Here is a 66,880-nt window from a genome sequence, read left to right as displayed (position 1 = left end):
ATTTTTCAATTAAATTCATAATTTTAATTCTAAACTTGTTAATATTTATTAAATAATATAAATTGCTACTTGATTGTTCTAATTTCTTTGTATTTTCTTGTTAAATATATTTGAAACATCAAATATATATGAATATACCTTTATTAATATCAATATATTATTAGATATGATATATATAATATTTTAATTTTTAAATAATTTTTATTTATGACGTCATCCGGTTCGACCCCTATCGACCCCCGGTCGAACCCATTGACCCCTGACCTTGGCCGAGTCGCTATCCGGTCCGGTTCTGAAAACATAGACACAAACTAGCCGAACATGCTAAGCGGTATGGAATGGATACAGGATTTGGGTCCTCATAAGTTCCAATTCCAACCAGTTGTGTGAATCGAACAATATCAGGTATAAATTCATACAATTTTGATATAATCAGGAATGCTTCACAACTTTAATTGTATAAGTTACAAACTCAATTTTTACACTAAAGTTATACTAATTTATACGAGATATTATAAGAATTATACAATCGGGTTGACTTGGACATATTCTATTGAACAGTAAAGGTACAACCATGCACTTCAAAACTAACATACTAACAAACATGTTCTTGAGCATGGTAACACGTTAAAATCTTGCATAGATTCTCTATTACAAGTGTAGCAATGCTGTCCACTGCTTCATGGAATGATGACATTTTCTTGCATTCATTGACTTTAAATAAAAAAAAAAAGTCATACTTCAGTAACGTTAATGATTTGACTAGTGAGTGCTCGTTAAGATAAATTTTAGATATTAATTTTTTTAAAATTATAATTAATTATAAAAAATGTCTAAATACAAAAAGTAAATTAGCTCAATTGTCTTGGTCTTGACTCTCAAACTCGTTAATTTTTGAAGTCAGTACTGGGAATATGCAAATTCGAAAAAAAAAACTGATTTACCAATTGAATTCAAATTGAATTCGAAATTTTTGAAATCGGTAAAGCGGAAGTTTTCCGTTTTTGAAATATACGAATTTGGTTCGAATTCGGGAATGTATTTTTTCAAAATAGAATTTTTGATTTCGAATTCACAATTCGAAATAAAAAATCGAATACCTAATTCGATTTCAAATTCGTATGTTATATATATATATTATATGTAATATAAAATTTATAATATATAATAATACATCTAACTAATAATTATATTATATAACAATACAATAATAAGTCTTATTAAGTTAGCTGTACACTATGTTATAAATTTAAACATATATTATACAAAAGTTAGCATTTAGTTTAGCAAAACTTATATATAATTATAATATAAAAATTAGAATTCGATGAAATCGATTACTATCGAATTCTGAATTGACGAATTCGAATTCAAAATTTGTGAAATCGAATTTGAAATCAGCCGAATTTTCTAATGTCCAAAATTCCAAAAATTTTGAATTCAAAATTCTAAATTGCCGAATTCGATTTCGATGTACACCCCTAGTCAGTACACACATAATAATGTGTTGTTTGGCTCAAGAAACACTCAAAAGATGGTGATAAGGCTAAATAAAACGTACACGTATACTTTTCAACTTGTGAGGCTCAGAATTCTGTGGATAAATCAGAAATAGCACAGCCTTCATGCCTATCATGATCGTTTCTTGGGGGCCTAGAAGACAACCAGACAATATTGATTGAAACAAAAGCGGAAGGACATGACACAATCACCGGTCTGTGGTAGACCACCTCATTTATCCAATGTTTTGAAACTCGAACCGTTAATTGAACCGGTAAGGTGAGAGGATCGAGGTTCAACCGGTCGAACCGATTCAATCCTGATTCAATGATTTATATATATATAAATATATATATGTATTACACACATACATGTGCACAGAATAAGAAATCTCATAGACTAATTCAAGACATCACTTGCTAAAAAGTTAAATATTTCAAACCACTTGACTTTCATAGATTAATTTTTTAAATTGTAAAATCAAGCAAATAATTCATCTCAGTTATACCTATCAAAAAAATAATTTTTTTTTAGCAAAACAGAAAGAATTTCATTAATGATTTGCAATGTAGCACATACACGAGGAAATCCTCAAACTACATCAGCAAAATAACGCTAAGCATCGCAAACCAACAAAATTGCTTAAAATCTAAGCCCCACTCTACAAGTAGAATCCAATTTTCATGAGTTCTAGGAATTTTTCCCCAACTGAAAACACCGCATTTCCTCAAATCCAGCGTACTAAGTCTTTGTTACATACCAAACACAATACAAAAACATGTCTAGGAATGTGATTTTCATACCATACTAAACTACTTCAATGTACAGCGGTACCTTGGGCCGGAATGTTTTCATAGCATCCTTTACGGTAAACATCCCTGAAGAATTTTCAAGCCACGCAATTTGATCATCATGCTCTGGAATAGGCACAAAAATTGCAAGTGTAGCCTGTTGCAATATTTTGGAAAATCCACTAAATAGTGTCCCTAAAATCGTTTGTCGGCCTAGTATAAAGATTATGTTCTTGAGTATTCCTAATGGATAAGAGCAGCCAAAATAAATTATATATTTTAGTGCAAAGTACTTCAAGAATTTTCCAGTACATAATCAACAAAAGTGAAGTACATATACAATACTAAAAATAGGAATTGAATCCTGAGTTTTGTGACATAATAGTTGATCAAGTAAATTAGCTTTCTGCACTGGTTTTCTCTCATGGCATTCAAATTCTTACCCACAAAAGAAAAAGAAAAAAAAACTGAAATAGACAAATTGCTCTTCAAAGAAAAATCGAACAATAAAAATAAAACTACCAAAAATTGCAGACCTCAAGAATCATACAATCTGTCAAACGCCAAGTAATAAACAAATAAATGAAAAAAAAATGAAACTAACCTAGACGATGTCTTGAGAGTTAAGATTTGTGAGATTAATCCAATCTTTTGCAAGAAAAAATAGAGAATTGAAGTTGAGAAACCCCATATTTAAGAAGCCCGATACCATTGAGAATTTGGATTCTTAATTTGAAACAAGAAGAAAGAGAACTGGAGAAGAGATTAAGAATGAGAGAGAGTGTGCGGCAGCCGTCATTAGAAATTAGGGTTAGAAAGAAAAGTTGGGAAGATACGTTTTCACCTTTCAAGACTTTTAAATTTGATTTAAAAAATTAGGAAAAAATAAAAAACCGTGGTTCAATGGGTCAATCCGGGTTGAACGGTGCTAACGGTTTTTACGGTTTTGACCGGTTCTTATAACAAGTCAACTTTAGTAGTGAACCGGATCGGAGACATGACCGGTTCACGGTCTGGCCGGTCGAACCGTCCGGTCCGGTCCGGTTTTCAAAACATGCATTTATCTTGCATATCCACTTGAGAATAGACTTGGTGTTAAAATTGCCACTACTTAAATTAAAGGTCAAAATACACTTTACCCCATGTGGTATAACTATTTTTCACATAATTCCCTATAGTTTTAAAACTTATATAATCCACTCATAATTTGAATTAAAATATCAAAATAACGAAAATGATCATTCGTAACGAATTCTATAAAAATGTCAAAATTACCCTTGTTTTAAAAGTAAAATTATTGAAGTAATCAAAATATATAAACATAATATGCATGATAAATGTATGATTTTATATTTTACCATATAACTCTCTTATGATTTAGTACTTTACCATATAATCCTTTTATGGTTTTCAAAATATATACATAACCCCCCTGTGGTTAATAAATAATTTTCAACTTTACATAGGGGTATTTTTGACATTTTAGTTGATTCCGTTATGGAATGCAAATTCTGTTATTTTGACACTTTAATCCAAACCATGAAGTGGTTGTCTATAGTTTTTGAAATCATAGGGGGTTATGTAAAAAAATATTAAATCATAGGGGGTAAAATGTAATTTTCCCTAAATTAAAATTAAACTAAAATAAAATAAAAACCATCCATTATACATAAAATCCAGGGAATTAAAAATAAACATAATTCTGAAAATTTTCGAATAGGGCAACTTTTTGAAGAGATTTGAAGACAACGTATATGATGATCATACCCTGTCAACTGAAACGATGCCAATAGAGACAAAATATGTAACGAATTTAATACATTAGTCACGAAATTATTGATTGTTTACAAATATGTAAACTCTGTGTTTTGATATTTGAAATTTTAATATTGTGCAATACAAAAAGTGGTTATGTTTGCTTTGATAAAAGACAAATGCAAAAAAATGGTAATCAGATTGCTATTTCAGAAATAGATTCCTACCAAATTTACTTAAACCAAATTGATAACCTTACTCACAGTTGAAAAAAAAAAACGAATATCACCATATACTAACATTGAATGATTGTCTACTTGCCAACAATAATATAAAGAAGGGAAAAAAATAAAGAAGGAAAAAAAAAACATCACCATATGCTAGCATTGAATACATTGCCTACAGGTCAACAATAATATACCAAAAAAAAAAAAACTTTTTTTTGACAGATTGTCTATAAGTCAACAGTTTCTATTGGATAAAAAATTGAATAGCATGATGAGTGGATCATTTCCTACAAGACTTTACTAGCTTAACAAGTTGCCAGTCTCATTCACCATAATAAAGCCTTAAAGTTGCTTAATACTAAGTCTGTCACCACTTTAAATAACAACAAAAAAAAAAGAAAGAAAAAGTCTGCCATCATCCTTTTTGTTTTATTATAATTTCTGCACCTATTCGGTTTAATTTCTTTGAAAAAAATCCAAATCTCCTCTGCTTTAGCAGCATGCATTAAGTTGGTTTCTTTTCTAAGATATTTTCCACGTGCAATGCATGTGCAATGTATGATTTATACTAGACCAAAGTGAAATTTCAATCCATGACAGGCCTAAAATTAAAAAAAAAACTACAAAAATATCTCATAGAGGAAATTTTAAATACCTGAAATATCTCATAAAATGAAACCATAATGAAAAAGTTAAAAAAAAAAAGATGAACACATGACATGGTCTTCCAGCCATGGTTGACAAGTGGAAATCATCCTCTTCATCGAGCGACATTAATGTGGTTTTCTTTGATGAGAAAATTGAAATCAGACTTCCCCACACAAAGAAATGATTGATATCAGAACTGACCAAAATGGTACTTTTTTTTTTTTTTTTTGATTAGTGAAAGGTCTTGAACTAAGGATCTCTTTCTGATCATCCTTTCTACCTTAGCATCCAATCCAAGCTACCCAACCCTTCCCCATTGCAAAATGGTACTCACAAACAGAAAATGTATCAATTTGGTCTCTAAACCCATTTGCAGCCAATTTTTGACAAACAAAAAATGCATGCACTATTCAAGTGTCCATATTTTCAAAAGAAATATGAAACCAAAATCAACATTTCTGACCCAAAAGGGAAAAAAAAGGTCACATGCCCAACGCATGACATTTTTGCCCATTAAAGCCATAATTTAGGCTTAAGAAATCAAAAGTCTAAAACTAGTCAAAATCTAGCTAACAATTGAACTTAGCAACATAATACTTTTGATTTCAATAGGATTTGTTTCTCCTTTTTTCTGCCTTTTCTTTTATTCAATAGTTTTATACAAATATTTTTTTAAAGAAAAAATCATGCTATTATCACGATTCATTAAATTTTTGGTTGGAGTTTTGGACCTGGAAAACAGTAATGTGGTTGGTGATTTTAGTGATTCAGTTCACAAATTGATACTTTTGTTTAAGTTTTGATTAGAAAATTGGCCCAAAATGTGTTTTTAGACCATAGTAGTATGTTTTATAGAAGTGAGGGACCATATTTGTACCATTTTAAATGTGATGAAGCAAAACAAGATTTTTCAAACATATGAAGGACTATTTTCATGATTTTCCCTTGTATTTTAACGGTGCACGTGTAGTGCACATGACTTGATCAATATAACTTTCTAGTTTATTAACGATATTTTGTCGAGATAAGGGATCAAGTTGGTTAATTGTGAATTTGTAAGAGATGAGGAACTATATTAATTGACGTACAGGACCAAATGGCAATTTTCCTAATCATTGAAACAGTTTTGGCCTTTCTTGCCTTTTCAACAAAGTAAATATTGATGGTCAGAAAAGATTTAGATTGAGCACAGAAATTTGAGTGTAATTAATCATCTATTGTTTTAGGGTCCTTGAGTTTTGTTAGGAGTTCAGCCAAAGGAAAAAAAAAACTGCAGTTAACAAATACATGTAAACATTTTTAAAATCCTCTTATTTCTACCAAAATAAAAAGAAGTTGGACTATGAAATTGTTATAGTTCGTTAGACCAAATGATAAAGATTGGCATCATAAAACAAAAACTCAGAAATATCTGTCAAATCAAAAAATTTAATTAACACCATGCGCGATAATGAGATTTTTTTTTTCTTAACACAAATAATGAGATATTAGAAAACCACTATATATTGGAAATATTTAGCAGACAATACTATGCAAGTATTCCAACGATTATAATTCGATCAAGAGCAATAAATTTGATAATGTAAATATCTCTTCAATGTTGTAAATTTTTCAAACAAATATTATAGAACTGACATTTTCTCTATGATACATAAGTGACATTGAGTATATGCTATAGAACAGACTATTTAGGTACATACTGCTAGTAAATGTTACAAAACTATCAGCCTTTGGGCTGGTAGCCACCACCAATGCATTAAGGTTTGGTGGGGTGGATAGCAAGACCTTGCCTCCCACCAATTTGCCACAATTAAATGTAGCCTTATTTAAAAAATCCAACACCCGTTTGGTTTGGTGGTTGTTTAGTCCCCTCCGGGTTACTCAGAACCTCTTCAGGTCCTCCCCTTTCCAATAATGTAGGAAGCTATTGTATTGATAAAAAAAAAAGGTAGTAAATGTTACATCATTCGTAACATCACATTTCTTTTCATAAAACAAATTGTAAACAAAGTAATTTTTCTGTTAGCCACATCATATGCCAATGAAAGTATTAGCACACCATCAAATAATTTTATTTTATCTCTAACTAACTATCAAATGATTTTCATGTGATAGTTTTAAATGAAAACTATCTAATAATTTTCATTCTCATTTCAGCATTAAAATACAAAAGAAGTTTGTTGTTTAAAGTTTCAAATCACCATGCCTTCTTTAGAAATCAACTAACCTTTTCATCAATTCTTGTATTCGTCAAAAGGTGTTTTTTTTTTAATAGCACAATAACCATTTAATAAGTCTCCCAATGAGACCTCAATATTGAGGAAAGTTTACTTCTTAAATCATTTGCTACTAAAATTTTATACTTCAAAAAGCATGTAAATGACCGCAAAATTCACCAATTGCACTTTAAAGTCTAAAAGGGTAATGAGAAAATTACGTAGTTATGAAAAAAAAATCACTTTTGAGCACTACATAATACGAATACATATACGTTGGTGAGAAGATATATAATTTATGAAATCAACCTGTCCCATGCCATTTTCAGTACCATTGAGTCATCAACAGCTATTTATTGCGTGTCTTTATTCAACCAAGAATTGAAAATCACCTGAAAATTCAGGAAATGTTGTCTAGGACCACAAAAGTTTCCCCATCAAAACCCACGTAAAGAATTCCAGAAAAGGTATGAGATCTAGCGGGGAACCATCTCTTTGATCAGTCCTAGATTGACTTGGTATATTATCTAAAATTGAGAATTGCAGCTTTGATCCCAAATATTTGGGACATGAGTGCTTTTAGTCTTTAAAACTTTTGGATGAACACAAATATACCCTCAAATATTTCACTTTCCATGCGCACTGGGTCCTAATGACTGGTTTTTACCAATCACTACTGATCACGTGCCAGAAATTACTCGTTAAAAGAATTTAAAAAAATTAATAAAATATTACAAGCCATAAACTGTAATAGAAGATGACTAATTAAACATATGTTGGTTACATGAGTAATTAATCTTTAATCTCAATTTTTTTGTCAAAAAAATTTTGTATTTCTTGGCTAAATGAGAATAATTAGTCACGTGATCATCATGCAAATAACTAGTCCTCTTTTACTAAAAATTATGACCACAATATTTTTTTCAAGTTTTTCAAAAAGGTTTTAAAAAATTAATTGTTGGTACATAATAGTATGTGACTGAATTCCAATAGCAATTGATAAAAATTAGCCAACAAGACTTTTTTTTTTAGTGTAAGTGGGAGACTTACATTTTTTTCTTCATATCAACCAACTCATCCCTCCTCACTCTGTCAGTCAATAGTACTAAATGTATTTAGAAATTGTAACATTTAGAGCTACATTTGCTTTCTTCCAAACTTTTACAACTAGAAGAAGTCACGTCCCAAATATTTGAGACCAAAACTACAATTCTCTCTTATCTAAAACTAGCAATCAAGAATAAATTCCACATCAACTTGCCACTTCTCAGTGAATACTTGCACTCGATAATAACAACCTAGAAATACAGTAAACTAGACTACATCCTTGTCTTGCAAAGCCTAAGTTTATTGGGAAAACAGGAATATTATGTTTCTTTCTATATATGCTGTATTTTTCAATCACAATTTCTGTTGTAAATTCACATCCGGAAAAACAAAAACCCATGTTGTGTGCATGCTGTAATATTTTGGTGCTAGTATGGTTCAAAAATTACCATGGGATACAGCCTCAAAAACTTTAAAAAAAATGTTGGACAATTGATCATCTAATGGATAATTTTAAGAGGGCGTAGTTGAGAATATTAGAAGGGAAAATTGTAGAACATGATTCTGACAAGAAGATCCTGAAAAACTTTTGTTTCTTAACATTCATGATGCATAAGTTCCTGATGTCAAACGTGATTTACAAGACTTAGACATCTAAGGTCTTAACTTTGCTAAGACGAGTGGGAAATATTACTTTCAAGAAAGAAACAAAGTGGAAAATACATTTCAAAGCAATACACATTCTTCTTGGCAAAAGAAGAAAACTTCTCTTAAACACTAATCTGAATATCTCACTGAATCAATTATTAACAAAAACGATTTCTAAACCAAAATGAAAATCGGGAGCACTCACTTGTGATAACATAATTAAGAGAGTGAATTATCGAAGCCATCTTAGACAAATTTATTTAAGAGCTGCTTTGGGTTGGTTAAGATTTAATTTTGTAGCAACTCAACCACAGACAAAACCAAGACAAACGTACAAGTTCGAACATTTGGCTGAAGTGGGTTGTGCATGTGTAACTAAAATTAGTGATGAAATAAGATGGGCAATCTGTCCCCAAAAAAAAATTAAAAAGAAATTAAGACGGACAAATGCTAAAAAAAAAAGTGTGCACCGTATTGTTTTCAGATTTTGACCATCTTATCATAACATATCAAGACATGATAATTGTTCTAAAAATAGATTGCCCAAACGTTTTAAACAAATAACTGAGCAAAACCCGGAAGACAAAATTGCCATAAAAGGGGTTGGATTGGATGTGATTATTCGTTGTGATATGCATATACTCATGAATCTAAGGAGAATTATTGATGTTCAACTGCTAACTACCAAAAAAAAAAATTGACAAGCATATTTGTAAACAAGAAAGTTGCTATTAAACATAGTTTGCACCCTGAAATTTTGCACTAACTGATAGGTTACATTTTGTTATTAATTTTATGATTGTTTTTCTCTTTTATTTTATCAAATATTGTGTTAATTGATAAATTCTACTTATTTTTAGTAATTAGCATTGGTCACAGGGATTTGGAGCAAAAAAGGAATTAAAGACATCATTTTCACTAGACTTTTACTTTGTTTGACGTAAGCACGTTAAAACTTAAACTTTGCACATCCCAAAACATGGGATTTGGCGCGTGATCTCTCGTTTTAAATTGAAGAATTGAAAGTCGGATACTGCACCGGATGGATAGCCCCCTACTTTTGTTGAAATGGTAGTCTAGACTATTTTGTAGGACTTTTTGAAAATGACATGTTGGCTTATTGGGATTTGAACTTTGGTTGGATAAGTAGTAGTAGTTTCAATAGAGATTGGAAACGAAGCAACAGTCACTCTTTTCTTGGTGAAAAGCCTATTGGTTTTTCTGGTAGGAAGAAAGGAGAACGACGTTTCCTTTGTTTTTCCTCTTGACTCTTCATCTAATAATTGAAGAATGGCCTTGGTGATCAATTCAACTATTTTGCGCGCGATTTCTTCAATAAAGATGAACTAAGCTTCTCATTCTAGTTAAGAAACAATAGAGGATTTGGTTCATCTAAAATTGTGAAATCGAATTGATTATATTTATTTCCATTATTTTACTGGTATTCGTATGTTCTCTAATTTAATTTCTTGTGGTTATTATTTTATTTGAATATCAAGGGCACTAGATATTTAATGCAATTTAATAACCTAAAATCAATTAGAATAATTAAATTCGTAATTATTTAATTACTTTAAATTGATGGTAATTGACATGATTGGGTTTGTGTTAGGGGACATATAGACTAATTTAAAATAACCCTTGTAGCGTGTTATTTTGTTAGAATAGGACTTCTCTAATTCTTAAGGCAATTAAGAAATTGAACTCTAACGTTAGGGAAGTGATTAATGGTCATATCTTAACCATCAATACAGTAAAAAGAAGTTGATTGTTATCGATTGTTTGGCAATTATAACTTATTTATCAGTTAATGAGTGAAATTATTATTGCATTAATGATAAATTGAGTGAATCATTTCCGAAGTTATTTCTTGGTCAGAGTCTATCCATTATTGTTCTAATTTTAATAACTCGTCATTTAATTTTTATTTATTTATTTTATTTGAGTTGTTTAATTGTTTCCATTTTCATAAAAATTCCCCATACTCTAAACTCTATAAGAAACGAATTTTTTTCAATCCCTATGGATTCGACCCTGCTCACGATTATATACAAAAATCTGTATTTTATTTGAGTAAGTATTTATTATTACACAGACTCGACCCCTGTCACTAACTCTCATTTTGTACCTGAAATTTAAATTTTGAACATTTCGCACAAAGAACTTTAATTTGTTCGACTTTTCATCCTAAACTTTTACTCACTTTTACATTGGTCTATGAGAAATGGAGTTAGCAAATCAAACGTGTCATCTCATTAGCTTTTGTGTGTAGTTTTTGTTCCAAAGTGAAATAATTTACGGTGCAAAAAGTTTCAAATAGATTTTCAAGATGTAAACTCTTCAATAATAAATGAAAGTTTGAATTCACCCTTCAACCATCCTTATTAGTCTTAATTACTTTGCTACTCAATATTCAATTTTATCAAGGAGCATATAATATTTCATGTTCTTCATTCACAGTGGCTGAGCCAAAACTCTAAAACAACATTTCTAATTTCTAATTCCGAATATATATTGAAAGGCATCTCATACGTCATCCTACTTAAGGGTGATAGTTATTTGTTTGAGTATGATGGATAACTTGATTTTGCATTCATACCAACCAAAACAAATTATATATACTTAAAAAATGGAAAGTCGGTAACTATTAAGAAATCCACTTGGGCATTTTGGCTGAGACAATACTTCGAGAAAAATTAGCAAATCCTAAAAGGTTTCAAACGTGTCTTGAACTTGTTAAGAAATTGGCTTAAATTCTTTTAGGTAGATTTCTTATCTTGTGTGGAAGTAACTAGTTTCCTAATTGGTTCTTGTTACTTGAAGTAGTAGCCAAGAAGTATTCTATTTAGTTTAGGAAATAGTATTGGTTTCCAATTGTTATTTGATTTTTTGGCAGTAATGTTCCCTATAAATAGATGAGTTGGCATACCACACAAGGGATACACAAGAGAGACACAAGGGCAAGATGTAGCCTTATACCTGGGGTGTGAGAGAGGGTTCTTGGGAGATGAGAGATGGTATACAAGGGTTGGGTTTGGGTTCAAGTTGTATTCTTGTATAGGGTTTTCCTCTCATAATAAAGAACGTGTTTCTCTCCGTGGATGTAGGCTCAATGGTGGAGTCGAACCACGTTAAATATTGTGTGTCATTTATCTTTCCTGCTTGTGGCTTGTTCCTCATTAAATTGTTGTGCACTTGATGTCTCAATAGTTGTTTGTTCCGCGCCTGGATCCTAACAGAACTTAATACATCAACAAAGAGCCCAACAACAATGTTTCGTTTGATCACTGAATTTGCTTATTCCTTGAACTAGATTATTCCCTTTCGTAATTAAATTCTCAGACTGATAATACTCCAATTAGCTAAAAAAACTATTTAAAATATCTAGCTTTCTTACCATTAGCTAGTAGAGTAATTGAACTATTTGTTGTTCTTCCTCATTCATTGATGTTTGTGTATAGTTTTGTTCCGTTTCATAATTTCAACTTGTCTTCTATTCTGTCAACCCCTTACGCTAAACTAATTGGACAACATTAAAACAAGAAACCAACAAATGATCAGATTTTTTACCATAAAATATCTGCTTATATATACCTTTTCTTTTCTTTTCTTTTTTTTGCCCTTTTTCATTTGTGCGTAGGCACAAGATAAGCATGAAAAAGAAATGCTCTTTAGTGGAAGGAGTGATACTAGACCACTTATCTTGTGCCGTTGGACAATAAAATAAAAAACCTTGCGTACAAATTATAAATACTTGATTTGATTTGATTTTGTAAATTTGAGTTGATTGTCTCAATTAGCAAGAGGTTCCTTGTATTACTTATTTTTCTTATTTTCATTTTGTATTTGAATTAATCTTTCCTGCACTGACTGTGTATACACCGTCAGCGTTAGATAAATGATAGATGTGCAAAATTTGAATTTGAAATTCAACTTTTACACATATGTTATTAATCCAACGGTAATAGTGTACACACTGTCAATGTATATAAGATTTATTCTTTGTATTTTACCCTATATATAGGCTCCTAATGTAGTACAATAAGCACACCTTGAATACATAGAAATCTGGTTTCCATTCTCCTCCTTCCACCGCATTTCCTAAAACAAAACATACAAACCAAGGGAGCAATTAAGCGAGCAAAACACAAGACAAGGCACTAGCTATGGGCAGTTTGGTGGGACATGTGATCCCTGGAATTGGCTTCTTTCTGATCGGGCTTTGGCATTTGGTTAACCATATGAGGCTTCACTTTCTCCATCCAATTTCCAACTTCAAAAATCAGGTACTTAGAACTTTTCTTCCTGATGGGAGGCTGCGTTGCCTATATATTTATGGAACTCTTCGTTGGTCCTGCCAGGCAGCAACCATTGGATCCTGATGGCACCATCCCATCGCACCATCTTCGTAACTTTGAGCACACAAACATAGCCTTCTCTCTCTTTATCTATGCACTTTTCTCCTTCATTCTTGACAAAATCCAGCCCCCAGCTCAATATGGCCTAACTCTAATGCTAGGAGCCATTGCTTTTGGCCAACAATTTCTCCTCTTCCATTTCCACTCTACTGATCACATGGGTCTGGAAGGCCAATACCACTGGTTTCACCAAATTGTCATACTTGTCTCATTTTTCACTATCCTTTTAGGCATAGGTTACCCAAAGAGTTTCTTGAATAACTTCGCAAGGTCTCTGAGCATCTTGTTTCAAGGAATTTGGATGATGGTCATGAGAATCATGCTTTACACACCAGAGTATATTCCCAAAGGCTGTTTCATAAACTCGGAAGGTGGACACAGTTTTGTCAGTTGCCAAGATGATGAAGCCCTTGAAAGGGCTAAATCATTAGTGAATATTCAGTTTAGCTGGAACTTAATTGGTGTTACAGTTTTTGGTGTGTGTCTTTATTTGGGATTATACAAAATGTTAGCTGGAAAAGTTGAGTATCAATCTTTAAAAACACTGGAGGATGAGACTCAGAAAAGGATCAAAGTCTCTTCTTTTAACGAGCCTACTGCAATGTTGGCTTAATGAACCACATCGTGTCAGACTTTGAAGGACCAAAAAGTGAATAAAGAACGAGAAAAGGTTCGTATTAGTGTGATATTGTCTGGTTTGCCTTGATGGCATTTAGTATGGGGTTCAATTGGTTGTACTGTTCAATGGAGAAAATAGAAAGTGATTTATAGGATAAAAATTATTCAGAAGTTTGTAATCCGAATATGGATTCTGTACTTTATGATCAATTTGTTCAATGCATGGTACCTCTTGATCTTTTGCTGCTAGGTTTATTGCTAACTCTAACTTTAAATCCTAAATGTTGCAAATGATTGTCCTATTTTTCTCATTGGTAGAGTGCATTACATCTCAGCTATGATCTTCCTTCATCCTTCCAGCATTGGCGTTCCTATTTCCGTTTATTTGATAAATCGTGCGAGAAATGACCTGTGATATTTGATGTGTAAAAGTTGTAAGTTGATATGCTTCTCAATCGTGGAGGAGTGTCCGGAGGTGCAATAACATTTTGAATTCAACAAGTTTCATTTAGTTTGAAAATTTTAACAAAGGATTTGAAATTCATCTAAATCGTTCTAGTTATTTGGATTACTTGATAGGCATTTAAATTTTTAATACACCAACTATTAAAATATATTTTAAATAATAGAACAATTTGTAAATTATAAATTCAAATATCTCCTAAATAATATAAACAACTAGAGGGATTTGAGAGGATTTTAAATCCGTAGTCAAATCTCTCAATCCAAACACATATGTGAAATTGGGGTTTAGCATTGGAATGGGGCTTGACTGTATGTGGACATTCTTTTTTTTTTTTTTTGATAGAAAAGATCATTTCATTTAAACAAATCTGCACTAATGACAAAAAATACATTAAACAAACATGACATCAATACATATAGATATGAAATTAATAGACATAATAGATCTAAATAAACAATAGAAATAAAGATAACATTAATGTTCTTATATATCTTCCATCCGGATGAATCACTCTAGCCCAATACATCAGTGCATGCCTGCTGACAATCAAATTTGATTAAAACTAGTTCAAGTCCAAAAAAAAATTTTGATCTGACAATAATTGAGAAATTGTAGATCTGAGAAACTAGATTCTAGATCTACAAAATCTTAAATTTCACAAAGATAAAACCTAAAAATCTCTCACAAGAAAATATGTAGAAGAGAATAAAACTCTCACTAGAACAATCTAAAAAAAAAAAAAGAAACTCTCACTAAAAGATCCTAGGAGAGAAGAATCTCTCATTAGGAAATCTTAGGAGAGAATTTATTTAAATAAGACAAATTAAAAAATATAAAAGTGTACTTCCTCTCAAGGGAAAAGACTAGATTTGATCTCTCTCCCATGGGAGAGATAAAGAAGATTTTGATTAGAAGTGTTATAGAGAGAAGGAAGAGAGACAAGTTTTAGACGCGTGCGTTACTAATGACATACACATTCTTGCTTAGTGACACGGAAGCGTACTAACAGAAGAGTTATACAAACGTCTTCCAAAAAAAAACACAATGATAATACACGATCAATTCTTAGTAGTAAGATTCAAACGAATCTTGAACACTTGAGTTAGCATATACAAGAAATGTTGAATAAATCAACTCAAAAGTATGTGGTGTGCTATTGTTTGGTTTGCCTTGATGGTTATTAAGTATGGGGCTTGTTCTTCTGTTTGTTGTAATGTACAAAGGAGAAAATAAAAGGTTGTTTGTCGGAGGAGTTTACTTTAATTTGTTATTGAAAGAACCTAACAAAACAAATTTGTAAATGTCTATTTATGTTCGGATCTGGATAACAATCTGCATTTCAAGATTGATTTATGTTTAATTGTTTAGAACCTCTGGATCTTTTAATGCAATTATCTTCTCAACGTTGTAATTATTCAAACAAATATTTTGGGAAGTCAATATAATAGGCATTTTTCCTATATTTATATAGGTGGATTCGAGTATCTATGAGTGATGATGCCACTATTTAAGTACGTAATAGTAATAAAATGTTACTTCACTTGCAACATCACATATCTTATTCATAATACAAATTGTAGTACAAAGTGATTTTTAGGTTAGCAGCATGATATTTTCATGAAAGTTCTAGCACACCATCATATAATTTTGTTCTTTTTTTTTTTGTAATCAACCACCAAATAATTTCATTTGATAGTTTAAAATGAAAACTATTTAGTAATTTTTCATTCTCATTTCAGCATTAAAATACACAAAGAGTTTGCTGTTTAAAGTTTCAAATCTCCATGCCTTATTTACGGAATCAAGTAACCTTTTCATCAACTCTTTTGTTCATCAAAAGTTTCTCTCTCTCTCTCTCTATTTTTTTTCGCAGCACAGTAACCATTTAACAATATCCCAATGAGACCTCAATATTGACGAAAGTTTACTTCTTTAAACATTTGCTATTAAAACTTTATACTTCAAAAAGCCTAAAAGGGTAATAACGTAGTAACCAGAAAAATCACTTTTGAGTACTATACAACACCAATATGTGTGTGTGTTGGTCGGAAGTTTTTGCCTACATTTATATAGTGAATATATTATGAACGAAATCAACCTGTCTCTAGCCATTTATAAGTATTGCATGTCGTTGTTCAACCAAGGATTAAAAATTCACCTGAAAATTCAGAAATTAATCCTCTCAAATTTCAAGTTTAGCCCTGGATTGTCTTGAGAAATGTTGTCTAGGACCACCGAAATTCCCCATCAAACCCCACACAAGGAGTTCCAGAAAAGGTGTGAGATCTAGAGGGAATCATCTCTTTGATCAGTCCTAGATTGACTTGGTACATTAGCTAAAACTAGCAATCATGAATAAATTCAACATGAACCTACCATTTCTCAGTTGAATTCTTACACTTGATTGATATCCAAGACAAAAGCATGGACATCAAGTTCCTGGGACTAAAAGACATCAGTAAGGGCAAAATATACTTCCCTTTGGTTTAGAACTTTTTCACATAACTCCCCTATATTTTTAAAAGCTATACATCCCCTCATAGTTTAGATTAAAGTATCAAAATGATAAAAGAGACAACTAAAATATCAAAAGTACCCCTATAAAAATTTGAAAATTATTTATTAACCATGGGGGGTTATATATATATCTATATTGAAAATCATAAGAGAGTTGTATGGTAAACCACTAAACCATAAGGGAGTTATATAGTAAAACATAAAACCATACGCGGTTAGAGTGTTATGCATATTATATTTATATATTTTGGTCATTTCAGCCATTTTAGTTTTTAAATAAAGGTAATTTTGACATTTTTCATGGATTCCGTTACAAATAATCATTTCCATCGCTTTGATACTTTAATCCAAATTATGAAGGGATTATATATGATTTTTGAAACTATAAGGGGTTATGTACAAAATCGTTCAACCACCGGGAGATAAAGTGTATTTTGCCCTATCAATAATGAAGCCTCTATTATTCTGAAGTAGGGGTGCAATTCAATCGAGCAGCTTGGCTTGAACTCGCAACTAGCTTAGTCAACTGCTTACTGGAGCTCAGTCAATGCTGAGTTCGAGTCGAGTTCGAGCTACTCGATTGAGGTTTCGAGTCAAGATCGAGTATGTATATCATATACTCGAGAGTTCATCAAGCTCTATTGAGCATTCGATGTAATATTTAATTAATACATTATAAATAATTAAATTAGCTTTTTAGGCTGATTATTTGCAATATTTACGACTCGAGGTTGATATCAAGAGCGGGTCGAATTCAAGCCTTTCCAGTATTACGTCAAACCGAGCTCAAACTTTGTTCAAACAACTCGCTTGAGTTCGAGTCTGAGTACTACTACTAGACATCGAGTTCGAGCTCTGAGTATGGTGATACTCGAGTTTGACTCGACTTGATATTACCCCTATTTTGAAGCTTAAGTGTGACAACAAATTCATTTTTTAGAACTTTGTTATCTACCTCAATTTCTCACCTTGCCATCCAAAACTTACCAAGAAGAGCCAGTATTAGAGGAGTTGGCTTCAGCAACCACCGTCTATGTCAGGTCGATCTTTTACTAATTTGTTCAACAGAAACCTCCTATATTAGAAGATTGATAGTAAGTAGAGTTGCAGACTATTGGACGATTGAGTGTATACCATTGAACTGATATCTAGTAGAATCAGGGATGAAGACCAACAGCCTGCATAACGGTGAAAGACTTCGTGCCTTTTTCAAAAATTTCATCCCTGATAGATCTAGAGAAAGAATGGTAATTGCTAGCATTCTCTCTCTTTTTAATTTTTTATTTTCATTCTTGTTGTATTTTATAGTTGGGGTGTGGACCGTGTGATATAGAAAACATTTTGATTGGTGTTTGGTAAAGATACATGTTTGATGAGTTCAGATGTGACTCATATTATAGATTCTTGATTATATAGTCTACCAGATCCTATGATCAACTTTTTCTTCTTAAGAATTTCATTGTGATCTGATCATCAAATGATTGAGTTTTACTTATATATCAATATCTTAAGAATTTCATTATGATCTGAAACTCCTGGATTTTAACCTTCCAAGTGCCAATAGGCCAAAGTAGACTGGAGATCTGACGAACTTGAGGCAGCTGAATGTTGTTTATATGAGGTGATAAGATGGCTTGCTGATACCTGAGACAAGAAGGTGGAGAAATTTTGGTATTCGCATGGGGGTTGTCTAGAGAAGGGATAGCTAAAAAAATCAAATGATTTGTAATGATGGCTGGTTGATAAGTTGAAGTGAGGCTGTTGTAGATTCTCTTGATGAAACACTAGTTGCAATTTGCAAATCGTCCGATCCATTGTTCATTTACTTATCAGTTTCCTTCTAAAGACTTCGATATTTTTACCATCTGATGATCTATTTGCTTGTTTCTACTTTGACAATTACAAGATCATCTTAAGCAGAAACTAGTAACAATCAATTCAATACTAATGATGCATGAGGGTTGTAGATATGCACTTTCTGAAGTAGATTCGTTTACATTCTTGCTATACATTGAGCTATTTTTTACTTGGCAGAAAATCCTATCAGCATTTACATCGTATATGAAATGAAAGCTATCTCCAAGTCCATACATAAGGGATTGATATGGAAATAAGTGGCCTGTTTAGGTGGGAAGAATTGAAGATGACTTCTTTTTCCTCAAAGGCTAGGCTGAATTTGGTAAGGACAATACTGTGGAACTTGGAGATTTTTTAGTTTTTCAATATGATGGCAATTGTGTTTATGATGTAATATTACTTGGCCACAATGCTTGTGAAAAGAAAGGAGTTGGAGCTTTTAAAGTAAAGGAAAAGGAGGAGGAAACTAAGGGGTTTGAAGAGGATGATGAGGTGAAAGAAGGATGGGACGAAGAAGGGAAATCTAATGAGTTTGGAAAAGAAGAAGAAGAGGAGGCAGAAGATGACACTAACAAGGTTGAAAAAAAAGAAGAAGAAGTAAAGGACGACGAGAAAGAAACTAATGAAGATAAAGAGGAAGAGAGCTACTCTGATGCAACTGAAATGGACGAGGATTCTGACTATAAGATGGAAAAGAAAGATGATAGCAGTTAGGAAGAAGAAGAAGAGGAATGAGATGTCTACAAAGGCTTGCAAACGATCAAAAGAGGTAAGCATGGTAAGTTTCTAAGGCTTTGATGTGCTCTAAGTTCATTAGCAACTATACATCAATTTCACAACCCAATCATTAATTAAGCCAGGAAACAAAGGAACAAACTACTCTATAATCCTTCGAGGTTGTGGAATTGATATTATTATTTAGTCTGAAGTTTCATTTATTTAATCTGTTTACCTACTTCACATTCACTTAACACTGATTTACTTAATCATACAAAAGCTAAAGCTGTTAAAGGTGAGAACTGTAAACTAAGAAGGAAGAGAAAATACTCTTTTCATTATTCTTTTAGACTACACAATGCATAAATATATACACAAGTGTAAGTTGATTTAGATCCTAAAATCATGCTAATCTAAATCAACTTATAATCTAATCAAATCTTCTAATATCTGATACTATAATCAAAATAAATCAAATCAAATCTTTTCTAATATCTACAATATCAAATCAAATCATATATGTATGATTTTTACAATATCAGATCACATATCTACAACATTCCCCTTCAAAATGAAGTATAGATGTTAACTATACCCATTTTAGCACAAATATAATCAATTCTCGAACCACTTAGAGATTTAGTAAAAATATCAGCTAACTACTCTCCAGTTCTCACATGATTGGTTGAGATCAGGTTTTGCTGAATTTTTTCACGAACAAAGTGGCAATCAATTTCGATATGCTTTGTTCTCTCATGAAAAATTGGATTTGATGCTATATGAAGGGCAGCGTGATTGTCACACCATAATTTCATTGAAAGTGAATTATTGATTTTCATCTCACACAATAATCGATGTATCCATATAAGTTCACAAGTGGACTATACCATAAACCGATATTCAAACTCTGCACTAGAGCAAGATATTACATTTTATTTCTTACTTTTCTATGATACCAAATTACCTCCAACGAAGACACAAAATTTAGTTGTAGATCTTCAATCAATTTTAGAACCTGCCCAATCTCCATCTGAGAAGCATTCAACATGAGATGGCCATGATTACCATATAGTATACCACGCCTTGGAACTCCTTTAGGGTAACACAAGATTTGCTCTAAAACTGCCCAATGAGTTGTTTTTGGTGAGGACATAAATTGATTCACAATACTAACTGGATATGCACTGTCCGGACAAGTCACAATAAGATAATTCAACTTCCCTACTAATCTGAAAATAACTCTCCATCATCTGCTGTAAGTTGTATGTTAGGGATTATTGGTGCACTACTTGACTTAACACCTAACTTTCTTGTTGCTTTCAAAAGATCAAGAACATACTTCCGTTGGCATGAGAAGATACTTTGTTTACATCTTGTAACTCAATGTTTAAAAAGTATTTCAATATACCCAAATCCTTTCTCTAGAAGTGCGATTGAAGAAAATTTTTAAGAATTGCAAAACTTGCAGTGTTACTACCAGTAATAACAATATCATTAACATAAATAACAAGTGGGATAAGACCAGTTTCAGATTGTTGATAAAAGACAGAATAATCAGAATTACACTTCTTCATGCAAACTCTTGAACCACCTTATTGAATCTCTCAAACCAAGCACGCGGACTCTGTTTTAAGCTATATAATGACTTTCGAAATCTACAAACCTTACCAAACTCCTCATGAGTAACAAACTCAGGTGGTTGATCCATATAAATCTCCTCTTGCAAATCTCCATGAAGGAATGCATCCTTAACATGTAACTAGTACAAAGACCAATCATTAGTAGCAACAAGGGAAATAAATAATCGAACAGATGTGAGTTTTGCTATAGGAGAAAATGTGTTTGAGTAATCTACTCCATATGTCTGAACATACCCTTTTGCAGCAAGACGAGTTTTGAGACGAGCAACAAAATCATCAGAATTGACTTTAATAGCAAACACCCATTTACAACCAATAGATTTCTTACCTGTTGATAGATGAACCAAGTCTCAGGTACCATTATTATCTAAAACCATCATTTCTTCCTCCATAGCAGCCCGCCAATCAGGATGTTCCAAAGTCTCAAATAGGTGTTAAGAAAGAGATATTGAATCTAAAAAAACAATAAAACAATGCAATGAGGGAGACAAATAGTCATATGAAACAAATGATGAAACTGGGTAAGTGCACTGTCTTTTATCTTTTTTAAACCAATAGACAAATCAAGACTGGAATGTGGAGACTGAGGAAACGGTGAATCAAGACTCGAATTTATAGACGGAGAAGACGGAGAAGATGGTGAAGGATGTGAGTCTATGTATTTAGAACGATGAGAATACACTTGAGCGATTGGTGGTCTTATAGGAATAGTTGTTGTAACAGTGTAGACTAGAATATCATCTTCCTCGCTCTTACTACCATAGAAATTAGACTAAAAAAAATGGATGTGTTTCAAAAAATGTAACATCAATAGAGACTAAATAACGATCAAAAATTGGAGAATAACATCTATACCCTTTTTGAAGACATGAATAACTCAAAAACAGACATTTGAGAGATTTGAAATCTAATTTAGACACTTGGGGACGAGTATCATAAACAAAATAAGTACAGCTAAATATACGTGGCTCAATGGGGAATAAAAATTGGGTTGAAAACAAAATTGAATAAGAAATCTCACCAGCAAGCACAGAAGGTGACATGCGATTAATTAAGAAACAGACTGTTGAAATAGCATCTACCCAAAATTGCTTAGGAACCTTCATATAAAATATTAGGGCTCTAACAATTTCTAATAAGTGCCTATTTTTCCTTCCAATAACACTATTTTGTGGTGGTGTGTCAGGACATAAAAAGTGGTGAAGGATTCCATTTTCTGACATATATGAATTAAAGGGTTTAGAAAAGTACTCTTTTGCATTATCACTTCTCAAAATGCAGACATGCATATTGAATTATGTTTTTATTTCAGTACAAAATGAACAAAAGATGCTAAATAAATCTGAACGACTTCTCATTAAATATAACCAAGTAACACGAGAGTAATCATTAACAAATGTGACAAAATATTTAAAATCAGACTTAGATACTATTGGACAAAAGCCCCATATATCAGAGTGCACTAATTCAAAAGGGGATACAACCCGTTTATTGACTCTAGGCAAGTAAGGCAAACGATGATGTTTGATAAATTGGCATGACTCACAATCTAAATGGGATAAATTCTAAAAATTTGGAAACAACTTTTTCAATATGGGTAAAAATGGATGACCCAAACGACAGTGAATTTCAAGAAAATTCAAGGTGGATGAACATGCAACAGGTTTCGGCACTTTCATTGAAGGGATTTTAAGTGTATATAGACCGCCAGACTCACGTTCTTTATCAATAATTTTTCCCGTCATAAGATACTGAAAAATATAATATTCAAAAAAGAATGAAACAAAACACTTGATTGCTTTTGTAATTTTACCGACTGAAAGTAGATTAAAAGAAAAATTAGATAAGCATAAGATTGAAGATAAGGGGATAGATGACATAGGGATTGCTACACAGAACCTATAACTGAAGCACATGATCCATCAGTCAAAGTAACATTCGGATGATTTTTGTTAGAATAAAAAGATGAGAAGATACCTTTATTACCGGTCATATGATCTATTGCACTGGAATCGATGACCCATTTGTTAGAAGATGACACAAGACATGTAGTAGATTTACCTGAGTGATCAATAGAAGGAAGGTCAATACTAGAAGATGGGTTATCAGATTTTTGTGAGATCTGAAACCTGATAAAGCGGGCAAACTCATTAGCAGAGATGAATATGGATTTGTCAAAAAGCACCTAATTGTTCTCCAGGGTTGCAAAATTTGCAAATGAGGGATGCTGTTGAGGTCTACCATGAAGGTCCCAACACGTACGTATGGTATGGCCGGTTTCTTAGAGTGATAACAGACTCGTTGATTTGAGTTGTATTGTCCATGACCAGCAGTCCCATTTTTACTACTGTTTCTACTATTATTTCCTCGACCAACTCTACTTCGACTCACAAGAGCACTAGTAATATTAGAAGTCGATAAAGATCCTTTGATTCTTAACACTCGTGTGAAAGTGTCATGGAGGAAAATAATCTCTGGGTTAGAGAAAATTTATATTCGAGCAGCAACAAACTCAATTGGTAATCTTGTAAGAAAACTCATTACAGCCATTTGTTTCCATTGAAACTGTTAAGTTTTTACATCAGTACTAAAAAGAAGGGGAGAATTCAATTCCTCATATACACGTTTAAAATCCATAAAATATTCTGTAAGGGATCTCTGCTAATTTTTCAGACGGTAAATTCCTTACAAACATCATATATATGATTTAAATTACTCTTATCAGAATACAAGAAAGCCAAATAATTTATAAGATCTTTAATAAACTCACAATAATTGATCAGACTGACTATCTCATTATCAATAGAGTTTCGGATCTGCAAAAATAGTTTTACATCTTCTTTTAACCAAATCTTCTTTTCTTCTCCATTAACAGATGGGTCATCAGTGAAATGATCATCTCTATCGATGTTGCGCAGATATATCCGGATAATTTACTCCAATCCAAAAAAAAATTTCCACTCAGCTTGTATTCAGTAACTTTTGATATTGTAGGAATAACATTAGAAATTAATGTTTTCATCTCTCTACCACTACCTATGATATCAGCCATTATAATTCACACAAGAAGGAACTAAAAGTGACTCAATAGGGTTACGTCAAAAGACAAACTGATAACAAAGCCTAAAGTTCTGATACCATGTAAACTAAGAAGGGAGAGAAAACACCCTTTTTCATTATTCTTTTAAACTATATAATGCACAAATATATACACAAGTGTAAGTTGATTTAGATCCTAAAATCACGCTAATCTAAATCAACCTATAATCTAATCAAATCTTCTAATATCTAATATTATAATCAAAGCAAATTAGATCTAATCTTTCCTAATATCTACAATATCAAATTAAATCATATATCTATGATTTCTACGATATCAGATCACATATCTACAACAAAAACCATAGCAGAAGATATACTGAGAAAGAAGAAGAGGAAGGGAAAGAAGTAGAAATAGAGGAAAAGGAGGAAGATAATGAGATTGAAACAAAGGAAGGAAAGAAAGAGAATCGAGCTAATGAGCTTCAAAAAGAAGAGAAAGGAGTGGTGGAGAGTTACACTGATGCAACTGAAATGGTCACGGATTTTGATTGCATAATGGAAGAGGAAGACAATAGTACTGAAAAAGAAGAAGAAAAAGAGGAAGGGGAAATAGCTAAAATAGACAAACCAGTTGACACTATAGCCTCAAAGCATTCCTGCAAAGACTTGAAAATGTTCAAAGGTGGCGATCATAGTAAGTTGCTAAGGTTTGATCTATCCTTGATCCTTCTATGATTATACAATAAGCACTAAATAACGTCAGTTTCACAACTCAATCAATTATTTAAACCAGGACTGTCATCAAGAGATTGCTTTAATTGTACAAGATTGTGAAATTTGCATTATTCTTAAGCATGATTTTTAATAGAATTAACCTATTTACTTCATCACATTTGCTGGACCTCTGATTTTAGTTAATCATGCAGAAGCTAAAGCTGCTAAAGGTAAACGTCGTACCACAAGGAATGTTGACCATTATGGCCGTGATCTTTTCAAGTCTAGACGCATTCCCCAGCCAAAAAATCCTTATTTTGTTATAAAATTAAAGGCAAAGAGAAAAGATGAACTGGTATGTTAGTATTCATCTATTCCCTTTAATATTTCACCTATTTCATTACAAACACATCACATGAATTCCTAGTATTGCTTATCGATTAGAACAAAATTTTGCTGATGATATTCAATGCAGTATGTTCCGATTGATGTTGTGAGAGATCACAATCTTACACTGCCACAAGAGATTATCCTTGTTGACCAACAAGGCCGAGAGCGGACTGCAACTCTTAATCATTGGAAGGATGGCAGACTTTAGTACTATGAAGGATGGGCAAGCCTCTGCAGGATCAACATTGTTGGATATGAAGACACTTGCATTTGTGAGTTTAAGAGAAAAGTTGATGGAGACTACATAGAAGTGCAGATTATTCACCCACAAATTACATAATGCTCAGAATTTGAAGTAACAGCCAAGACTATTCGCATTATGGATTTCAGATTCTAGTTGATGTATTCAGTTCAAGTTGTTTAACTTTCTAGTTAACTAATTGACGTTTAAGGTATCCCCAGTGTGAGGATCGCAAAGTAATTGTGTTTAAAACAATTGCAGTCCACTTCTGGATCATCTTAAGACAAAACACACATTCTTCTGGATCCACTCTACAGGACCTTAGATCGACCATAGGGCGTGTTCTACCCTTACCAAATTGAGTCTGTCCCGTCTGTCCACAGTACTCAATTTTTTCTTGCTGAGTATAACCGAAAAATGAAAGCATACCCGTGGACAAATGTTGACCCCAAACTAGCCGAGAGCAAGACGCATTAGGTCCCTATCCTTTGATAGCCTTCAAAGCTCTTTAACTTTAAAGACTTCAGAATCAACTATTTGGCACAACAAGATTAGGCTGTCACATCCACTGCATCATATCCTTAACCTCCTTAGAGAGCTTTAAACCTTGAGGCCATTTCCCGCTTCCATTACAAATTTACCTTGCCATCTTGTCCGGAGTGTTACACCCAAAACATGTTAAAGAGTTCTGCTCGGAAATGCAATTGTATTGGTCCCAACAGATGCCGCGAAGCATTCCAAAAATTGGTTTGCAATCCATTCCCCACAATCAAAAAATAGTAGTTTGACTCATAATAACAATAATATAATCTTGGATTAGGCTACTTTTTATTTGCTTTAGTTTTGGTCTAAGAGCCAAGTTACCCTTGAAGCAAAGTTGATTCATTTTGGTCTTGGAATTGGAGTGCATCACAAGTTCTATTAGATTCAACATTCTAATTCACAAGCTTTGGGCTGCCTTCTTGAAAGCTAATCCATTCAGCTTATAAACACTCAAGTTGCCAGAGAAATAGACACACACTTATAGCCCAAAACATTTCATAACACAGTTTAATCTTGTATGCACTACTGACTGCACAATTAATTGAGAAAATGATTAATCCATCAGTGCTAACAAAAGTTTTACATGAACAATTCTAGATTATGTAAGTTAATATCAAACATGTTGTGCAAATTGAGCTCGCTCATGTATGTAATATTTTACGCTGATAGTGTAATAATATAAAAGATTAATCCAAAAAGAAAATAATTAGAAGAAAAAATCCGAAAGGAAAAATAGAAGGAAAGAACTTAGAGGTGTCAAAATGGGTGATTTGGATGGGTTTGGCTTCATTAAAATGAATAATGGGTATAAATCAGTCAACTCATTTATACCCATTTAATTAGATGGGCATAAATGGGTAAGTCAAAAAATGAATTGGATAACCCAAACAACCATTTATTTTCATTTTTTATAAACTCATTTAAATTCATTTTTTCAAACTAAATTATCAATTTATACCACCCTTTGCACCTATCATTAGTTTTAAATATTTACTTAAGCCTAATTACCAATTTTTTTTCCATCCATACTCTATGTCACAAAATTATATACTATTTAATCATTGAACAATAAGAATATAAAAATTTGAACTAAGTACAACAAAAGTTAACATATAAACTTAATCCAAAAATTTTGAACCCCTATCATTTTTTCCGTGTGTAAATTTAAAATTTCATTTTGGAAAGGTAGCAAAAGAGGCTAAAACTTATCATAAATTGGTAATACTGAAAAATGAGCAAGTTAACAAACTACAATAAAATAAAATGATAAGATAAAATGAACAAATAATAATAATAATGACACAAAAGTAGTTAACATCATGACAAAATAAAAAATCTAAAAAAAAATGGATGGGGGAAGAGAGGAGGCTTGGGGAAAGACAATTTTAAATGGGTTAATTGGATTTGATGAGTTACCCAACAAATAGATATTATTGGATAACTCATTTATACTCGTATGCAAAAATTTAAGATACCATACCCATCTATTCATGGACGGGTATGGGTAAATTTAGCTAAATATGATTGTTTGCCACCTATAGACAGAACCAAAATTACATAGTTACTGATTTTTTTGCATTAAAATTTAGGAAAAATCTGAAGTAAAGATCATTATGGTGAAGAAACTGTTTTTTAAACACTTTTAGTGATCATTTGATTACCTGTTGGACCGGTCACATAAATAAGATAATACCTAAAAATTTGGTTAGTAAGTTTTGCATAAAAAATAGTAAGTTAACTTGATAAATTAGTAACTTTTATCTCTCAAAAAGTAAATTGGAATAAATATGAAACTTACTTTTTAAAAAAACTAAATTACTACTCTATATTTGAAACTTACCTTTTGGAGTGTAAATTTAGTTCAAGTAATAGTAAATTTTTATAGATTAATAGTAAATCTTGTTGATAGAATAGTGAATTCGGTTAATGGTCAAAACTTACTCGTTTATGGCATAAATTTACTATATTACTTAAAAGACTTATATGAAACAAGTATTAGAAAGTTGATTTGAAATAATGCTAAGATTTTTTATTAATGATTGAAACTTACTATTATATTTAGTAATTTCTTGAAATGTAAATGTATGATATACGATTGTATGTATCATTTATAAATGTGAAGTGTTTAAAGCATTTTAAATATACTATGAAAGCTATTTTTTTCACATGACCTTATAAACTATGTAAGAATTATTTGTCATATTATAAATTCTGAATTATTTTTGAATTTGTGAAAGGTTAGAAAGTTTGGATGACAATAACAACAAATCTTTCGAGTTATATATAGAATAGCACTTATCTATACATCACAATTTTGATATATTAATACCTATGAATATAATAAAATGGTAAATTTTTAATAAATTTATTTTCTGGGTCACAAGTATGAAAGTTAAAGTTGTATTAATGTAGCATAATCTTTTAAAATCATAGTAAATTTGCCCAAAAATTAAGTTCTGTAACTTTCAAATATACTTTGTATCATTTACATTATCGATTTGTTTGCATTTTTTTAATCAAACTCATTTTTTATTGGCAAATGGTACGTAAATTATTATAAAATGTCATTTTATAATAATCATAATTTTTTATAGGTGATTGGTATGTAAACTGCTAAAATTGTCGATTCACAAATGACTAAATCTTACTATCATATGGCATATATTAGTCTGATCGACTAAAAAAATACTGTAATCATGTGTATGTTGATTATTGATTTGAAATTTGCACCACTGTCACTATTTCTATTATTACTGATACAAGTTCTTCTAAGCAATGTAAAACAAAATCAAATAGCTTTCCTTTTGTATGCAGTAGTTATGTTTAGCAGAAAATTACTAAAAGATTTTTGCAATACATAATTTCTCCTCAAATTAGTAACATTTTCTAAATAAATTGGAATAATTTGTAAAATATGTTATTTTTTTCACCAATATAAACAAACGAATTTTGCACTATTAAAAAACAAATGGAAAGAGAGGAGGATGGCATAAATATAAAGGTGAGCAACTACATATGTAGCAGCACATCATTAGTTGAGGTATGATTTGTTTAAAACATCAGTAATTTATTCGTTGGTTGATATACATTGCATATTATTTTTCTACAAATGGAAATACAATTTAGTATATACTAATTATCCATTAACAGAATGTGTAGTTTGAACAGGATCAATTGAGCTCATATTTCATTTTTTTTGTTACTTAGGTTGAATATTTACATTTGAATAGAGTATTGCTATCAGAACTTCAATTATTCTTAATAACACTAATTTTTTGCTGACAAAAGTTGGTCTAGACAATTAATTGTCAATAACAACAATTGCTAAAATATATTTTTGTTAAAATTTTTTTTGAAAAATGACAATCTAAGTCCCAAAAATTTTCTTTTTTGTTTTTTGAAAATATCAACTTGTTAATTCAATTCAAAATGATATTATAATAAAAAAAATATTACTCCTCAAATTGTCATCAATGAGTAGAAGTGACATACAATATGGTAAAACATCTCTCATACATTTGAGATGGATATGTCATACACAATAGATTATATGTGTGCATGTGATTTTTTTGTTTAGCTGTTGGATCTTATTTTTTATTAACATCCTCCCGAGGAAAAGAAATTTAGATCTTTTTTTTAAAGTAGTTTAACCCTATTTTATATTTGTGAGGTCATTAATGTTATTTTATTGAACCATAGGACTAGGCTTATAAGTAGGTCAACTATTTATGTGTCCGATATGGAATCATAACTCCCAAACTAGTTGCTTAATCTGCATCTATGCCCGTACTAGTGTTGGACTGATAATTAAAATAGAAAATTGCAGCAAAAAATAATGTTATGGGAAAAGTGCAAATGAGTAGGACATTTGGTGATTTTAACCCAAATTTTTTTTTAAAAAAAAAAGATAGACTTTTTTTTGGTTTTGAATTCTAAAGTGTTTGGTTGTGATAGAATTCTTTATTAAAATTTGAAACGGTTGAAAATTCCAGAGATAAGTGATAAGATGACTTTTATTAGCGATTAGTTTTAGTTTGAACAAGAAAGGTCGATGAATTAGGGCACAACATTTTTTTCTTGCGTTTTCTTACTTTTCTCTTATTATTCAACAACAAAACCTAAACTTCATTCTCAGCATTGGATATAAATTGATGGTTTGATGTCTTCTGTTACACATTTTCTAGTTACACCATGTTAAATTAACAAGTGATCTAAAATATGTTAGCCCAATCCATTACTATATGAGACACAGTCAATCGGACAGGTAATATAACAAGAGAGTAATAGACAAAAAGTTTAACAAAAAATCATTTACCTACACAAGAATTAATTTTGAACTAAAGATTGAAGTCAATTCCTCCTATAAACAACTATTTATTATTTATTATCTCCTTTCTACATTATAACAAATAGAAGAACATCATTTCTTTCCGATACCAAACGCCATCAAGGCAAACCAAACAATATCACACCACAAACATTCCCCCACCCCCCCCCCCCCCGGGCCCTTCACTCTTTTGTCCTTGAAAAAGTCTCTTTGTTCCTTTTCTGAGTCTCAATATCATCATCATCCTCAGAGCTTGTTAAAGATTGATAATCAACTTTTCCAAGGAACATTTTGTAGAGTACCAAATAAAGACACAGCCCAAAAAGTGTAACTCCAGTTAAGTACCAGCTAAATTGAATATTTACCAATGCTTTAGCTCTTTCAAGGGCTTCATGATCATGGCATCTGACAACATAATGACCCTCTTGCAACTTAATAAAACAGCCTTTGGGAATATACTCTGGTGTCCAGAGCATGATTCCGATTATCATCAGCCAAATTCCTTGGAACAAGATGCTAAAAGACCTTATAAAACTATTCAAGAAACTCTTGGGATAGCCTATGCTTAGGAAGGTAGTGAAAAATGAGACAAGTATGACAATTTGTAGAAGCCCGTGGTATTGGCCTTCCAGTCCCATGTGATCGGTAGAGTGGAGATGCAAGAGGAGAAATTGTTGGCCAAAAGCAATGGCTCCAAGCATTTGGGTAAGGCCATATTGAGCTGGTGGCTGAATCTTGTCGAGAATGATTGCAAAAAGTGCATAAACAAAGAAGGTCAAGGATATGTTTGAGTGCTCAAAGTTGTGAAGATGGCTTGATGGGATGGTTCCATCAGGGTCCAAGGGTTGGTGCTTGCTTGGAGAAATGAAAAGTTCCAAGGATATTGAGGCAACGCTTCCTCCCATGATTAGAAAAAGCTCCAAATACCTGAATTTTGAAGTTGGAAACCATGGCAAAGATGTATAGGATTTTGGATGTAGAAAATGATATCTCATATGGCTAAGTAAATGCCAGATCCCAAATAGAACGAAGGCTAATCCGTGTACCACATGTCCCCATAAACCGCCCATCTTGTTGCCCTGCTTTGATTTGCATTTGGTTCTATGCTCTGCTTGCTCGGTTTATGTGGCAAAAAAAGAACCAAGAATTGGGAAATTTCTGTGTACTCAAGCATGTTTCCAAAGAATAAAGTAGCATATGCTTGCCTTGAACTCCATCATGATCAAATCGTAAGCGATCTGACACTTAATTTTGTCCCAAAAGTAATCATGTAGAAATAGTGCTTCTAAGTTATCTGTTAGAAACTTGAATTCCAAAATTATCAAATAGCATTTTGCTACTCCATAGAAACTCCAGCTAGACTTAATTACAGATCGACCCCTTAATAAAGGGGTTGGTAGCAATTCGCCCCTTATGTTTCTAACTCAATAAAAGAGTAATGAGAACACTTAACGACGTATACTATTAGCTCTTATAAAAATATGAATTATAATAATAAAAAAAAGAAACATATATATTTAGCAGAAATAATTTAGTTGATTTCTGTTTTTACTAGCAGTTCCATATGATGCACTACTTATTAATAAGAGGGATAATTTCAGAAAACTCTCTTGATGTTTTTAAAAAATGCACCTAGTTTTTTTTTTAAGTTTTAAAAATTACGCACACAGTTATAATTTTGCTAATAAAAACTATTCAATGGTTAAAATTTTGAATGAATTACCCAAAATGCCCTCTTGAAATTGTGAAATTCATTTTACTTCCCATAAAATTCTTTAAAAATTTTGAAACATCGACAACATCACAGACTCACTTTCTAACCCTCATTTCTACTATTCTAAACCTTTCATATTTTCACATCCCAAATCCGTATCACTATTTCCATGACCATTACCGCAATCAATCCCTAATTTCTAAGACCTCAATCTAAACCAACAACAAAAAAAGCACCGTTAAAGTCAAAAAATTTTACTAATTGCATTAATATAACACCCTATCCCTCAAATGTTGGAAAACCAGAATTAGACCCATCCTTCTTAAACTTTCAGCCTATATTTTCTTCTATTCATCTCCAGAACCTCCAAACAAAGCTAAAATTAATTTGTAATATGTTAAAATTGTGTTTAGCACATAATTGGTTATTCCACAGGTGAATCTTGTTTTTGCTTCCATTAATATCTAATTGTGTGAAATGCAATCTTAGGCATAAGATTAGGAGCAGATTGTTTAATTGTATGAAAAATGTTAATATATTAAGAATATTATGGTCATTTATAGGACCAAAGGAGGTAAATGTAATATTGAAAATCTCTCGAGTACTAGGTGAAATTGTAAAAAATCTCAAGGGAGGTCTCTAAAATTATCCCCTAATAAAATGTTGAAGTTGCATTAAGCAATAACAAAGTTAAAGATTACACTAAAAAAGAAAAAAGTTAAAGATTACACAAGTTACTTTCACTCATCCGTTTGTTTTAATGTGCAGAGGAGAAAATAAAAAAATTGTTTATTCGAAGAAATTACTATGGAAATTACTATAATCTTTAGTTAAAATTCTTCACATATTGTAAAAGTTTTTTATATCTAATTCTGGATAACAGTCTGCATTTTAAGATTCACTTGTGTTTAAAGTAAAAAAAAAAAAAAAAAAAACTTGAAGAGCCCCTAAACTATCACCATTATCCACTTTTAGCTCCTAATCTATTTTTATCTCTGACTGACCATTGAACAATTAAAAATACATAGTTTAAGTATTTCTAGCCATTTTAGACATAAGTCTAGCTGGAATTGAATTTTGTCCAACCTTAATCAAAAGCATCAGGAGCAGACACTTATTTCCCCTACCTCTCCCATTTCCTCTTCCTCTTGCTCCAGCACCTTCACTTTGGTTTTCATTGCTATTTTCACTAGCTCTCCTTCTATCCTATCTTTCTTTCCACCTTCCAACTGTAAAAGGTGGCTGCTTTCAAAGATACGCATGGTTGGAGGTTATCCACCCCTTTTCAACATCAGTCAATGACGCATATTTCCTTGCTTTAAAGGCCTGATTCTTGGGTGGTTTCTACTTCTGATGCTGCTGACTAGACTACCTAGCCTGTAGTTGCCGTTGCTGCTAACTTGAATGTTGGCCTGTGATTGCTTCTAATGCTTTTGATTAAGGTTGGACAAAAATGCTTTGAGTCCAACTGGAGTTATGTCTAAAATGGGCAAAAGTCCTTGAACTATACATTTTTAATTGTTTAGCGGCCAGTCAAAGACAAAAAATAGATTAGGGGCAAAAAATGAATAACAATGATAGTTTAGGGACTCCCTAAGTTTTTTACTCTGTGTTTAATGAATAGTAACTCTAGATCTTTTGCTGCTAGGTTTGTTACATGATGGACAATTATCAACTCTAACTTTGATTCTTGAATCTTAAAAATGATTATCCTATTTTTCTCATTGGTAAAAAATCTGATATGGTGTTAATTTTGATTTCCCAATTATATTTAAGGTAATATAGAAAAATGCCCAAATGATTGACTGAGCATACTTATCCATTGATGATGTACATAGTACACATCGAATCCATTTAATTTTTTAAGAACAAAGACAGGGAAATTCGTCCATGCTGCCAGTACAGGGCTATCATGGTCTGCAAGGTTGAGGATGATTTACCTATTTCTATTACTCTATGAGAAAGATAGAAGAAACCATAAAACATTATTTAATATAATAGACACCTAGCAGGAAGTGGGACAGGGGGAGTTTGGGGACTGAGGATTTGAAACCAGAGCGTATAGTACATTACATCTCAACTCTGGTCTTCCTTAATCCCTTGCAAACATTTAGACATGGTTTAATTCCACTTTACACCGTTCAATAATATTCATATGTTTATTTTAAATCTTAAACTTTAAAATGGGACACTTTATCCCTTTAAGTATAAAATCTATTATCTCTAAATAAAATTTCTTCATTTTTAGTTGATAAAGTATGGAATCTTCTATACTTTAGTCCTTAAACTGATTTTATAATTAAAAATTACAGTGGGACAAAGTTTACTTAAGTAGGATATATTTTGGAATACATTTTATATTTTAGGAACTAAAGTTTCCCACTTTAAAATCTAGGGATCAATGTGGAAGTTCAGAAATAGTTGAAGGGTGCAAAGTGGAATTAACTGCTTAGACTTGGCTTTCCCAGTTTTGTTCATTGGATAATTCGTATGATGAAGTAATAGACAATGATTGAATATCTCATCTGCAGGTAGCTTTAGCCAAACTCAAATCAGCAGCGGCAGCACAACTTTTCTTTGAAGTCTAAAAGGGTTGTATTGCATCTCCAAAACTTGCCTTGCCTTGCCTTGAACTCCAACATCATCAAAATTCTATTCTATTTAAGATATCTATTTTCCAATTCAGAAAACTAAAAAAAAGTAGACACGTTTTTTTTTTGTCCTTATTAGTAGTCAATTAATAATAAGGACAAAAAAAACACGTCACGTATAGTAGCACATTTAGTGGACAGTTTTGTTGTATTTGGCATATTAAATTTTATAGAACTGGTTATTTTATATATAAAGATTTTCTTCTTGAAGATATTAAAAAGGCTCGTACAAATGTATCGGTGAATAACTAGTTGTAAATAAACCAATGAGGAGGAGGTTGGATTTATAGGCCTACTAATCTTACCATCAATTGCCCTAATTTCTTGATAATTTGTAAACAATGCCAATACATATGATGTTGTTCCAGTTTATACATTTGTTGCAGTTCAATGTACACCATATTGTCCCACTCAATATCTGAAATATATTATTCATACACAACAACTTTATCCCAAATGTATCAAATATTGCCACAATGCACTCAAATTTTTGCTTACAAATTTTCTTCCCACATATTTCAACTACCTTACAAATTTGACTTGAATCTCCTCCAAAAGTTTCCAGCATTTCTATATCATCAAACTAGCTTGGATGCTCTATCTTTTGTGATGGTCAATATCGTCTAGTATTTTATACAGCTTTATGTTTATCTCCCATGAACAGAAAATCAAATCAAACCATATATCTGTGCACTTTCATGCATAGCATGAGACCTCATTCAAGATCTTTTAAAATATGTAACAAAGTCTCTTCATGAATGAAATTTGATTTTATTAAAAGAGAAATAAGAAAGATATTAGTTTGCCAAAACATTTCAACTAATTTGAAAAATTGTAGTAAATAACAAACCATCATAATAGTGACTGCTACATATGGTTATGCTTATTATCAAGCTTTCTTTTGGTGGTTTTGTTGATTGACAAAATATAGCGAAAAAGCAAAAAATAAAATAAAATTTAGCTACAAAATTTATTAAAACCTCGCAAAATACTATGGTCAAAGGCCAAACTTTTTTTTATTATTTTTTAAGGATTTTCCTTTGACTAAAGATTGATCAAAGGAATCTGGTCCCATGTTGGAAGTGTACTCACAAGTCACAGAGTTCAGACGCAAGATGTTGGAGCCATGCCATCAATATTTACAAGCAGATCAGATACATACAAAAACAACGAAGGGCCTATTGGCATCTGCTAGAGGCTCAAGTATTTCAACATTGTCCAATTGGTTTGTCAACCAGCCCTCTAGCTTTCAGAAATTCCAGAGTACCAACATAGCCAAGTTAATCAAGCAGAAGGAGCAGATCTCAGAACCCTTTCTAATTTCTCAGCTTTTAAATAATCATTTTCGTTGAGAGGACCAGCAGGAAAAGGAGTAATTTCCACCACCAGGTGTGGAGTAGGAAGCTCATCAAACAAAGCTCTAACATTGTTACAGCAAACACTTTCTCCGTGAGCATTCTGCCTTCTAATTTGACAACCCTAGGAAAAAGGCCAAAGAGCTTGAGTTACAAGGCTGACACTCAAATCATCATCCATGAAAAAAGGAAGTGAACTCTTAGGCAGGAAGCAGATATACCTTGTGAGAAGAGGCATCTCTGAAGTGATCATCATCTGATAACAAAGAAGCAATGGCTTTCAGAAGACGGCGCCCTTCAGATTTTGATGGGACCCTGTAGTTGCGCTTAAGGGTACCCTTGGTTGTTGGATGCCATTTGCTGACTAGTTTCCTTCTATCAGTTGCTTCCTTATCTGCTTGAAGAAGACAGCTTCCATTTTAAACAAACAAAAATTAAAGCAAGCAGGAAGGATCCTTGTATCTAAAAACTAAGAGCAAACAAGGCACCACAAGCTCTCATATAAAGCACGTTATATCTGTAAGAGCAAATGGAGAAGTTATTTACCCATTGTACAGGTTTAATCTTGTAAGTAATTGGCATTAAGAAGGAAGAACAGGAAGGGAAATGGCAAAAAGTATATTTACACAGAGAAAGTCACTTCTACTACCTTTACCATTCCAATATTTCAAGCACACTTTACCATTCACCTTAATACCAAGATAATAGTGGGTCATTTCAGTTCTAAGTTCCTAATCTTCATCAACACCTGTAACTCCAAAGCTAATAAAAACCCAAGGGCGGTTCTTGATTTTATTTGATACACAATTACCACCCTTCTCCGTTCCTCATCAGCCATGTGAAGTCATCAATCTCTATACCTCTATTTCCTTCCTTCCCATGGATTTTACCATGACCAAACAAATTTTTAGTTAACAATTCTCAGACTATAGCAGCTTTGCAGACCCCATTTGAAACATTCTTCTCAAGCTATTTTCCCTAGTTAACCTCTACAGGCATCCTCCCCCCAATAAAAATAATTAAATAAAACCGAAAGAAAGATCCACACAAGCAGTCCCTCATACGTGCAGGTAGAATTATATGGGCTGGAGCCACTGAACTACTAGACAATACTAAGACTAGCCCATTAAATGCCCAAAGCAAACAGAGAACCAACTTCATTCCTGGATTTCAAACTCTCATAGTGATTAGGTTTATGCTCCAACGCAAAAGATATCAAAATGAGTAAGAAAAGTCTAAGAATTTTTAAGTTCTTCTGACCTTTTGGAGGAAGAAAATGAGAAAGGAAAAGCTAAGAGAAAAAGTTGGCAACTAGAATATAAAATATTAATGATATCCAGATTCTATTCCAGAATGTTAGACTGAGTATTCATTGGAGTTCCTTGCCCTGGATGGTAAATTTGATGAACTTCAAGTTAGGCAACAAGTTAGATAACTTCATGTTAAGCAACTTCTTTACAAGTTCCAAGTTAGGTAACTTGGACTAAAATTTGGTTATTGCAGTACCAAGTGACATCATATTTGACATTTCATCACATAGGATCACTTACTAAATAAGTCAATACATGAGAAATGAAAGACTCCTTAAAAAAATAAACGAAAAATGTCATCACCTCCTAAAAACTATCATTTTTTTTTTATTTTAATGAAATCAATTCATGTATCATAACATTCAGATTAACTCTTTTAGTCCTGAGACAAAAGATAAGCATAATGAGATCTACCCAGCAGACCACTTGCAAATTATCCAATACCATCTAAGGAAATTTTAGGACTATTGACAATTCAATCTATTGGAGACATCTTGATCAATAAGCATACTCATGCTACAGTTCTGGAAGTTTCATCTATTTAGGAGTACTCATCTTTCTTGATTCAATAAATTAACAAGTCCTGTGTAGAGAATGATGTGAGAAGCAGTCCACTGATTGTTGCATGACTTGGTACTGTCAAACAAAAGTACTTAAGAGCAAGAAATCGCCTAACGTCAAGCTAGTCAATTTTGCTATCTAGTGCGAAGGATCTCCTATAAATACTCCTCACATGTGATCCTTAGGCATAAAGTTTGAAAAGCGTTAATGCTACACATTTGTTAGTTGTTTCCCTATTTCTTAGCTTTTCCTCTTTCATCTTTCTTCTCCAAATTCATGTCTTACGATCAGACAAAGGAAGTCTTTTAATACATGTTACTGCCAAAACAACTTAAGCAGAGGGTCATGATATGACAAATTCCTGTGCCAATTTAGCATCAAACTCAATAAATACTTGCAAAAATCAGCCTATTAAAGGAGCCAATTATTAATATTGTAATAAGTTCTTTTATCCAAATATCTTCTAAATGAGATGAACAAAACACACATGGTCTCAGAATCATATCACCCACAAAATGGGTTAATGTTTCGCTTACCAGATAGGTTAATTTCACAAAAAGAATCAGTTAACAAGTAGAACCAGATGACAGATACCTAATATTACCAATATCATCTAATACTTACAGAAGGCTGTTCTGTCAACAATTGCTTTAGTTCAGATGATCGATTTCATGAAGAAGTCCCATGCCAAGTTGGTACTTTTTCCCTAATCTTGCTTCCCTAAGTCTAGGACTATCTACAGTGGAATTTCATGGAACAGTTGCTAGGCAAACATGCATTTCCCCTAGGATTCATTCTGCTATATGCAATGTGCAAATTGTACAGTATATTTAGGTCAATTTGAATGGAAACAGGAAAAAAGAACACACAGTTTTGAGAACAAGTTATACTCAATAAAAAACCAGTCCAGGCAATCCCCTCTTAGTCTTATCCTTACACTCTGTCTTAATGTCCTTCACAGCTCTCTCAAAAGCACACAAGGGAATAAAATTAGCACCACCGGGAATTTTATTACAGGCTCCCAATAACCACTTTAAGTTTCGCTGATGACACTATTAGCCTTCAAGGTAGTTGTAAGCCTTTGCTTAAAAATTAAATCAAGCTAAAAATATGTATGTGGTGTCACAAAATTAGAAAGAATAGATGGCATTCCACATGATCATATCATAGAACACTACACAAATGATGCAAAGTTTGAGATACACTCAACAAGCAGAGCTACTTTCCTCATTCCAAAGTTTCACCTTATTACTAGTCTGTAATTATTAAATTGCCTTAACTCAAGTATGATTCTCCCCTAGCATAATTCCGATAAACCAGTATTAGAAACTACCAAACTCAAGCATTTACAACTCAACGCTTGCAAAATATAATAATAATAACAATAATAATTAGCAAGAAAATTCACAAACCTGGATTTCCTTGAAACTTCTCAAACCACTTAGAGAACCCCAAATCATCAGAACTAGTTTCCAAATCTATCAAGAAACGAAATCAGCATTCAGACAAACACTTTATTTTTGGCATAAATACGGCAAATAATCATCGTAGAATATGTTCAAACCCGAAGAGATAAGAGGGTTAGCAGGAGATCCAGCTAAGCCAGCCTTCAAGAGGACATAAAAGATGCAAACTCTACCAGCCCACAGAACAGGGGTCTCAAGCAAAGTAGCATATGCTGTTCTTGTTTGAATGGAATTAGCTCCACAGCCATTCCCACTTGAAAAAAATGAGCCCCTTTTGGTTTTATCACTCAAATGGTAGTAAAATTTAGAATCAAGACTTGGGAGAAACAGGGTCTTGGGCACTAAAGATGGAGTCTTTTGGCTCTGATTCTTGAAACAAGAAGAACAATAGCAAAAGTTAGGAGAGTTGTTCAGATTTAAAGGGCTACTAGTTGTGATTGTTTGGAGAAGCATTGCTTTGAAATTCTCAAAAAAAGCTATAAGGGCATCCAAATCTATCAAAAGTTACTAGAGAACAGTGTAGTAGTAAAGAATCCTATATAGGCACTTCAGACTTGGAAGATACTGTGATGATGATCGCGTATCAAACGGTGTCTGTTGGTTACTGCTTCTCTGGATATGGCTGATTGAAATGCTGAATAGGAGTGTTAAAATAGACTACAATAAAGAGACAAACACTAATAAAGTGACATTGATATATTCAACAAAGTAATGGGTGGAAGAGACAAGATATGTCATTTTTTTTTATCATTAGGAGTACAAGAAATAAAAAAGTAGAACCCATAGATTGGGGGTTCGAACCCCAATTAGAGTGAAAAAAATTCAAAAATAAATGTTAGAGGATCTCTTGGCCTAATCAGACTTGTAGAGTTCGAATTCAAATAGAAATTAGGATTGATTTATAGTATTGAATCGAGTTCAAATTTGTAAAAATTCAATCCGTTAAGGCTCGATTCGATTCAAATAAATTTTAATATTTTTATTAAAAATATTTGTTAATAATTTTATATGAAATCATATACTTATTATTTTATTATATAGATATTATATATGCATTAATGATGATTTAATATTAAAAGTGAAGAATTAAATAAATTTTCTAGCTTCAACCTATTGAATATTAAATCAAATCGAGCTCGAGCTTAAAGTTTAAGTTTGTTAAGCTTATATAGGATTCAAGTTGGAATTCGAGTTTAAACCCAAAATTTCAAATCGAACTCAAACATTGAAAAGTTCAATTCGATTCAATTCATTTACAACTCTATTAAAAAGTAGTATTAGGATGAATTACATTTTAAATTATTAGTAGGAAAAAGCAAAAAAAAAAAAAAAGAAAAGGAATGACCTCTTACAAAATAGTACATTAGTGCAAAATATTGGTTTGGTCAAGGAATAACTTAAAGACTCTTCAATCAAGTTTGTCACTATGCAAAAATAGGTAATTGTTGTCCCCCACACACACATCTACATGTTTGTGTGTGTTAATTATGTGTAGATCAACCCTTTATAATGCTTTTACGAGGTCAAAAGTTTTTTAGTACCCCCTGCAAAACCATAAGCAGTTGCTGATTGGTGTAGCTTAAGACCTTAAGCATAATTTTTCTTATTTAAAAGTGTGTACTAATTTATTTATCCTCCCCTTTATTTACAAGAGAAAAACGGAAGGCTACTTGACCATTTCTCACTATCCTTCTTGGTCCCATCCCTGTCTTGGTCCCCCAACCTTGCCAATACCTGTTGATATTTTCCAAAATGTAGAGCGACAGGTTATCCTTATACAATTGTTTCAGTCAATCCCTAAACCTTATCCACTTGCTAAAAATATCAACGAGTCAGAGTTGATTAAATAACAGCTGACAGAGACTTCTTGAGCCAAAAGGAAAAGGACTTCACCACTGAGAGAAACAAGCAGATAATTCCACCTCAAAGCACTCTTCAAAGGAAAGCTGCATCTAGAGCATTTAAAAGCAGAAAAGAAAAAACAAAAAGAGAGAGAGAGAGATTTTAAACCGAGAGTTTCTGTAATCTAAATAGCTTCTCCTGGGGATGCAGACCTCCACAAAATTACATAAGATCTCAAGGTTTCTACTTGAAAACTGAGTTCTATTTTAAGACATCTTAACTACGTGCCTTCAAATCTTTACAAATTTAACATCGCTTTGCCCAAATGCCATTCCACAAGCTGGACACTTTCGATGGCGGATCTCTAGATTTCTTTGGATGCATGGATTGCAAAATAGATGATAACACTTGGCAATAAGAACCTGCCATGAAACGGAAACCAGGTTATGGGCACTACTTAGCTGAAGAATTCACCAAATCTATAGTGCCTCAGGGACAATGTCTCGTAGAAACAAATTCATGGGAGTAACTACATAGCTCCCAAAAATACCAGAGGAGCACAATTATTGCAAAGAGGACAAATTTCAACAGAATTATGAGGAATAGCTTTGATCCAAAGATGTCATGTGCACAAACCTCCTTAGGACGATCAAAACACACCCCGCACTTGAGAATAGCTTTGCACTCCTTAATTTCGTCCTGAAGTCTCAGAATTTCAGCCTCCTCGTTCTCAGAAGTCATCTCATCGATAGATTTGTTCCATGTGGCAATCTCTTCCTGAATCTTCTTCCTTGCTTCTCTGCTCTTATAAAGTGTTAGTCAGACTAAACATACACAACACCTAAAGAAATTGTACATAGATGCATGAAAGACTTGTCACATCATAAACACAACCAATTGCAAAAGCAGTAAGATTCTACAAGCATGAGTGAAATATTGTAGTAAACTGTTATCTAAATCCAAGAAAAATTGAGCTTGCTGCATGACAGTCTCCTCCTTGTAAACTGTTATTCAAGGCCAACAACATTGTTAAAAGCATGACCATGAATATAATCAACCTATGGCATATAATCTCAATCCGTGACAAAACCCAGCTAGTTGAATATAGCACGATAAAGCAGCAGTCTCCCACGTTATGCAGTTCCCATAAGCATTACACAGTTCCAAGGACACTGCAATAAGTCAAGACAAGTTTGGGCAAGCATGTAACATCATTAATAAGCTAAGGAAACCTCCTCAACAGATTGTCCACTAAGCTAGGAACCATCAATTTTGCATATGCAATTGGCAACCAAAACTCAAGAATTTCATGGTAGTTTCTATCAATAATGTAGTTAAGGTGAAAAATTATGTCATTTCTGCTTGATAAGTGATACATTAATTCTATTTTGTTGCAAGAATGCTATGCAATTATATCAAGTCACTCTGTCCCAGTATTGCAACTTCATGCCTGTATTTGTTTTTAGTAAAGAGTTTTTAAGGTACATCAAATTTTCCCTGAGTGTTAAGGAGAAAGAGTTTTGAGGGAGAAGATCTAGTATTAAATGCACCCCAAAAAAAAGCCTTCACTTGAAAAATCACCTCTCACTCTCCAATTCCAATAGAAGTTCAGCCTTCTTTCGTTCAATCTGCTCATTTTCCTTTTCAGATGATGCAACAGCAGATTTCAGCCATTTAACTTCCTTCTCAGCATCCACTAGTTCCCTTTTTGAAGTTTCTAGGTCTGCTGCAAGCTGTCTATCTTCTTCTATGTACCTTGAAGCTTCCATCAGATGAACTTTGACCTGCAAATTTCCATCTCTGTAAAAGGAGAATTATCGATCAAATTGAACTACCCAAAAGAAATCCCACCTGCTCTTCACATTGAGTAATTCTCAATTTCAGAGAGTCCAGCATTGCGTTAGCTCGATGAAGTTGCTTGCTTAATGCTTGCTTCTCAGACAATAACAAATTGTGTGCCTGCTTTGAGTTCACACTCTCAGATACCAGCTGCAAAACAAAAACCAAGAATCAGTCCTGCTACTTCACCTAGATGGCACAAGGAGATTAAAAACAGAAACCCGGAGAAGGTACTTAAAGACAGACCTTAATATTGTAATCATCCCTTTCAGTCACCTGCTGTAAGAGACGCTGGTTCTGCATCTGCATATCTTCATATGCTTGACCAATAGTCTGAACATAAAATTAAATCAGAAATATATGGTCAAACAAGATCTTACAAGAAATGTCATGGCAATAAAGAAGATTACCTGAAATATCTCAGGGTCCAAGTGTAAGTAAATACCTCAATTTCAGAAATATATGCTTCTGCCTCAGCTTCTTTTAGTTTGATAGCCTCTTGAAGCTTTAAAACATCCCTGTGGCAAAGTAAAACTGCATTAGTCTGTTCATGCAACTGGGCTTTTCTGATACAGCTGTAGCTATACACCAAATTCCCACGGAAACATCATCACCACACACAAGATTGGTAGCCATTGACGATAACCAAGTTCAGGAAAGCTATGGGAATCTGGAAAATATGTAAAACATACATGTTTGACATTCATATATGCTCCATAACTCTAAACCTGTTCCATAAACATGCCATAAAACCCTAACTTTGTAAAATTCCTTGCTTCAGCATGTAAAGCTCCAATTTTTCATCACTAACTTCCAATACCAGTTCCAGCCCTGGTAACAGTAAAATAGAGGTAACTTTCAAATCATTAAATCAGTTCCCATCTTCTTTGACACATAATAAGCTGCTTGTAGAAGTGGCAGACATGATGCCCACTTCAATGCTCTAGACAAAGTTTTTGATACATATACCTAAGGTACAAGATTGCTTAGGAAAAGCGTTGCATGAACAGCAAGGATTCAATATTTACTAGATTCTGATTCTTAAAGACAGATTGAGAATACAGCAGCAAAGATAAACCAACAAAAGCAGCACCAAGAAGATCAAGAATTAAGGGTGCCCAAGAATTCAACATGACAAGAAGAATGACCTGTCACAGGCATCTACTTCATCCCTCAAAGAAGCTTTCTCGGCTTCAGCAGCGGCAAGCCTTTCCTCACAAGCTGCCTCAGCTTCCTTAGCAGCCTTCACTCTCAATTCAAGGCCGTGTTCGTCTAAAGTATTTCTCAAAATTTTAACTTGAGCATGCGCTCTTTGCTCCGACTCTTTAATTTCCTTCACATCTCTGGCATAAATAAACAAAATTTGGTGAAGTCAAAGCCCATCAAATTAACGAATGTATTAGTATTTAGTTGCAGATAGAACCCAACAAGCACCAAATGAGGATATGCTTAAAATTGGATTAAGATCTGCAATATTATTAAACTAAAACAAACAATCCCAGAATTAAGAAATACAGCACTCTGAAATTTGTGAACATATTTAAAATGGGGAGTGCATGTCCTCTATAGCTTTCCAGACTTTAATGTTGACACAGGCTGTAGATGGTGCTCTGACGGTAAGGATTTCACGTTGAAATATTAACACATAACATTCATTCAAGGCCCTTCAATATTTGTTTCTGAAACTGGAAATAGCATGCACAAGACACGGGGAAAGGACAAAGGATAAAAATAGGCTCATCCCATTGAAGTTCAGTTAATCGATAGTTTCCCACCCAACCCTACCAAACAAAAAAAAGGTTAAAGCAGTTTCCAATCTCTGCCAAAACATTAAACTTCCTCTTCAGTCAATCAGTGGATCATCCTATTTGCCACTTGCAGAAGTGTATTTCTAGATTCCTTTCGAGCAAAGGTGGGAATAATAATACAATCTTCAAAGTTGAGAAGTATATTTTCACAAAAAGACAACTCAAGACATCAGGCATAACAAAATGCAACCATTGACATATCCAACCACAAAAAACTAGAAAAAAGATGGCAGCAAGAACCTGAAGGTCTGCACCTAGCTCAATATTGTGTGACCTGTAACCTTCAACTGGAAAGTTAGGCAATCCCAATCTCAACTAGATCATGAACAATGAAAGTTGAATTCACTTGAGCAACTTTTTCCAAAATATACCAGTTTCCAAATAGTGTTCCATCATTTCCATTATATGTGACTTGCAAAGGGTTTGAAACATCTAGACAAATTTGTCAAGATGCATACAACATGAATTAGAAAGAAAGAATGCTTTTTTTCTTTTGGCTTTCAAGAAACTTTAAGCTGCAGATTAGCCTGTATAACATTCTAAAACAACCATGACCAGGTCGCACAACAATTCAAACCACATTGATACAAATGATAGTGGGAGTGCCATTCTAAAAAAGTGGAGTGCAATTAACATTTGCCAATTCTTTTTTTTTTTTTTTTATAAAAACTACAGCTACATCAAGAATACAAGCTATTTGGATAATTTAAACAATGAGCTCAAGTTACAAACCACAGAAAGTGAAAACCATGAACCCATCTCTGCAAACCACCCCTTATTACTTCCATAAATATCATAGTATAAACAGTTTTTAATGTCCCACAAACTTGAAGGAAAAGGAAATGCGTGCATGACGAGAGCAGAAGAAACATCAAAGATACTGAAGTCTGTTCTCATGCTAGGCTTGCTACAATCTGGCTATGTAAGATGCCATTTAAAGGTTTTACGTAGAGAGATGGTTCCGGCATCTTGCCCAGAGTTTAACTTACATTAGCATCACCTTTTGTGAAACAAAAGCTGATCTTTTGTGAAGACACCTGACTTCAAAGGTCCTACCACTTTAATTTTCAAGGTTTTGCATATAGTAAATCAGTATACAATAGAGGGGCCTACCATCCCAAGACCCTGAGGTCTGTTCTCATGCAAAAGGTGTGACAACTTGCTGAGTAAAGGCTTCATTCAAAGGTTTTACATATGAGAGATGATTCTGGTGTTTTGAACAGAGTTTATCTTGCATTAGCATCATCTTTTGTGAAATACAAGCTGATCTTTTGCTAAGTCACCCAACTTCAAAGGTACAACCACTTTAACTTTCAAGCTTTTGCATAGAGTAGATCAGTATAAAATAGAGGGGCGTGCATCCCAATTAGTGTAGCAATTGATTGACTCCATGTGCAATTGTATTTTTTCGTTTTTCATTTACTTAGAAAGATTTCTACCACCTAAACCACTGCATACCTACCACCAAAACCCCACTCAACATATTATACTTCTAAAATCATTCCAAGGCTCCAAGCTTTTTATTCACCTGATAACTCTACAATACCCATTACTAAGTTTTAAAAAATCAGTAAAAAAGGGAAAGAGCCTTTCACACGCAATATTGACGATTCAGCCCTCATGATCTTATATTTTCAGAGAAAAAGAGTGCTCAGAATTCAACTGTAACAAACAAGAAAAATTGGTTCATTCTTCAACACCTCCTCTTGCAATAGAGTACTGTAATCAGCATTCCAAAGTTCAATATACACCAAATCATACTCTGCATTTAAAATATGCGCACTTTCAAGGATGAGCATTGGGAGGTGGCTCATCAAATTTGCTTGTGCCAAGAAATGATTGAAATGCTTATCTAACAAATCCACAAAAGCAACATATAATGGTTCACCTATTGTCATATATTTGCTGACCAAGCATGTCCACAAATATTTGTAGCTCTTCTTTTTCCTTCTGCATCTTCTCAATCTGCGAAGGTTTCATATTCATAGGTCAATATCATTCATCCAAATTTTCAGTATCTGCATTCTTATAAAGAAGCAAGCACACTGCTTAAATGTGGTAGATGTGCAGATCATATAAACATCCACAGACTTACGTATGCCTTCAAAGACTTGATCACTCCCATTTGATGTGCACATCTATCAGCCAAGTCTTTCTCTTCAGTAGTCTACAAATTAAAAGAAGGTAAACCAACCAAAAATTCCAAAATATCCACAACTGAAAAGCAAAGATACCGCATGTCCACACAAAGGAGCAACAACACAACAAATTTAAATAAATGTATGCTGCCTGAGATAACAATGTTATATCTCAAAATCAAATCCAGCATGGATCTTAACCAAGTTGATGGTCTTGAGAAGGAAAGAACAAGTGTCACTACCTAGAAACATGCAAGGTAAGCTACAAACAGAACCAAGCCTCTAACTCAATCTTCTGAATTGAAAAGCTAAAATTCACCTAAACATAAACAATTAGCTGCACCATCACTGAAGGACTTTCTATGTGAAGCAAAACCAGGTGCTCTATTTTTTGAAAGCAAAGCAATTTCACTCCATACAGTGAATTTGAACATAACAGCTTCGAACATTGTCATTGTCAATTTTACATGTTCAGTGAGAAGGACATAGCCTAAAGGAGATTCGTGGTTATATTTGACTTCCCATTGCCTCTTAAAATGTTAAGCAATAGGCATTTCCACAACATTATGTGGGTTGCTCTAGGAAATAGAAATTATAGATATATCACGTGTTTTGAACTTCTTCATAAACTTTTTCATATAAAATTAACTGCAAATAGCCTAACCAAGTAATGTTTGGTTCTAAAACGGAAAAAAAAAATTTTAAGAGAAAACATCAAACTTTAAGCTTCTGCTGAAGGCAAGAACAAATTACCCTTTGGCAACAGTAAAATGGAACATCTAGTTTGAAAAAACCATCACATATGCAAAATCAAACCTTACTGTCCACCAAAGCTTTCAGCGACTGGACTTCTTCGTGCAAGGAAAGGGACTCTTCGGCTGTCTCCTTCCACCGATTCAATTGAGCTTCCATCATTCCCATTTCCTTTGATAAAGCAGAAGCCATAATCTGAAACTCTTCTTTAACATCTTTTCTACCTGGAAAAGCCAGGACTATTGAGAATGTGATATAAAACCACCAGAAAACTGAAAGTAGTACAAGTCGCAGTTGATTCAACCTGTATCCTGCAAAGCTTCTTCCATCTTAACCTCCAGCTCATTTTTCTCAACAATCGACTTATGAAGTTGATTCTCTAACTCCTCAATCTTGGCTTCTAAGTTCTCAACCCCCTTTCTTGCAGCCTCCGCAGATTCTGCTTTTACAGAAAGTTCCTTCTCCCTTCGGATTATCAAAGATCTCTCAGCCTGCTAATCAATTGCAGAGTTAATACAAAAAGTTTGATGCCAAAAATGGATAGCACTTCTCGAAACAATTCTGTTATTCACTTCATTGACCTGCACTGATTCTGCAAGCACTTTGTACCGATCGGCTTCAGAATTCAAGTGCTGGAGCTGATCATTCAGTAAGGTGTAAGGACGAGAAGAATACACATATTTATCATCCTTCAGTTCATTCTGCACAAAGAAAAATCAAGTAACAAATTTCATCAACAAAAAAGACAGTTTGGCTACTTAAAAATCGAATTAGATTTGCAAACAAGAAGTCTTGAAAATGCTTGGTAGCATATGACTGGTTACTTTCAACTTAGGGAATACAAATTTAGAACCTGAAGGTCCTGCAACTGCTTTAACAAGCTGAGATTGTCTTCCTGCATCTCTTGAACCTCGGCAAGACGATCCTCTGCAAGTACCTACATCATATTATGCTTTGCTTAGAAGGACACCTACACCATGTAATATCTAATAAGTAACCCATGCAAAAATACAAGTACAACATGAGACACAGAGACAGAGATGGAACAATAGGCAAAAACTCACTCAGACGCACAATCACAGAGAAAGAGAGTAACACCTTTGTCTCCTCAATCGAATCCTTCAGTCCTCGTAAACGTTTGGCCCTGTCTGCAGGTTTTTCAGGAGACGCAGTTCCATTTGCAACAACTGATATGGGGGATTGTACTGCAGAAGGCCCCTCTTTCTGCATTCTCAGATTCACAAGCTTTCTTCTACTCTCCTCAAGTTCTGCCGTGCTTTCTTCCAGCTCACCTGAAAGATGATGACCACATCATACACAATTGACCTATAACTATAAAAATGCAGTACACTACCTGTCTTAAATAAGGTTCACAAGCTTGCCATTTTCTTTATGACAAAAAGAAATAACCAAAATTACATTATGTGGAAGAAAAGCACAAAAAGGAGAGATCCTTTGACCCAAAAAAAAATATCTATCAGCTGAAACTGAACCTTTGTCTGTAATTTCAAACACACAAGCAGGTAATGGTGTACTAAAATTTAACATACCATTAAGTCTCTTTATCTCTGATTGATCAACTGAGTTGTTCTCAATACAGGTCTGGATCTCATCAGCATATTCTTTATGCTTCAAATGAAGGATATCCATCACCTTGTGCAGATTATCAACTTCCTCTTTCATTAAAGCATCAATCTTTCCCAGTATGAGCACAAAATCTGATAGCCGAAAATGGTGATATGAATAAATGACTAAAAAAATAGGAATAGGAGATGACAAAATAAAGCGTACAAAGAAATTATTCTAACTAAACGGACCATTTATTAAGGTCTACTGACCTTCTGCAGATGATTTTCCATGAAAAGCCTGCGATATGTTCTCTATTTTAGCTCTCTGAGCTTCAATAGCATCTTCCAACAATCTCATCAATGCCCTTGTAGAAGCCTGACGCCGAGCTAGGCCTTCTTTGATATATCCATTAGCTCCATCACTTCCTGTGCTTTCAATTGCATTTGTTTGCAGTAGCCTGCAAAGAAAAATATCTTCTGCACGACATGATGGCATTGGACCTAATAGTGGAAGCACAGTTCAAAGTTGCATTACAAAAGAGCTTTATCCCTGCTCAATGAGTTTAAAAAAGCTGCAAAGAATACATTTTCTTTTTCTTTTCTCTATATTGTAAAGGCAACCTTGTAATTGATCAACTTGATCAGAACTGTGCAGAGCTGTTTTACCAGCCCCAGCTCGTACTCCCAGAAGGATTAGTTCACCATCTAACTACATGAAATACATCCAGAAAACCATTATTAATGCATATCGTGCAGAAAAGAGCTACAAATCATATATGAGTGCATGTGAAAAAAAGTACCTGATTCCAGAGTCTATTAATTGTAATCAACACTGAATCATAAGAAGCTTGTTTATCTCTCAGCTCTTTCATTTTGACTTCCAGATCAAGCAACTCCTGCTTCTGCATGTCTAATTGCTGAACAAGTCTCTGATTCTGATACTGGAGAAGTGCAGCATCAATCTTAACAAACAACAGAACCTTGTAAGTTTTTAATATCCTCTTTCTCTCCCCAACAACAAAACTTGTTCAGGCATTTAGACATTGAGAACCAAAGATTAAAACTTTTCTGTTTTTCTCTTTACAGAAACAATGTCTAAAGAGTTTTTGGTGGAAATACCGAGTCTCAAGATCATGGAAAAGCAAGTAAATGCTGTCTACAAGAAAACCATGACATTACTGCATGATTAATTTTTATTCATATCTAAAAGGTATTTGGACTAGAACACCCTTTTCACTTCTTGTACAGGCTACAGAAAGTCGAGGTCACTAATCCTTTAGTTTATGTGGTATGGTAATAAACGTTACTTATGGTTTTTACTGAAGCCCACCCCAAATCTTCTCTAAAAAAAGAGTACAAATTTTTACCAACAACTTCAAGGCCATTTCCACAACTAACTCAATATATATATATACAGAAAGACTCAAACTTTGACTAGTTTTCAGCTCCTAGCTGGTAGAACATATGAATAAAACACTGTAAACCCCAAATCCTATTACAAGACCACCGGCTTTGGAATCAAATTTCAAAACAGCTGTGCTGAAACCACAATATTGTCTATCATACAATTCTCCTGAAATTCCATCTGCGAAGTATCCAATGCCTTCAAGTCAATAACTCATAATGTTAGCAACATTTTCCAGTCTCTAGAATCCAACTGGTTATCACATTCCAACACCAATTACACCATTTCTTGTCTTACACCAATCAATAAACCAAAGAATTTTCCAAAGTCTTCATTTTTGTCCCAAAAAGAAAAACAAAAAACAAAAAAACTGTTTATCAACTTTCTTCACAATTGCCGAGTGCAAATCAAAACATCCAAGCAGAAATGACCAATTTAATTCTTCGCGTGCCATGAAAAAAAAACCCTACTTTCGAAGTACAACTGGACTACAGATATATTAATCAATTACTGCACGAAAAAGAAAAATTATTTGCATGCAGACTACTCAACTGAATATGCACTTTTCAAATAACCAAATTAAATGCATATAATAAATAAGAAAATTTGCTCTATTTCTTACTCTTTTCCATACAGAAATTTATACAGTGCGAATGAAGATTATTACCCGTTTCGAGTTATCAGAGTCAGAGCGTGGCCGCTTCTTCTGCGGTTCTTCGGCCTCCTTATCCTCCATTTTTCACGATTTTCCTGAGAATTGAAAGCTTTTCACATCAGAAAGCTTTTCAATCTGCTGTGAGAATTGAAATTACTGGAGAGAGGAAAGTGTCCGTGTCTTGACTGCGGACATCTGGGGAAGAAGGGGGAGAAAAAACTGAAAAAGATTGCAAACAAGTAAGTTTTAGGGATAATTTCACAAACCTCCCCTAACGTTTTCTTAATGTTACTTAGTGCCCCATAATTTCAAAAATCTCTCTTACGTCTCCTATTAGATTGACAAGACATCTCTATTATAGATAGTAAATTAATAATATTACCCTACAGAAAACTGCTAATTGATTATATAAAATTAGCATAAAAAATGAATTTGGAAAGTAAAAAAGATTAGGACAACAATTAACAAAACTGTCATTTATAATAGCGACTTTTTCTTGCTGTAGCAATACAAAATAAGGAATTTTTAACACTACTATTACCTAACACATCACAAGCACAACAAATGGACATTAAAAGCAAATATTGTTTATTTGGATTTCTTTCGCTCTCTGAATTTTGATTGTTGCCTTTGTATTGTAACTATAATATCGATTCCTTATACAAATAATGTTTGTGAATTATAACAGTACTTTCTAATGTTAAAACTTGTTATGATTTGGTACAATAAATTCTATTAAATTCATCTTTAAATTGATCCTTTTGCTGCTAAACTTGAGTTGACATAGTAAATTCTATTAAATTCATCTTTAAGTTGATCCTTTTGCTACCATTATTGCCCTAGAGTTGAAATATTAGTTATTACGCAGTTGTAAAACTACTTATCTGCCACAATTTCTCTTTATTGCACTTGTATCTCTCCCAATTTGTCTTTTACCTATTAGATTTATTTTAGTTTTAATTGCTGCTCTAATATTTATATAAAGGACAAGAAAAGGGTACAAATAGAAGTAAATTGTTATCTTTCCTTTTTATGAATTTTTAATGCGTAGGGATTGACAATTTTATAAAACATGTAAATCAATTGGTGGAAAGAGAAATTTTTGAAACTACTAAAGTGTAACGTGATATTAAGGCAAACCTTAGGGAAGGTTTGTGAAATTATCCCTAAGTTTTAATAGTTAATACATGGTTAGAGAATGCTGAATTTACACTTTTGACCAAAATATTTTGTGCCCTTTATCAATTGAGTCCTTCCCCTACCCTTTTTTTATTGGGCAAAATTCCCTGTGGTTTTTCACTTACTCGCATAACTCCGGTCTGATTTAAAAATACATAACCCCTAATGGTTTAACTTAAAATGTCAAATAGACGGAAATTATCCTTTGTCACGATTCGTGGCTAAAACGTGCCATACATATGATTGTGTTGCTTGCAGCAATAAGAAACATTCCCACGTTACCTCTAGCCACTTTAATGCATCCAATGGAGTCTCAAATCTCCACTCCAATTCTCTTTTCATGAAATGAAATTACTTCACCTCACTTTATATTCAATTTTGGTGGAGGCACTCCACTTATTCAAGAAAATATATTTATGACATAAGTAAAATAATATCTATAAAAGAAAAACTTGTATCCGAACACGCTCTAACAATTTACCTATGAATATTATAAAAGTGAATATTGTTTGCAAAATTAACAAAATTTGAATATTTGATAATTGAATATCATAGGATGAACCCATTATCAACTATGAATGCTTTATTCTTGAAGTTTCATATTCTATATATACTAATGTTGTTGGTCGTTTATGTTTTCTTCCCCTTGCTCCATTCAAGTTTCGCGTCTGTCACAATTATGCTGGCTTGAAATGGTGATTCTACACTTGCTGAAATTATTTATTGCTTTTTTTTTCACCACAGAACCATCAGTTTGAAGTTAAGCATTAAATTCAAAGCATACAAACAGCTAATTATGGGGTGCTTTTGGTGATTCAATACCAGTATTACAGGTAAATCCCGTGTACTAACATATGAGAAGGAACCTCTCGAGTTTCTAATTTTTTTTTACTTGAATTAAGTGGTATAGGTGGTAAAGATATGCCAAATCAAAAACTTAGCAGTACTTGTAATGATATTCTCCCGTGATTATTCCATACCTCTAATTAAAACAAAACAAGCTATAATAGTTTTTTTCAATTTTTCTCTTTTGTTTTTTCCCAATGAATTGGATAACATATCGGTTTCTACAGAGGTCATCATGTCTTCATAAATGTTTAATTTAACAAGACATGGTGAAAGTAATTTTTTTTTTCTCATTGTGAATTGTACTAGAAATAGGTAAAAGAGCTAGCTCGTGGAGTAATTTGTTCCAATTAAAAGGAAAATTCCATATGAAGCAACATATAATTAAGCAACAGAAACAAACTAAATGATAAGCCACTTCCTTGAGTTTAGGAATTTTCATGCCTGTGTCTATCGTTTAGTTTAGAATGCTGTGATTTTTCGCAGAAAAATTTTTACGTGTAAACACATTTTTCAATCACTTTTTTACCTCACAATATCAAATCATTACTATATATTTTTCTACAAAAACTCCTAAAAATAATAATCCAAATGGTCGTCTATTTTTGTATTTTTAGGCAGTGTATTGATCCCTTCGTTGCCCCTTTTTTACTGTAAAAATTTGATTGAAGATTACCGTAAGAAGAGATTAAAAAGAAGTTGAAACTATAAAGGTATTAAACCATTAAGAAGTTAATATTAGACAACATAAACCAATGAAAACAGCCAAACTAATGCGTACACCTGGTTAGAAACTTCGATACGTGCAGTAATTATACCATTGAATATCAAGAATAATCTTTCTGACATATTCGATAAGCATCTTCATGACAAAATAAACAAGATAGTCATAAAGTCGACCATACCTTGTTAGCTGTTACAAGCTGGAGTATGAATTTTCTAAATAATCAAGTCAAAATTTATCCAGCGAATAAGTTTGACCAAATTCGGGCCAATTCAGTTTTCACTGGCAGCTTAGGAATTATGAGGACCTAAATAATTTTGACTGGAAATGGAATGAATTCAAAGAAAATAAGTTGCAATCGGTAGCATCCAGGAACTGGTAGGTACAATAGAATTATGACCAAATGACAATTCAGATAGTTCTACTTCTCTAGCCTGAAACTCTCTGTCAAAAATCAAATTGATTTCAAAGTGCAAACTTTGTTCTTTAATGCGACTTCTAGAACATACACAAAGTACAAGGGTGGGAAGACTTTGGCAAGTAAATGAATTTGTCACATCTTAAGTTGTCCACTTCTCACCTTCAGCAGAGTCAGAACATAGGCTTCAATCAGAATGCAGAATACTTTATGTCAATTGTATGAAGACTCTTATAGATACAATTTGAGTAACCATTCGTTCTCCAATCTATCAGCCTGTATCAATAGGGCTTCCTAGGAAGTTGATTAGGTTAAATAATTAGGTAGTCATAGTATTTTTAGTAGTATTTTTATTAGTTTACTTATTAATTTTATAAATAAAGGTTGTAATTGTATGGTGAAAGAGAAAAGGTTGCGAATGAATTTGGGTCAAATCGAGTCGGGCATCCAACATAAAACCTGTCATAAGGTCTGTCATAGAACCCACTAAGATTGATGGTGATCAATTAGTCAGACATTGCCAGACATCATCTCGGCCAGATAACATAGTTTTGTTCGTTTAGGGTTTTATGTATGTTTTGTTTTTTGTTTGTTTAGGGTTTTATGTATGTTTTGTTTTCTTTTTAAAACTCATTGTAATCTATAAATAGGCATGGTTAAGATTTTTGTAATCGATTCCTCTTTTATCAAACATCAATGAAACTTTGATTGGTTATCCCAATTGTTGAGAGTTTTATCTTGTTATCATCGAATCTTTGATTCGTGTTCAGGGGTTTAAACATAATTCACCCTTTCCTCTTTTATCAAACATCAATGAAACTTTAATTGGTTATCTCAATTGTTGAGAATTTTCTCTTGTTATCATCGAATCTTTGATTCGTGTTCAGGGGTTGAAACATAATTCACCCTTTGTTCTTCTATGAATTTCGTTCGTGAAACAAAACTAATATTCACGCATCCGCTGCCTCATCACGTATGGGCTAAAAATCAGATTTGGTAGTAAAAGCTTGAGTTATTCTCGTAAACTGAATTTATATTGCTAAACTATATATTAAAGAGATTTTAAAGAATCATAACGAATACCAACAGTAGCACCTTATCAGGTTTGTCACATTTAGAACACAATATCAACAATTAGTGTGTACAATAATCAAATAATCAGGTTGCTTCTCTGTTTGCACATAAAAGTACAAGCCAGACCGCCAAAAATTAATGATCGTGAAAAAGAAAAAAGAAGAGATTGCCAAACCTGATTAGTTTAGCTGCAATCCGAACACTGAAAAGAAGTTCCAGAGCATAATATCTGGTCTTGAAAAAGTTAACTAATTAGATTAATCCAAATTATGGCAAACGAGGCTCATAGGGAAACCCCTATTTGATATTCACACTTGCTCACAATCTTAAAATTGGTTTAGAATGTAATAAAGAATTAAATATTAAAGGATGTGTAGATATCAAATAGGGGTGTTGTGCAAATATATCATTTCCATATAATTAATACTTTAAAAAAAACTTCAAAATTTCACCCACCACCTGCTAGATTATGTGTTCAATAACAACTCGTGTTAATATGGGCAGTGTCATCTTAAGAAGAAATAATAAGAAGATGAGTAATGTAAACCTGAAATTGCCCTAAAAAACTGTTAAACTCCTTGATTGTTAATCACATTGGCTTACAGGTAGTTTTTGGACCCATTCGCCCAACAATTATGTTCCAAGTTGAACGTGTGTCAGTACATAGAAATACTGTATTATTTTTATGATGGGATATATATGAGACGAAAATATAATTAAAAAACGTGTCCATAATGTGAATCAAATAATGTTTACGCATAATATCAAATCCAAGCACTTGATCTGATTGTTGAAAATGACAATTGTTTAGCATGCTTTATTAACTGAAAAATCAATAATTACTAGCTGCAAACATAATAACATGGGCAGGACCATTAGCCTCCATTAAAATATATAATTGTTAACCATAGGCTTGACACTAACTCATCAGTTAGTCAAGGGCCATTAATATCATAATAATTGGCATCAGCATTACTGGCTATGAATAGAAAAAAAAAAGATTGGTCATTGTCAAGTTTCAAATCAATTAGATTTTTATTCATATTGGAGTTGAAGGCAAGGCGGCTTTGGAGCTACCATTCAAGCACATTGCTTTCTGGACTTCAGAAAAGTGCTGCTTCTGATGTGAATTTGGTGAAAAGCTAGCGTAAGCACATAATATATGTCCTATGCTTTCTGAAATTAGTTTTCTAATTTCAAACGTCTTTTTGTTTTGATATATATACTTGAGATAATCCACAATGGTGAGATCAACAAAGACAAATGATAATTCAGCAATAATACAACCAATAATACACATATCCTGGGATGAAAACTAACAGTTAACTAGAATAAAAATCACGAACCTATCTTGGGCAGCGTTTGAATCACGCGCAGGGGGTGCAAATCTGTCAGTTTGTACTGAAACGGCCCAACTTAATTTCTCTCTCATGCGTGTGAACCCACACTAGTTACCAATCTAACACAAACCTAATAAAAAACTAAGCGTTATAAAATGATGAGAAGTCTCTTTAATTTTTCAACGTGAGACAAAATCTTTTGAAATACTCCTTTATTTACAACATAACTTACCTTTATCAACAGTTAAATTCACACATCAATATCCAAACGTTTGATCTTCTGCGACTTGTCAAACGAGCAAAAGTACAAAGGCCATGCTCCAACGTTGGAAGGATTGAGGAAGATCATTGCTGATATGCAATGTACTCTACCAGTGAGAAAAACAAGACAATCCTTTTCAAGATTCAAAATTCACAGTTAAAGTTGGAAATGGTCCCAACAATTCACAACCTAATTCTCCACGTACTATTAATTGAAGATCATTGCTGATTTGGAATCTTTATCTCTTATTTATATATTATTTATCTTTTGCTTGCCTTGTTGAAGGAGGAGGGATACATCAATATTCCCCTTTAGAAGTCGCCATTGTGACTCAACTAGTGAAAAACACATAATTGATTCTTCCTGGTTTAGATCAGCTATCTTAAATTTATCCGCAAAAGAAGCGTAAAAGTTCAAAAGAATGATGGATTGGATGCTATACTACGGCACAGATGACTACTGCTACTACGCATTATCCACTTATTTTATGGTACTCGTGGTCCGCAAGGCAAATGTAGCTTTCTTTGGTCATGTCATGACTTTAACTTATACTCCATTGAATTCCTTGTGGAAACTGTTTCTCTCATTTATTAACTTGTTAGGACTTAGGAGTAGCCACAGTTTTTTTTTTTTGTCAGCAACATACATTTGTATAACCTATTCTATCCTAATCTAAGGGGGAGGGGGAGCCTAAGGAGGATGTGGTAGGGGGCTAGTGGGTATACAGACCCAACTAGACCAAGGAAATGTTATGACACAACCCTTAGATTTTTTTCGCTGCAGGTGAGGTTTGAACCCTCACCTATAGCCCAAGGAGGGACTTAAGCCCCTCCCTAGTAGTCACTGAGCCATTGGCCTAGTGGTTGGAGTAGCCACGGTTCAACTGGTCCGGATCCCGTATCTAAGTTCTCAGTCTAATACGAAGTGACATCGTTTGGCCCAAAATCCACGTCATGCCATCTAAAATTTTTTTTGCCATCTAATTTTTTTTTTTTTTGGGAGGTGTAGATCTTGTTCATTCTTTACTTTCAACTACTGCTATCACCATTCTTCTTTGCTCTTCAGATCTTATCAATCTATTAAGGTAAACAAAAAATACATCGTTGGTATTAAACAAGTCACTAAATCTGAACTCTTTGTTAGGGGAAATTTCCGGTCACGGTTCTTTAATGATAAACAAAAGATTTTGTGTCTAAATAATTGTAATTTGTCCCAAGAAATGTTTGATTGTCTATCAAAAGTGTTCAAGGTTTGCTTGTTTTCGAATAAGACTTGTCGATCTACTGGTGAACAAATATAAATGAAAAAGACATGGAGACTATAAAAGATCACTAATTTCAATGAGAAAATAGAGCATGGAGAAAGAAGAGGTGAAAGTTTGAGATTTTAGAAGAAGTGACGTGTGGCTTTTAAAGGCAGCATGGTGAAGTTAAAAACCGATATCAATGGCATAAGCTAACGATGTCGTCCATTCTTAATCAGAGAAGTTAGGCAGAAATAGTAGACAGAAGATCCCAAGCCCGGTTCAACTTTTAATTGTAATTGGACCGGAATAGACGGGCAATTTGTTAAACCAAAACGGAAACCGAATTTTGAAAATCGAAATCATAGTCATGACTAAAAGTTCATATTCAACTTCACCAAAAATTTGAACTGAAATCGGAATCAGAATAGACGGTTTAGGACCGGTTCAAATCGTTTAGAAAAAACACTTGTTATCTAAACCTATTTGATAAGTTTAGAATTCAATATTAATAATCAGTACGCAACACCAATAGTTTCAATCCTAACCCAACACTAACAACCTCAATTCTAATCTAACAACCCATTGTCTCATCCTATTAGTAAGTTAGATCCCATAACTAATCTAAATCAAAGACCAATTTAATCTAATCAATAATGATGTATTTTTTGTAAGATTTGCATCATCTTTTCTTTTTTTCTTCCACATGATAATACAATAAAGTTCTTATTTTTTCCCTACATTTATCATATCTTTTTAGAATCAATTTTACGAGAACAAGTGTTTAAGCATAACTAATCGGAACCATAACTAAAAGAAGTTGGAACCATAACTAGAATAAAATAGGAATCAAAACAAGATCGAAACTAGAGGTTAAGAAACGTAACTGTAATTGTCCCAATAAGGGTCCATTTAAGTTCCACTTTTCAAAAAAAAATATAACCCTCGATTTTTGAACCAAAACCGATGGTTTTGAAACCGTGGCCATGTCTACTTAATATGATAAAAAATGGGTTAATTTCAGAAACATCCTTCAAGATTTTTGATTTTTGACAATTGCACTAGCCTCTCTTGAGATTTGAAATTTTCAAAACCTTGCTTGAAACACCTATTTCAAGAATAAAAATAAAAATTTAAATTTCAGAGAAAGAAGACAATGTGATTCCAAAAACGCTTCCATGTTACATTGGTTAGTTAATCTAGTAGAAAAGCATAAATTGTTACTTTAACAAAGATCGGGAGGTGTAAGCGCAAAAAGTGACAAATGCAAGTCATCAATTTCAGACTTCTGCAACTATTTGCAACGGCTTTTTATAACAGCTACATCCAAGAGCACTTGTATAACAGTTACAATAAACAATTGGAGAGCAAATTCCAAAGGATTTAAATTCAAGAATTGGAGTGGAATCACAGAAGATATAGCATGAAATCAAACTAGTTCAACCATGAACTAGAGTCACAAATTATGGCCTCTTCAAGCCTTCATAGTGAATCTTCAAATTGGAGCCCTTTTCTCATGGCCAATTAGATTTTTTTTTAGTTTTAAATTGTGATTATTTCTATTAATGCAGTTAACTACTGATTTAATTGACTAGGTCCACGTCATTGCCAAATGCCTTGTAAGTTGTAAGGCTACTACAGTCATTTCACTGCAAGCATTTGGATCCAATTTTTTGACAGGGAAGGTCTTTAGAATTTTATTGAAATCTTGAGGGAGGTTAGTGCAACTGTTAGAAACCTTAGATGAGGTTTTTGAAATTACCCCTTATAACTCCGTCTTTTTAGATTTTACGGGACCACTATATATTTATACACGTTTTGTGGCTTCCTTTTTAGATACTTAATTATGACTATTATGTTATCACTTTTTTCATCTTTTATCCTTAATAAAGTAGAAAAAATATAATAGATTATATGTATGCTAGTCTGCCAAAGAAATCTTCTTTAATTTGGAGTTAATTTGTTGAAAAGCTAAACCAAAAGAAAGAAATCCACACTTTATATCAAGTAAAGGCTAGACTAACTATAGAAACCATTCTCTACTGATTCTTCTTGAACCTATTTTTGGCTTTTGATTTTGAAAAAAAATTTATTTTTATATTCTAAACTGCTATTTTTTTTTAGTCATTTGGCTTTCTTCCATAGCTAACGGAAAAAAACCAAATTCAGAAACTACAACACTTGTTCATTCAATTCTGATTTTGAACTTTTCCAAAACTAGCACTTCAAAAATCATATAATAACATGAGAATATGCCCTATAACAATTTTTTTTTTTTTTTGAAAAAATGCCCTATAGCAAATTTATGAATGGTAATTCCAATTGGATATTCTTGCCAGCGAGGAAATTTAGGAGGTCTTTCACATAATCTTTGTGGATATTATAATTACGTATTATTAAGAGGTCAGCATAACTTGTCAAGCTAAACTGTTATGTATGAGTAGTTTCGTCCAGCAGAAGAAACATAAATTTAATTTCTATGTTTATTTTTTATTTTGGGGTTCGAAAACTAATGGAAAAAATAAAATATCCCATTTCCCAGCTGCCATAATAGAAGGAAGCCGTCATCAAAATGATTGGAGACTAAAAGCAGCTACATATTTCATTAAAAAGGATGAAAGAAAAAGGGAAATTAAAAGGCAAAAGAGGGAGAAAGGGACTGGACCAGCAAATACTAGAGATAACGACTTATGCAGAATCCTCTATTTATTTCATTGCACACGTTTTTTCAATGACTATCCACATAAATTCGGCCCATTTGAATTGCTATTTTTAGGAATTTTTGTAGAAAAACATACTGTAACTATTTGATGTATGTAAGGTAAAAAGATGATTATAAAATGTGTTCATGGGAAATGTTTTCCTGCAAAAAATCACAATCTAAACAAATTGAATTATATGTTGATATTTGGCTAGAATAAACTTTATACGTATAATATATAGTTAGTGAAGCTTCTACGAAAGCAATACAGCTAATTATGCATTTATGCTCCTTATTTAAAATGGCATTCCAATATGGCACATTTAATTTTACTTTTTCTTTTTCTTTTTTTTTTGTTGATTTGTTTTTCAGCTTAATCTTTGATATAAAACTTGTTGATGGCCAAAAAATATATGTTAGCTGTAGGTGAATGCCTTTTCCAGCATTTAAAAATTTTTATGATATTAATAATTAGTTTGACTCGTTAGGAATTCTATTCTGTGCAAATAAAGTTTGAAACAAGAATAGCCTAAAATGAAGAAAACTGGAAAAGGTAAAGGTTCAGCAATCTTGCTTTTGTGTTATGCATGCATAATTTTTTGTGAGAGATGTCCAATAAGTTTCTCTGTATTCTGTTTCAAACCCTCTATCCCGAAATTATTTTCTGTCCTATCTGTCTTGCGTTTATACAGTTGCCACGTATATTGATGTATTAATAACTCGAGCAAAACTGAACGGAAAAAATCATGATTCAACTTATATGGACAGAAAAAATCATAATCAGAACCTGGATGAGATTCAAGATTCTCAATTTCTGTGATGAATATTGTGTGTTTGGGTAGGAGATTTATCTGAAAAAAGAGGTTTGGAATAACGCTTTAACACTTTTTATGATGTAATGTATATATGATAAAATGATGGTTGGAAATTGTGTTTATAATGCAAACTAAATATTTAGAAATACTTTTGGCAAAGTATGCTAACCAACAAGACACTTTTGGAGTGCTAGTAGAGCATAAGTTAGGCTGATCTTGATTGATTTTTGTTGCTGAAGAAAAAAAAACTGGGGTTTTATATTGAGTTTCAACAACTATCAAAACTTTTCTTATTGCTTTTTCATTGAATATCTAGTAACTTCAGTAGCTATACTTGCCAATCAAATGGTCAAGCATTGAATGTATAAACATGTAGAGTATTGTAAAAGGCAGAAGAAAATTGATTTGGAATTTTTATCTCTTTTTTTTTTTTTTTTTTGCTTGCCTTGTTGATGAAGGAGGGATAAATTTAATATCCCCTTTTAGAAGTCGCCATTGGGGCACAATTTGTGAAACACACCTAATTGATGCTTGGTGGTCAAGATCAGATATCTTAATTTATCCCAAAAAGAAGAATCAAAGTTCAAAAGAATTAATGGATTAGATATTACGGCAGAGAATGACAGTTTACTACTACTACTACACAAATACAATACCCATTTATTTTACGGGATTCGTGGTTCGCAATGCATATGTAGCTTTCTTGGGTCATGTCATATAGACTTTTTAAGTCTTTAACTCATTCTCCATCAAGTTTTTGGTGGCATCTTCTTACTCATTTACAACTACTTTTTGGCTTTCAAGCGACCAGTGCATTTGTACATTTCACTCTATGTCTTCTATTGCGTATACATAATGAAGGACGGAACTAAAGGGAGGGGTCACCATCCCAACTTTTACAAATTCATGTTTTCTTTCTTTCAATTTTTTAAAGTTTCTCATATATATAGATATTTATATATATACACACATACTAAATCTTATATATAATGACAGTATATACACTATCACGATTAGATGCACAATACATATGTTCAAATTCGAATTATGCATCATGCATCGAATAGTAAAAATATATATACTGTCAGTGTATAGAAAATTAATTCATATATATATTAAAATTAAAATTTAGATTATGTGTCATACATTCAATAGTAAAAATATATACACTGTCAGTGTATAAAAAATTAATATATATATATATATATATAACTATTTGTCCCAAAATAAAGTTTTCAAAAAATTTTATGGTAGACTTCAAAGTTTAAATATGGATGTATTTCGTCTCCTCATATTAAATTTTCTGGTTTCGTCACTGTACGTATGAGTATTTATGTTAGCAATTTATTACAGCATTTGGCTTTGATGTACACGTATGAATTAATGACAATTTCTTTCAGCTTGTATCTTGATTAAATTAAGGGAAAAAAAGGATGCTACATATGATAGTGTGCCGAAAAAAATCTTCTTTAAATTGGAGTTATTTTTTTTGAAAAGATAAACCAAAAAGAAAGAAATTACACTCAAAAATAAATTTTTGGATATAGAGTAAAGTCTAGACAAGATATAGAACCTATTCTCAACTGATTTTTTTTAGGACCTAGTTTTAGCTTTTGATTTTGAAATTTTTGTCATTTGATACTTTAAACTGCTTTTTTTTTTTTTTTATAGAAAAAGTCATTTGCCTTTGTTATTTCTAAAGGAAAAAACCAAAATCAGAAGCTACAACACTTGTTCTTTCAGTCCTGATTTTAAACTTCTATAAAATAGCACTTTCATCAAAATAATAATTAATTGAGTACAAGGAATTAAAACAAACACAATAATATATTTCCAGTTGGGAAAGGATTGAGTACAAGGAACAAAGTCTTTTTTGACTATAACCGATATGGGCACGAAATAGTTGAGTTCTGACATTCTTTACACGTTGTTTCTTTCTACGTTGTTCCTTGCAATATTTATATTCCACCTAAGTTTCTGGAACCGAAATGGTAATGCTATTAGTCGCTTCCCCACTTTTGAGTTTTCATGCTCATTTATGAAAAGAGAAACATATTGTTTGGGTAGCAGATTAGTTGAAAAATTCTTCAGAATTTTTTAGAATGTGAGATAAAAAGTTGATAGAAAAAAGAGAATGATGATTAAAAATTGTGGTGATGATAGAATTAAAAAAAAAAGTTAATTTTCTATACATTAACAGTGTATACACTATCACGGTTGAATGTATAACACATATGCAAAATTTGGATGTTAAATTTAAATTCATATTTATATATCATGTATCTAATGGTGAAAGTGTATACACTGTCAGTATATAGAAGATTAATATTTAAAAAATCAGAAAAATTGACAATCCAATTTTTTCTGTTCATTTGGATGCACTCAATGTATTTGTAGCTAAAAGTGAAACCATTTAGTTTACTTGTAAATACGAGAATTGAGAAATCAATCAGATAAGCAAATAAAAGTTAATGCATCACAAAGTCACGCCTAATTAGTCTGGCTTCAAGCCCAAAAAATAAAATGAGCTTCAAGAGCTTAAAATTATGGTTTTTAAACGGTTAAACAACCGGATTAATCCAAATTATTGAGAGATTAGGCTTCCTTCAATGCATGAAATCATGTCCGACATAGGCAAGGCCGTAGGGAAATGATATCTGCACATCCCAATTTGATATCCACGCATCTTTGCCATTTTACTCTCGTTTAAATTGTTTTTTTTTTGGAGCTTTATAAAAAATATATATTATAACGATTCGATATATGTAAGATTAAAAGGTGATTGACATATATGATCATGAAAAATGTCAAAAATTTTCTTTGAAAAATTGAAATCCAAACAAGGGTACGTGTAACATTTTGCTATAGTTAACCATTAGGAAATCCTTCAAAATTTCATCCACCACCATGTTAGACTATGTAGCTGATAACTACTTGAATTCTTTTAAAATGGAATAATAACAACACAAGTTATTTTAAACCAAAAGTTGCCTACAAAACTGTTAAATCTTATCCGACTGATTTTGACTAATAATACTATGACTTACAGGTAGCTTTTTGACATATAATTTTCCAAACATCTACTCGTTAGTCTAGCAGTTAAAATGACAATTGTTTAGCATGCTTTATCAACTGAAAATGTGGGAGCAAGATGCAGTAAGGAAAGTTGAGAAAGGTTGCATCAAATAATTGCTTATTACAAACAGAATTAAATAGGCAGCCCATTGGCCTACATTAGAGTATCTAATCCTAATTTCAAGCCTGTTGGGGGCTTGACACTAACTCATCACTTTATCAGAGGGCCATTCACTAGTGTCATTATAATTGACATCAGCAGTGCAGGCACTGAATAGAATAGAATTGGTCATTTTCAAGTTTCAAATTGCTCAGAAATTTCTTCATATTGCTTTCTAAAGTTCATAGAAGTTGCTGCTGCTTCTGGTGTGACTTTGGCGAGAAGCTTGGATAAGCTCATAATGAATATTCCATGCATCTCTGAAATTTTCTTTCTTGTTTTCTTTGTTTTTTCAAACGTGTCTTTGTAAACAATTAATTCTTGAAATTATTTTACAGATTGAATGTCCAAACATTTATTCTTGTGTGAGTTGTCAAATCAACAAAAGTACAAATGCCATGCCCGAATGCTGGAACTTGGAAGGATTGAGGAAGATCATAGCTGAGGTGAGATATTATCTACTCTGCCAATAAATAAACCAGGACAATCCTGATCAAGATTCAACATTCAAAATTCAAAGTTACAGTTGGTAATGGTCCCAACAAGTAACAACCTTTGCGGGAAAAGATCTGCACGGACCATATTAATTGAACAGAGACTTTGATTTCAGAAAAGGTTATCCAGAATTGGATATATATATATATATATATATATATATATGTATGTATGTATATGTATAGACATTTACAAATTTGACTAGAAATGTTTAGCAAAATATTAAAGTAATAACTTTTCTCGTATAAGCAACTCTTTTTTTTCCTCCTTTGTACTTTACAACAAATAGAAGACACCAAATTTAGTCTCAACTAAAAGCAAACCAAACAATAATATCACACCACAAACTTTTTCCTCCCCTTTTCCCTTTTTTGGTCCCTCAAACTCTGGTTTTTACTAAGCCAATATTATTGTAGGCTTAATCAAACAAAGTGGACACACACCAACTAATCTAATCTTTTTACAACTCTAACAATCAAATTTCCCCTCTTCTTCCCTTTTCTTTTCTTCCCCTGTTTCCCCTCTACTTCTACTACCTTTCCATGTCAGTCAGTTCCAATGACTTTCCCAGAGGAAGAAAACTTGCCTTGGTCCCTCCAACTTTGTTCCTTTTTTGAGCCTCCAAATCATCATCTTCCAGTTCTTGATCCTCAAATTTTGTTAAAGATTGGTACTCAACTATCTCAGGGAACATTCTGTAGAGTGCCAAGTAAACACACATACCAATAATTGTGACTCCAACCAGGTACCAGCTGAACTCAATATTCACTAGTGACTTGGCTCTTTCAAGGGCTTCATGATTTTGGCATCTGACAACTTTATGACCCTCTTCGTTTATGAAACACCCTTTGGGAATATACTCTGGTGTCCAAAGCATGATTCCCATGACCATCAGCCAAATTCCTTGGAACAAGATGCTGAGAGACCTTATGAAACTGTTCAAGAAACTCTTGGGGTAACCTATGCCTAAAAGGGTGGTCAAAAGTGAGACAAAAATGACAATTTGCAGAAGCCAGTGGTATTGCCCTTCCACACCCATGTGATCAGCGGAGTGGAGGTGGAAGAGGAGAAATTGCTGGCCAAAAGCAATGGCTCCTAGCATTAGAGTTAGGCTATAATGGGCTGGGGGCTGGATTTTGTCAAGAATGATGGAGAAAAGTG

The 66,880-nt window shown here is 32.9% G+C and overlaps 5 protein-coding genes and 1 pseudogene across 6 annotated transcripts in view; 2 read left to right on the top strand and 4 right to left on the bottom strand.

Moving 5' to 3' along the window:
• Positions 1-12,998: 12,998 nt before the first annotated feature.
• On the top strand, positions 12,999-13,863 carry LOC113765813 (annotated as a pseudogene).
• Positions 13,864-18,014: 4,151 nt separating this feature from the next.
• Positions 18,015-25,419, top strand: LOC113765802 (cilia- and flagella-associated protein 251-like). The gene is made up of 6 exons (XM_027310057.1): positions 18,015-18,098; positions 19,021-19,417; positions 23,266-23,323; positions 24,446-24,801; positions 25,022-25,176; positions 25,297-25,419. Exons 1-6 carry the CDS (start codon positions 18,015-18,017, stop codon positions 25,417-25,419), a joined length of 1,173 nt encoding a protein of 390 aa, XP_027165858.1.
• A 5,084-nt stretch (positions 25,420-30,503) lies between these two features.
• LOC113749331 lies at positions 30,504-31,410 on the bottom strand. The gene has a single exon (XM_027293028.1). The coding sequence runs from the start codon at positions 31,390-31,392 to the stop codon at positions 30,505-30,507; it is 888 nt and encodes a 295-aa protein (XP_027148829.1). The 5' UTR covers positions 31,393-31,410; the 3' UTR covers position 30,504.
• A 4,266-nt stretch (positions 31,411-35,676) lies between these two features.
• Positions 35,677-40,015, bottom strand: LOC113763756. The gene is made up of 4 exons (XM_027307676.1): positions 39,478-40,015; positions 39,326-39,391; positions 36,264-36,436; positions 35,677-36,166 (listed from the first exon to the last, which is right to left on the bottom strand). Exons 1-4 carry the CDS (start codon positions 39,830-39,832, stop codon positions 35,972-35,974), a joined length of 789 nt encoding a protein of 262 aa, XP_027163477.1. The 5' UTR covers positions 39,833-40,015; the 3' UTR covers positions 35,677-35,971.
• Positions 40,016-41,243: 1,228 nt separating this feature from the next.
• LOC113779382 (E3 ubiquitin-protein ligase BRE1-like 2) lies at positions 41,244-51,558 on the bottom strand. 2 transcript variants are annotated; one of them, XM_027324953.1, is made up of 19 exons: positions 51,400-51,558; positions 50,128-50,289; positions 49,949-50,036; positions 49,598-49,828; positions 49,310-49,477; positions 48,858-49,051; positions 48,613-48,696; positions 48,341-48,460; positions 48,064-48,250; positions 47,823-47,983; positions 46,964-47,035; positions 46,757-46,833; positions 44,209-44,403; positions 43,506-43,578; positions 43,307-43,393; positions 43,073-43,210; positions 42,803-43,005; positions 41,858-42,020; positions 41,244-41,643 (listed from the first exon to the last, which is right to left on the bottom strand). In XM_027324953.1, exons 1-19 carry the CDS (start codon positions 51,466-51,468, stop codon positions 41,512-41,514), a joined length of 2,604 nt encoding a protein of 867 aa, XP_027180754.1. In that variant the 5' UTR covers positions 51,469-51,558; the 3' UTR covers positions 41,244-41,511. The 2 variants fall into 2 exon arrangements, with proteins under 2 accessions (XP_027180754.1, XP_027180761.1); XM_027324960.1 differs by lacking the exon at positions 51,400-51,558 and having other exon boundaries at positions 49,949-50,032; positions 50,128-50,213.
• Positions 51,559-65,963: 14,405 nt separating this feature from the next.
• The window catches only part of LOC113748742 (transmembrane protein 45A-like), a 1,368-nt gene continuing 451 nt past the window's right edge, over positions 65,964-66,880 (bottom strand). Inside the window, exon 1 of the mRNA XM_027292291.1 lies at positions 65,964-66,880. This exon is cut by the window's right edge and continues 451 nt beyond it. Coding sequence (XP_027148092.1) covers positions 66,252-66,880 — 629 coding nt within the window. The 3' untranslated portion in view covers positions 65,964-66,251.

The sequence above is a fragment of the Coffea eugenioides genome, chromosome 1 (genome assembly GCF_003713205.1).
Source record: "Coffea eugenioides isolate CCC68of chromosome 1, Ceug_1.0, whole genome shotgun sequence".
Classification (NCBI taxonomy): Eukaryota; Viridiplantae; Streptophyta; class Magnoliopsida; order Gentianales; family Rubiaceae; genus Coffea; species Coffea eugenioides.
Note: the sequence above shows the minus strand (reverse complement) of the source record. Positions and strands in the feature narration are given on the sequence as shown.

Bases quoted from the DNA above. Each gene is read 5' to 3' on its own strand.
- LOC113765802 (XM_027310057.1), top strand. From the start codon at position 18,015: ATGAAGACCAACAGCCTGCATAACGGTGAAAGACTTCGTGCCTTTTTC. The intron at 19,418-23,265 runs GTTAGGAAGAAG...ATTGTTCTCCAG, and splicing joins GGAAAAGAAAGATGATAGCA to GGTTGCAAAATTTGCAAATG. The intron at 23,324-24,445 runs GTACGTATGGTA...CTACGATATCAG, and splicing joins TACCATGAAGGTCCCAACAC to ATCACATATCTACAACAAAA.
- LOC113749331 (XM_027293028.1), bottom strand. From the start codon at position 31,392: ATGGGCGGTTTATGGGGACATGTGGTACACGGATTAGCCTTCGTTCTA.
- LOC113763756 (XM_027307676.1), bottom strand. From the start codon at position 39,832: ATGCTTCTCCAAACAATCACAACTAGTAGCCCTTTAAATCTGAACAAC. The intron at 36,437-39,325 runs GTTTGTGAATTT...TTCTTCAAGCAG, and splicing joins GAAGTTTCAAGGAAATCCAG to ATAAGGAAGCAACTGATAGA. The intron at 36,167-36,263 runs GTATATCTGCTT...CCTTTTTCCTAG, and splicing joins GAGATGCCTCTTCTCACAAG to GGTTGTCAAATTAGAAGGCA.
- LOC113779382 (XM_027324953.1), bottom strand. From the start codon at position 51,468: ATGGAGGATAAGGAGGCCGAAGAACCGCAGAAGAAGCGGCCACGCTCT. The intron at 48,251-48,340 runs GTCAATGAAGTG...ATTGATTAGCAG, and splicing joins TGCTTGCAGAATCAGTGCAG to GCTGAGAGATCTTTGATAAT. The intron at 42,021-42,802 runs GTGATTTTTCAA...TTATAAGAGCAG, and splicing joins TTGGAATTGGAGAGTGAGAG to AGAAGCAAGGAAGAAGATTC.